The 51,984-nt window shown below is 57.4% G+C and overlaps 1 protein-coding gene across 2 annotated transcripts; it reads left to right on the top strand.

Moving 5' to 3' along the window:
- Positions 1-24,213: 24,213 nt before the first annotated feature.
- KRT80 (keratin 80) lies at positions 24,214-47,201 on the top strand. Of its 2 annotated transcripts, none has more exons than XM_045800800.2 (9): positions 24,214-24,607; positions 30,506-30,714; positions 35,225-35,285; positions 35,547-35,642; positions 42,566-42,730; positions 43,182-43,307; positions 43,912-44,132; positions 44,614-44,669; positions 44,804-47,201. In XM_045800800.2, exons 1-9 carry the CDS (start codon positions 24,308-24,310, stop codon positions 44,926-44,928), a joined length of 1,359 nt encoding a protein of 452 aa, XP_045656756.2. In that variant the 5' UTR covers positions 24,214-24,307; the 3' UTR covers positions 44,929-47,201. The 2 variants fall into 2 exon arrangements, with proteins under 2 accessions (XP_045656756.2, XP_045656757.2); XM_045800801.2 differs by having other exon boundaries at positions 44,769-47,201.
- The last annotated feature ends 4,783 nt before the right edge of the window (positions 47,202-51,984 follow it).

Genomic DNA, 51,984 nt, shown 5'->3' with positions numbered 1-51,984 from the left:
ATCTAGGCCCAGGTGTGGTGGGCGGGTTTCCTGTTCCAACACAGAAGACGGCATCTCTGCTGGGGACAGTGGCTGCAAGGGGAGATTGGTTGTACACACAGAGGAAATTAGAATGAATCGTGGTACTGAGACTGAGATTGAAAGTATAAGTGTGGACTCGTGGTCTTCAAGATAGACAGATGAAAATACATAGATTTAAACCGTGTCTGTGTATATACATATACCCATATATATATATATGTACATATATTTCCTAGTTCTCTCCACTGATGATGTTTTAGATTCTATAAAATATTATGTCATTATATATTTCCATTAAAAGTCTCTTTATTTCCACATTGTCCACTACCTGAACAGGTTTTAGAATCAGTGGTCTGGAATGTTGGTCTAGAGTGTTGGAGCTTGAAGGCGACAGTCTTTCCCGTGTTAAGGGTCCAAAAATCACTGACAAGATTTCAAAAGCTATCAGCCCAGATCGTGGTTTCTAAATACCATTCCTCCCAAAAGGAACCAAAGTTCCTTGGAGAAATGGCTAATTCCAGTGCTGGCACAAAGATATCACAAGATGAGTCAGGATCATCTGTTCCAGAAAGTTAGGAAGCGTTTCAAGAATGGAGGGGAATATATCAAAAGAACACCGAAGCCAGCTTGAAGAAGCACCCGCTGACAAAGCTGGGACTGTCTGAGCATCAAAATAAATGAATAAAATAGGAATTCCTGACTCTCTACTAATATAAATAAATAAATGAATGAATAAATAAGTGTGAAGAAGAGAAAGGACTTTTTTTCCATACAGAAGATGCTACCTAACAGATGCGGAAGTAATCATGGATTCAGCAGACATCATAGTAATCATTAAGCGAGAAACATCAGCGTTGCTAGAACCAGCAGGAGGTTTGATGAGGCTCGGGACATGTACAGGGTTCCAAAGTATCTCTCCACAACATCACTTTTGTTACAAAAGGGGAAAAAGGTAATACAGTGGTGGAAACTGGAAGATACCATCCGAATGCAGTCGTCACGTGAACATCACCAGAAATGGGACACACTGAAATCTCGCACAGCCTCATCGGATGCCGTCACTTCTGTGATATTCCTGCCAAAGATGCATAACCCACGTCTAATCATGACGAGACATCAGACAAGCTGAAACCGAGGGACATTCTACAAAATCACAGGCTTATCATCCTCAGAAGTGCCAAGGTCATGAAAATCAAGACTGAGGAACTGTTCCAGACTGAAGGGACCAAGAAGATTGACAACCAAATGCATTAGTGCCTGATTCTGAATGGGGTCCTTTTGCTATAAAGGACATTATTGGGCCACTGATAAAACTTGAATGGGGTCTCAGGGTTAGATGGCAGTAAGGTACCCATGTTAATCTCCTGATTTTAAGGGCTATCATGTGGCTAAGTGAGAGAGAGAGAATGTCCTTGTTTGTAGAAGATACACATTAAAGTATTTGGGGGTAAGTGGCATCGGGTCAGCAACTCACTCTCAAATGGTCAGGAAAAAAAAAGTTCTTGGTACTATTCTTGCCACTTTTCCATACATTAGAGATGATTCAAAGGAAAGTAAATCCGAAAAGTTTATTTCAGCTGTGGCCAAAAGCTGTGACTCCATCTTTATCTCACTAAAAACAAAGGCTGTAGCCAGTTTGGTCGGCCAAACCTGTTCGTCCTGATGGTCGGGGACAGGCTGCCAGGCGTGGGCTGGGCAAACAGCTCTCTGTCCAGAGGATCAGACTGGAGGCTGGGCGGGGGAGGGCTGGAATGGCAGCATGAGCCATGGCTTGCGCAAGGAACCTCAGCACTGAGCGTTCGGGAGGACGTTGGAAGCTATGGCCTCTAGGGCTTGGGATAGGAGAAGAAGCAAGCCAGGGTTCTTTCCACACCCCACCAGGATCAAGCTCATCCTATCGGGCCCCAAAGGCTCAGAGAAGGGGGAGCCCAGGGAAGAGAAGGGGAGAGAGTGAGGGAGAGTGAAGAGAGAATATAACCTTTGATTTCTGGTATTGTCACACTGTTGACACATCAGTATGTATTTAATCCATGAAGTCATCAAATTCTGTTGTCCTTGGACCTCCACGCCATTTCCCTGGGCTGTGTCCCCAGCAGGAACAGGCAAGGGCTCTGCTGGTGCAGTAGCCAGAGGAGCCAGGAGAGGGCTGCTGGAAGCAGATATTCTAGCCGCTAGTCACTGAGCGTTTAGGAGGTTTGTTTCTTTCCATACAGCAAAACTGCTGCTTCACTTTTTTGCATATTTTAACGGGTTTGATGTTTTCCCCAAAATAGTGCTGCAAATTTCATAAATGGGAAAGAAAAATGTTTGTCCATGTGTACCTTCTCGGTGCAACTGTGAGCCACTTTAAGACCAGCGCCATGCAAAGACAGCCTCTTTGCACTTTTTCCACTCCCTCCCAGTCCCCAACAAGGGCTGGTCCACAGCAGGTACTCAGTGAACGATGTTTTTTCTGCCTGTGTGTGTTTCAAAGGACTTTCTTCATGTCAGGGTGGCAGGGATAAATTGAATCACTATACACTTCCTTCCATTTTTCCACCAGCAAAGACTGTCTGAGGCACCTCATCTTAAATCCCATCATGTATGTGAATGCCTAGAATGGTGTGTTTAGTTACTGAGGAATGGATAAGCCATAGTTAGCTGCCCTAAGAAACCAGTGAGTTCTGGCTCTCGGAGATAAAAAGCCAGGCATTGGGGGATACAAACAGTGTTGCTAAAATATTGACTACTGCAAAGCACGGAGACCCTGCTCCCACCATGGCCCACCCTCACCGGGCGCTGTCCGTTGTGCTGAACGGTCAGTTTGCAGCAACAAGGAAGGAGTGATCCCCTGCTCAGAGTCAGGAGTATAGGAGTGAGAGCTGAAAGTAGGTTTTCCCCATCTTAGATACTCCCCAAAGCCTGGAGAAAGCTCATCTGGACCCTGACTGGAAACTGCTAGAATCTAGATAAAGAAGAGAGGCTCTCAGGGAACCAAGATGGAGCTCCAGATCCGGCAAGCCGGATTTGGGAGCTCTCAGGAGGTGAGGGAGTCCTCAGGCTGGGCACTGCCCCAGGGCTAGAAGTCCTGTAGGAGAAGCAGCAGCAGCAAGCAGCCATGAACACAATGCCTTCTAGGGCTTGGCCAGGCCCTTTTCAGACTGTTCTATCTGAAAAGCATCTACATATCACAGAGCCCGAGTCAACAACATCTTCAGCCCACAGAGCCTGGGGGGGGGGGTGCTCCTTTCAGCCCCAGGGCCTTGCCTTCCCAGCCCTTGAGATCCAGTTACTGGCAATGGACATCACATCCGATCGTGATAAAGTGGCAGCCAGGCGCGTGTCTGTTCCTGCCTGGGTCCAGCATCTGACCCCAGTGTGACCTCTCTCCTCCCCATCCTGGTCCTGACTCATGCTTCCAGAATGGGAACCAGGGGATTCCTGCTGCCCAGCAGGAGCTGACTCATAGCTGGTCCAGGGGTAGCTGTGGAAGGGGCTCAGGGAAGCTGTCTGCAATCAGGGAGGGAACACGTGTCATTTCCTGAGCACACAGCATGTGCCACACTGCCACATTTCATTGGTATACCGATCGGGAGGGATTTCTGCCCTTTTTTGGACAAGAAGAAAGTGTCAGAGAGGATCATGCAGAAGTGAATTCAAAGGCCAATTTCCCACCACTAAGCACAGCCACCCACTTAGCCTCAGGGGATGGGACTCCCTGGGACATCACCTCCAGGAGCTGCCATTTACTCTTCGTTCCTTAGCCAGCCTTTATTTAGGGCTTCCTGCCCTCTGCTTCATGTCCGCTCAGACCCTGAGGAGGGCCTGCACCAGGCCCACCTAACTCTCCTGGAGGAGCCAGGCTTGGCTGGTGAAAGGGGCACCTGGACCCCAGATCCGCCAAGACAGAGACAGGGTGTCCCTCTCCTTGCTGGCCCGCTGCTCCGGTGCCTGGGGAGGGGGGTCAATGGTTGGGACTGGAGAGTCAGTTGGGCAGTGTGGCCCTACACTCCGCAGGTGCTTCAAGGGCAGAAGATGTGTTTGCTGTCCCCTGGCCTTGGCCTCAGCCCGCTGAGGGTGGGCAGGTGGGGGAGGTGGCCTCCTCTCGTTCCTGTGGTTTCGGGTGCCTGAGTGATGTCAGGCGTGGGACTCACTAAGTCTGGGGACCGGGTGGAAGCCGAGGCATTTCTTTAAAAGCTTGTAAATCACTACTTCCCCTTTCAGCCCAGCCCTACCCCAGGCCTGGGAGGATTCATCTCCAGGTACACAAAGACAGCTTCCCCCAGGCCCTCCAGCTGCTCATGTGTGTGCTCACAGAACCAAATGGCCAGCCTCCTGGGGGTCTCCTGGCCCCCACAGCACAGTGAAAACACATGTACACATCAGCCTGAGTCCTACAGGCAGGCCCGTGTGACACACCAGTGCTCGCAGTGAGCAGCCCTCTCCCTCCCTCACACTCACACTCGTGTGTCTTCATGTTGTTCCCTTGCTCACCGGTGTCCCCGGCACAAATGAGCTCCCACTTGGCGGTGCCCTCAAGCTCCTCCAGGTACCCACACAAACGTGTGCCTTTCCACTATTGAACGTGCTCTTGCGTGTACACACCGTAAGTGTGTACAAGGGGTTCACAGGCAAAACTCTGCAGAGCCCACATTCCACTCCCACACTCCTGTATGCACTCTAGACTTGCACAGACACAGACAGCAGGCAGGACGTACACGCTCGAATCCCACTACCCCACCGGACACGCACACGCATGCATGAATGACTTGCACACCGTTCGCAAACTCACGTGCATCCTAGACATACAGGTGTGGCCTTGGGGATGCCTGGGGTGAGAGCAGGAGCAGGGAGGGAACCAGAGCTGGCAGGAAGCCACCATCTCCAGCCTGGCCTCCAGGGGCTGCCACAGAGGGCAGCAGCCTAGCCAGGGGCTCCAAAGAGTGAGAGCTGGCCTCAGGCTGAGTCCTCCTGCTGGCCTGAGGCAGCAGGGGGCACAGTGGGGGCCGCAGGGGGCTGGCTGGGCTTCAGGAGGAGAGGGGCATGCTGGGGAGGAGGCAGCCAGACTCCCTGTCTTATGTTGGCTGACCTCCTGCCAAGATGGGCTTCAAGAGAGACCAGGCAGCTTGAATTTGGGAAGGAGAGAGTCAGAGTTGGGGGAAAACCTGAGGGAAAAAGAAGGAGATGAGAAAGGGAAGATGAGGAGGTACGGCGGGGGGGGGGGGGGCGGGGGGGACGGAGAAGCCAGGGGAAGGACGAGGGGAAGAAGGAGAAGAGAGAAATGAAGAGAGCTAGAAAGGAAACCATAGAGAAGTAAGGCAGGGGAGTGGGAGAGAAGAGGAGAAAGAAGAAAAAAGTGGAACTAGGATTCACAGAGATGGCGTGAGGAGCCAGGAACCCCTCGTGGGGCTCCTCCCTTTGCCCTCTCCTGGGCAAGACAGTCTAGACCCCCCTCCACCTGGCCCCACTGGCCACTAACCCCTGGGGGCTGCACACTGCCTCAGCACCTTGGCCAACCCACATGAGGACAACTGCCAAGGAGACCCAGCTGACAAGGGCCCCAGGAGGGTGGTGGCTGGGACACTGGGCCAGAGCATCTCTCCACCCCACTCACTCAGCTGCTCCTCTGGGGTACGGAGAAACCTGGGACCCCTGAGATGGAGCTGGAAGTTCTTCTTGCCTGACACCCTGCCCCGCTACAGGTGAGCTTTTTTTCCTCTTATCCCTGGCTCTGTAGAGTCGGAAGACAAGCAGTAAAATGCAAAGATGTGGAGACTTTCAGAGCTAGGCAAGTCCGGGCTCCTCACCCTTTTACGCCTAAACCATCACCCCATCTTCCCTGTCTTCCCAGCCCTGGGGGCCTGGGTAATGAGAGAACAGATCAGGTCACAGAGGAGAGAAGGAGGCCTTGGCCAGGACCATGTTCACTGCTCTTCATCCTGGACGCACCCCCAGAACCCCTGTCCTCCAGCCCCTCCCAGAGCACTCCAAGAACTCGGTCATCATGCGCAGAGCCCACGTCGAGCCATTTTGTGGCTAATGGGGACCTGTATGGGCACAGGCTCTGCCCCTCCCTGGGTCTATACCCTGGAACCAATCCCAGGTAGAGAAACTGTGTTCTTAATTAGTGGCAGGGAGAAAGGTGTTGCACTCTCCGTCTCTCGGGTGAGAGCACCGAGGTTCTGAGAAGCAGCATGTCTTGTCTAAGGCTGTGGAGCAGACCAGCCTCTGAGGCCTACGGGGAAGAGGTGGTGTAGCCAAGGCCACAGGTCAGGACCCTGGCCTGCTCTCCCTCCAGTTCTGCCCCCTGCCTCAGCCCTCCCCCTCCAGCAGAGCCTGACTCAGCCCCTCCCCATCCCACCCACTCACCCCCCTGGGCTCCAACCCCCTTCCAGGGGAGTCCTACCGCACCCATGCCTCCCACCTGTGCAGGCCCACCTCAGCTCCGCGCTGCAGATCCACATCCACTGTGCAATCATCCCACCCTCTCCCCCTCCCCCCCCAGAGCACGCTACACCCTCATCACACCCTCCTCCATGAAACCCGAAGTCAGACCACCCCATCCTTCCCCATTCCCACAGCATGGCAGCCCCTGTGTCTGACCACATCTCTGCCCTACCTAAGAAGCCTTCAGTGGCTCCCACGTCCCCTTGAGACATCGTGCACACTCCTCGGCGTGTGTTTTTTTACATCATATCCCACGTAATTTTCTGGCCTTACCTGCACCCACTCCCCGCCCAACGCCACCAGTGCCTTCCAGCCACACAGCTGCTTTCAGGTCCCTGGCTCTGTCTGCTGAGCTCAGCTACGCCTCACTCCTCACCACCATTCTGGGCGGTTCGAGGGCAGCCCTCAGAGCTCCCATAGCCCACAGTGCTTCCCCCTCTGAATGCCTGTCGGAATCCCCGCATGCAGGTGGGACTGCTCAGTCTTTGCCGAATGACTATCCTCAGCACGTGGCACACCACTCAGCACCTAGTAGGTGTTTTATAAATATTGTCTAATAATGGCTAGACTCTGTTCCAATGATGGTGCGTCTGGCTCCCCTCTCCATCAGTGCAGGCCGAGAAGATGCTTGGGGGGGGGGGCGGTGGTGGTAGGGTAGCTGGCAACCAGTCTTCCCTCAGCCCCCTACCCCATGCTCCCTCTCTGGGCACCTAGCTGCCCCTTCTCATGGGCTTCACCAGCGGTTCAGGCGCACTGCAGTGCCTGTGGCCCCGGGAGAGCTGGCTCGACAGCCCAGCGAGAAAGCTGGGTGCACATCCTGTCAACACCAAGCTCCCTGGGCACCTTAATCCCCTGGGACACTACAACGGGTGGCCAAGGGGGCCTGAGATTCCCCCCGCCCACCACCTGCCGGCAGGTCTCCGGGCCTCTGCAGAGCCCCCTAGGGGCCCTGAAGGGTAACATCACCTTCTTCTCAACAGCTTTTCTCTCCCCTTCTGGAGCAACTGGAGCAGGGAGATGATGCATGTGGGCCCTGCCCTTGGGAAGCTTCCAAACTGCCAAGTGAGGAAGGAGCCTGTCACCCTGGGCCCAAACAGACCCAGGGACAAAACCAGGCCAAGATGCAGGCGGACATGTGCTGTTGGATGACGACAGCCCACAGGTCTCATGGCTATTCCTCATTAAGCACTTACTAAGTCCAAGACTCCAAGCTAAGCAATTTAGAGATGTTTTCGCATTTAATCCTTCCCACAAGTCCATGGTGTAGGTATAATCCTTATTTTTGTAGACTGGAAAAGGAAGCTGAGATAGATCTAGGAATCTGTGAGGCATCACAGAGAGGGAGAGCCAAAATTCAAACCCAGATCTGCCGACTCCCAAGCCTAGGTGCCCTTCTCTCCCCGTTTCATGGCCACCCCAAACCCTAGGTGGGGGTTTCCACAAAAGCCTCAAGGATTCCTCACTACCAATAGCAGAACGTGTCCCAGCTGAGGGGCCCCACAACCCGGCCCCCGCTTGCCTTCCTGCCGTCACCCACGCCCACGGCCGCCACACCTCAGATTTCAATCTTGACTTTCTCCAAGCCGGGCCCTCTGAGCTTGCTTCTGCTGTTCACTCGGCCTCAGATGCCTGCCCCATTTTACAGATGAGAAAACAGAGGAGTAAGAATGTGAAGTACCTAGCCCAAGGTCACACAGTTGGTTAGAACCCAGGTCATTAGAGCATCAAGTAATAAGGCATTAATTTGTGTCACAGACAATTAGAGAATGGGAAGTAGCAGGACGTGCTGTTAGTAGTGCCAGAGAACGTGGAGGAGAGAGATTCCGTGAACTCTGGAGCGGTGGGCAAATTCCAGAGCGGAGGGCGCCCCGCTAAACCTTGAGGAGTGGCAGGATTGAGATGGGCTCACTTGAGAGAGAAAAGTGTAAGAAAAGTACAGAGACAAAAGAAAAAAGAGAGGGAGAGGAAGGTGTGTCAAAATTAGGGAGGCAGTCGCCTGGGTGGCTCAGTCAGTTAAGTGTCTCTCCTCGGTTCAGAGTCCTGGGATTGAGCCCCGCATCGGGCTCTCTGCTCAGCAGGAGCCTGCTTCTCTTTCTCCCTCTGCCTGCCTCTCCCCCTGCTTGTGCTCTTTCTCTCTCTCTCTTTCTCTGACAAATAAATAAATAAAATCTTAGAAAAAATCAGGGAGGCAGTGTGACATGGTGCTGTGGCATGGGGGCCGGGAGACCCAGTGTGTCCCGCAGATTACTGTGTAATATTGGACAAGGCCCTTCCCTCTCTGGGGGACACCCTATCTGTAAATGAAGGACCGATGAGCCCCGGTGGTGTCTGGAGTCCCACCAGGCCCCGACATCCTAGGATTCTGACTGTGTGTGTTGCTACTGGACCTTGAAACCCGAGGTCTAACCCCAGACTCACTAACGTGGGGCACAGATTTGGAGTCCAAGAGCAGACAGGAGCAAGCAGCCAACGTGGCACCTGATGGGGCACAGCTGAGGGCTGGCCCGCTACACCCCAGGAGGGGGCAAGGTATCCCGCTTCTCCACACATCCACGCTAGAATCATGTCTGGGCTCACCACCGTGGGTCCAGTCCTGAAACAGGGTGATGAATGAGTCAAGGTGGAATTGTGGGCTCATGGGGAAGGAATGGGCTATGCCTACCACTAGCTACAAGCCTAGTCCCAGGTCATCCTTGGGAAAAGGGAAGGAAGGGAGGGTCCTTGGAGAAGGGGCAGAGAAAACTTTCTGGGGAGTAAGGGAGGGGGTGTCAGGACTAGAATAAGTGGTCTCCCAAGTTGGAGGATGTTGGGGAACAAGAACGGTCCCCAATTAAGACAGCAATGCACCCAAATAGAGACGACATTCCAGACCACTCTCCCTTGAGTGTCTGTGGTCCAACACAGGTGCTGCTGGAGGGCTCAGAGTGAGCCGGGGCAGAAAGCGCATCACTAGAGACTGTGGACACGTGTGCGTGCGCACACACACACACACACGCATCTGCACTAAGACCCCCAAATCAGGTCACTCAACTCCCCACCTCCAAACTGAGCCCGTCAAACCTCTCTCGCTCTCCAGAGGACATGCCCTTCGCGTGCCAGTGACATGGCCCTGGGAGGCAGAAGGTCTTGCCGCCCCGCCTTGCTCCCTCCTGCTGCAGTTCTGATGCCGTGGCTGCCTTTCTGACTCAAGAGGTGCCAAACAGAAACAGGCCCACCCACCCCTGCGTGGCTGACTCTCACTGTCTGGAATGTGAACTCCCCTCCTATCTTTCCTGCCTGTTTGACTTCCAACTCTTGCCCTCAAGAACCCTGTCTTATTCACCACGGAATGCTCAGTGGAGGAAGGAGGGAGCACTTGGGAGCCCAACTCACCGGATCCTCTTGATGGATCAAAAAGCTGGAGACTTGGGTGCAAGTACCAGCTCCTCCACATACTGGCTGCGAGGCCTGAGTCTGAGTTTCCATGTTCTACAACGTCATGGTGAAGACCGCGTAACTGCCTGCAAAGTGCTTAGCACAGAGCCCCAAGTAAGCACAGAATAAGCCTTCGATGAAGAGCGCTACGCTTATTATCGATATGTGTCCTTAATTGGAACTCTTCCTTCCTTTGTCCCACCTCCCCATCTCTTGAATGGGAAGTCCTTCTTGAAGTCTAATCTCAAGCCTTCATGACATGGCACAAGCCAGTGTTCCACTTTTGTTAGAATCTGTGGACTGAGGCGGACCAGACAACGCTGGCTGTTTGGAGAAGCTGCCTCCCTGGAAGGGGAGGGGGCCAGGGGGGAGATTACAGAGGCGCCGGGCCCAGGGCTCCGCCGTGCACCTGCCACGGCTCCAGTGAAGAGGAGAAACCTGCCAACTTACCCCACCCCATGATCTCATGGCTGTGCTTGCCAGGGGCTGGCTCAGGTGGCAGCTGCTGATGGCAGGGCCCGGGCACAGCGCCCAAGGACAAGAAGGCGGGAAGTCTGCAAGGGCCAACAACAGAGCTGCCCCAAAGGGCTCAGATGCAAGGTCCCTCGGGCCTCCGTGTGCCTCCTTTGGCCAGAGACCCTCCAGGCTCCTCTTCCCAGTCCCCCTCCCACTGCCCAATCCCCAGGAACAATGGACAAGGGGAGGAGAGACTCCCATTTCTTCCCCAACAGTCAGTCTCTCCTTCGCCATCTCTTTCAGCTCCTCTCTGCTCTAAACTTCTGGCCTCGGGCAGGATGCCACTGTTGTAAAGCACAGAGTTTGTTGGACGGGAGACGGATGGCCAAATCCTGTCATTCCTGAGGCTGCTGCGGGCACGCATCTAAATGCCAGTTTATAAAGCGACCACGCAGCCCCAAATAGATGCCTCTGTCCCAGCTTCGGGGTGTCCCTGGGGGTGAGGGCAAAGCAAGAGTCAACCTCAGTCCCCATGTTCCCCGGTGTCTTGGTCCTCAGCCACTCCTTCCCCAGCCCACCCTGAATGCAAATGCGCCTCCCCAGAGCTCCCCTCCACCCCCCCACGAGAGCCACAAAATCCACCGTATGGTCAGGAGACCCCTCCACCCAGCCCTGGTTGGATAGGCTGCAGCTCGCCGAATGCAGCGTGGGGAAAGCTGGTGCGGAGCCCAGGCCTTGGCCCTCCTGCTCCCAGGGGTGAAGAGTCATCAGGGGCTCCGGACCGTCAGGGGCTCCATTTGCCTCTCGATTCAAAGGTGAAGGCCTCAGCCTGGACCCAGAGCTCTGTCCCTCACCGTGCTCCTTTGCTCTTTCCACTCCCCACCTCACTTTCTCAGCCAGGCTCCCTGCAAATCCTCCCTCTCCCCACCAGGGAGCTCCTACTCAGCCCCTCCGCCTTCTGGCGGCTCAGCCCTTCTCTGCCCACCCCTGTTACAGGGAGCCACCCAGGATCTGCCGCCCTCCCTCCTCACCCACTGCCCCGGCCCCAAGGCAAAGTGTATCTGCTGCTCCCACCCTGGATTGTGGCCTGGGATGTGCCGGTCACCCTCCGGGGAACCCCCGAAATCCACAGCAGTGCTCTTTCTCAAACCCTGACTCTGTCCTTCTCCCCCACCCCCCACACGCAGTCCATCCTCCCCTCCCCACCCCCGCCCTCCAGGTCCCTCTCTGTAAAGGAAAGGGGGAGACCGAGGCCCCTCCCGCTCAGGAGCTCGTGAGCCTGGGGTTTCTCTCCACTGCCCCAGGCCCGGGCCCAACCCTGAAGCAGCCAAGCGTGCAGACAGGCTAACTCTAGGTGTGCTCTCCTCCCATTAGCCCCGGACCCCTTGAGAAGGAGGCAGTAGGCCTGATTACCAGCCCCTGCGTTTCTCAGGATCCCCATCAGCCACCGCAGAGCGTCCACACTCCTCCCGCATCTCTCTCCTCAGACACCCCAAGAGAAGACATCTGGACGGACCGCAGGCCAAACTGGGCCAAACTCCTGGAGAGAGGACCTGGCTCAAGGCCACCCTGTCTTCCCGTGTCATTTCCAAGTGGCACCAAGTGGGCCGGGCAGCCGTGTGGCTGGACAATCCCCACCCAGGGGAGCAGGTCACGAGCCAAGGCTCCGGGGCACGGCTCCTAGGGACCAGCCGGTTCCGGAATGCTGCTGCTGCTGGGGCGCGAGGTGCGTGCTGCTCCCCCTGCCTGCCCGCACCCCAAGGAAAGCCTTGTCCCTCCCCAGCCCAGTCCGCACACACCCCCCACCCCACTCCGGGAAGCTTTCCCCAGCCAACCCCACCCGCTCTCACCACCGCCTGGTCCGCGTCCCCTTGGCACTCAGATCCAGAGTTTTCCCTGTTTTCAGTGGCCTTTGGTTTATGTGTTGCTTTGCACATGTTCTCATAAAGCTTCATATTCCACGCTCATCGCTAGCTGTGAGTCCTCTCTGTTAATTAAGCCCATTTTGCTGGGATATGAGTCCCTGCCCTTAAGAAGTGCCAAGGAAGACTCTGGAATCTAAATCACATCTGTCTTCCTACAATTTTTTCTTCTTGATAATCAAGCAATCTCACCCATGAAATTCCCCAAAATAAGCAGCTTCTCCCCACGTCCGAGTTCTTGCCTTGATTGCTGGAGAGGCCCCAGACAAGGCAGTATCGGGGCCGGAATCTAGGGGAGTACCTGGCGGAGGTCGGCTTTTCCTCAAGGGAAGCTTCTCCCCCTGGAGCGCTGCAAACGCTTCAGAGTTCCCTCCTCCTGGCTTCTGGAACCAGGCATTGCTTAAGCGCTCTGGACCTCGGATCCCCCTCTGTTACATGGGCACAGCCATAAGAGCGCTTGAAGAGGGTCATGGAGACGGAGCTGATGTTTGTAAAGCTGCCTGAAGCGGGCACTGTCGCATTCCCATCTCTCAGAGGACCCCGGTGCCGGTCACCTCGAGGTCCCCTAGCCAGTTGAGGGGGTGCATTCATTAACCTGGAAAACCTTCGGTGAGTCCCCACTGAGCCCGGCAGAGTACAAAGCCCCTCTGCTTATAGAGATAAACTTAAAACGGGAGGAGACAGACTGTGGGAACCATTGAGAGGATGGAGCAAGGCTCAAAGTGGGAACCAAGCGCTGGGGGCTCCCAGAAAGCCACCAGCAGCCCCCCCCCAGCTCCCCCATCCAGTCCCCAAAGCTATTTCATTTAAATCCAAAGAGACGGATCCATGGGGTCAGCAAAGGCGGCTTCAGCGGTGGGACTGGGACGCCACACGGGGTGGTTGGCCCTGGACCCTGTGAACTCCTGGGCTGTCCAGACGCCCTCAGTCTCCAGGGGAGGCCCCAGACCAGGCCTCCTGGGCACAGCAGGGCCCACTCCAAGGGGCCGTCTGCATTTACAGAAGCGAGGAGGGCCTGGGGGTCCTGAGGGGAAAAAGCAGTCTCTCGTCTATGGGAGCGGATGCAGGTCGGGCTGCTGGGGTTCCAGGGCACCTTGCGGGGAGGGGCAGCAGGGCGCCACCCAGCCCTGCCGCGAGACGGAGGGCAGGGCCCAGACCAGGAGCTTCCCGCCCAGGAATGCCATCCGCCAGCCGCAATTCCCAGCCCACACTGGGTACCTCGAGGGCTGCGGGGGAGGGTGGGATCGTGCTCCTCCCCGCCCCCCACTGACACCCAGTGCGAAATGTGTTGAGCTCGTCAACATCTCTGGCCACGGGCTGAGTGCTCCTATGGCTCCTAAATGATGGGGCAGAAGCCAGGTCATTAGACAGCGGAGACTGTCATTAGTGCGGGTGATGCCACCGCCACACAGACAATGGCAAACAGTCATTAGTGGCCGTGTCACAGGGCTGAGGCAATGTCGGCAGCATGCAGGGAGCTGCGCTGGGGGAGCACACGCTGCACGCTGACATGTTCACATACACAGAGGAGAAGGCAGGCACACACACTCACGCACTCACGTGGGGGTGACAGTAGACACACATCCGCAGCCTGCAGAGTCACACACTCGAACGTCCACACGCTCACAGAGGGGCATGATTACACACTGACATGTCTGACAAGGGACGGGGGTAGACACGTTTGCACACCTACGTGTTCACCCGGGTGTGGTTGCCCACTTACACGCTCACCTGTTTGTGCGGGGGTGCAAACAGACACACGCTCTCAGGTGTTCATGCTCACACGCTCACACACTCACATAGATGTTAGAGATGCACTCACACAGGGGCACAAGGGACACGTGCTCACACACTTACACGGCCACACAATCGTTCACACACACAAGGTGTGAGGCACCCGCCGGGGGCATGAGTAGGCACATCCTCACAGGGGTGTGCGTGGACACACAGACACACACTTGCACCTTCACATGTTCATACACACACACACACACACACACACACACACACACGGGCTGAACAGACACACTGCCCAGAGGGACCCACAGGATCTGAGATGCCCCCACGCACGCCAGAGCGGCAGGGCCTTGGATCTTCCTACAACCAGGTACCCAGACACACAGATATCTCCCCACCGCCTTGCGAGGGGCACACAGACCATCAGGGACCCCAGACACCCCCTCCCCCCCCCACTTCAAGGGACCAGCACCCAGGATGGAGAAAACGCGCAAAGCACAGAAGCAGACAGGCTATGTGTGCCCTAAGGGAGGGACCAGGATGGTTTTAACACTGTAGCCCCCCACCCCAGCCCAGCCCTAATGGCTAGCAATGCCCTGCCTTACTTGAACCCTCCAGGGAATGGGCTACCTTAGGCCTGTTTCTAAGAACTCCTGAGCCCCGCAGTAGGGGAGACACAGGAGGGGAGGCTGGGATCCAGGAGGAGGAGAGCTCCTGTAGGAGAGCCTCCAGAGGACACCTCTGTTCCAGTCGACTCTTCCCTCCCATCCTCCTCATCAATAGTTTTCCGTGTGGCAACCCGTGGGCCCAGCTTCCAGCCCGGCACCTGAGGGCAGGGACGGGAGGGAAGAGACGCAGCCTAGACGGTGGGCAGAGCTTACTCATCAGACGTGGACGGTGGAAGGGAGCCGAGTGGAGGCCGAGTCCCAGGTTCAGATCCTAGCTCTGCCCCTCGTTGGGCATGTTGGCTTCCTGTTACTGCTGTCACTCATGACCATGAACTTAATGGTTCCAACCAACAGAATTTCATTACCTTAAGTTCGAAGGTCAGAATTCCAAAACGGGTCTCAATGGGCCTAAAATCAAGGTGCCAGTAGCGTTGCACCCGTTTGGAAGGTTCTAGATGAAGAGTCATGTCTTCATGTTTCCCAGCCTCTTCAGGCCTGCTGCTCCCTTGGCCCTCCACCTCGAAATAGTGGCCAGACGAGGCTGTCTCGCAGCATCACCCTTCTGCCCCCCTCTTCACATTTGAAGGACCCTTGTGAGGACAGGGGGCCCACCTAAATAATTTTGGATAATCTCTCCACCTCAAGCTCCTTAACTTAATCACATCAGCGAAGTCCTTACAGGCTTGGAGATTAGGACAACGACTTTGGGGGCGTGCACTATGCTGCTTCCCACACTGAGGGATCTTGGACCAGTCATTTAACCTCCCACAGCCCCAGCAATTTCAACCGTGATCTGGAAATCACTCCTACCACATGGGTGGTCATGGGGATTTAGAAGGCCACATGAGCAGGGAGCACTGGGCCTCACTGGGGGAGGTGGAGGGGGCGGAAAGAGCAGGGTCAACAATACCACCTTCTCCCTTTTTGGCTTCCTGAGGACAAAGGACTCAGCATGCTGCAGGAGAAAGGTGGTTGAAGGGCCGCAGAAGCTAGTGAGGGGTCTCTGTGGGCTTGGGCAAAGGCTGGCAGTCGGAGCAAGGACCAGGAGGGGCTGCGGGCTTCTGTGAGAGTCCCCGGATCTAGGAGGCCAAATGGGAAGGGAGACCATGAAGGGAGCCCCCACCCCCCGAAGGCTGGGGACACATGCACCAGCAGTCACCTGAACTAGGGAAGCAGGGTGGGGCTGAGCCTGCTGTGCCTGCTTGTTCCTGCCTTCCTGTCCCTCCTCTGCTGCCATCTGTTTGCAGGGCCCCCGGGCCAACGGACGGGCAGGAGCCCCAGCCCAGGCTGCTATTACCCTGTTAAGTGCAGACGGCAGAACGATGACCCAGGAAGATAAACCCCACATAGAGGAATCGCCCGCTGGAAAACACTCATTAGTCCCCAGATTTGCCCAGCGCTGTTTGCCCACTCAGGAGGGAGGTAACAATGGCATCTCAGAGAGGAGCTGAGGTCATCGGATTCCCACTGGCCGCCCTGCTCCAACCAGCAGCCCAGGCTGGGGGCCCTGTCCGGAATTCCCCCACCTCCACCCACCCCCGACAGCGACGGCACCTCACTGGCTCGGCCCTGCGCCCTGCTCCCTCTGCCCCTCCATTCATCCTCCCTTCCCCTCTCTAGCCATGCTACCCAGCTCTTCTCCCACCCTCCCAGCCCCCAGCTCCTCCCAGCTCCCCGCCATCACCTCTGGGTTTAACCCAGAGACTCCCATCAGCAGGAGGAAGCCTGGGCTCGGGGCTACATTTGGAGACAGAAGATCTGAGTGCAAATCCCACACCCTTGCAAACGGGAAGTGCAGGGATGGCCGGCCCCCTGAGTAGCACTGGGGAGACAAAATCAGATCACCCGTGTGAGTGCTTTCTGTAAGCCTGAGTACAATTGCAGTTATGGGGACATCTGGAAGGCCTGGCCTCGGATCAGCTCTCCATGGCCGGGTGCTTTGGTGACTCCCCACATCCCACTGCATCAGAAGATCCCCAAGAGGTGCTAGAGAAGGCGATACAAGGATGCGGAGGAAGAGGACACAGCTGCGGGCACAGGGTAGGTCCCGATAAACACGTGCAGAGTGCGTCACATGCACCCGCTATGCTCCCACTGGACGCCAGGCACCGTGCTCAGTGCGGGGGATACGAAGACAGATGGACCAGAACCCCCATAGCTCAAGCTTCGGTCCGCAAGAGGCATCCCGAGAGCCCGCGGCACTGGGGAGCCCTGGAGGAGGGGGCATCCCTGGCTGCAGGGCGGCGGGCTGGCGGGTGGCTAGCCGCCCGGCCGCGACTACCCAGGGCTGGCAGGCCTCTGGAAGCTGGCGCAGTGCCCAGCGCCACCACGGGCTGCTGCCGTCCTGGCAGACTCACAGAGGCCGGGCACCGGTCGCTCAACAGAGAGCAGAATATGGTTTCGGTCTATTATCAGAGCAGATAAAGGCCGCCGCCGAAGCTCGCAGCTCGGGAGCCGTCTGGGCTTACAAATGAGCATCTCCGGGTGCCCTACCACTCCCCCATCCTGCCTTTGTCAGCCACCCCAGCCTTCCAGTCCCTCTTTGTTCCTCTCTGAAAGCAGCCCCAGGGAGGGGGACACCCCCTAAATAGCTGTGTGCCGTGCCAGGAAAGGCAGGCTGAGGAGGCCGGAACCAACCGGGCAGCAGGCCTGGAGCCAGGGGCTAAACGGGAAGATTCCAGAGCTCACCAAGCACTGGCCCGGGAGGCTGCGGGGCCCCAGAGTGGGGAGAAAACAGCCAAGTCACCCCCTGCTTTGTTTGTCTTTGTATTGGCCCCACGGCTCAGGCAGGAGAGATGTCGGACGCACTTCGTGGGTGAGGCCACAGACAGCAGCAGGGGCGGAGAGCGGGGGCTGCTCTCCTCGGTGACCAGGACTGGGGGTTCCAGACCCTGTCTAGTGCGGGAGGGAAGAAGCCTTTGCCGAAGTGAGCCCGAGAAACAAGTGCTAGATAATAGAGGGCACGCTATGCCTCCGTTCAACAGCTATTTCTTGCACACCTACTACGCGCCACTGATGATGGAGCAGCGAACAAAACCAAGTCCTACCATCAAGGCTGCTTTGGAGAGGTCTCCAGCTCAGGGGGCAAGTGAGGGGGCTATTTGGGAAGCCTTCCCGTGGGGAGGGAGTGGGCGGAGCTGGAGCTGGTGGGTGGCAGGGTGAGGCTCCGAGCAGACTGAGGGCCACTGGCAGGAACTGTCCTCAAGGGTGGAAGGGCTAGGCTCAGCGGGTGGCATGAGGAGAGAGGGGAGGCCGCCCAGACCCCTGTTGCTGGGGGCAGCCGACAGCGGGTAACAGGGTGTGGTTCTTCCCAGGGAACCCGGGGGCCGCTCGGCCCTCCCTGGGAGGCGGTGAGCCACGGAAGAAGCAGGGCCCTCCCACCAGCCTCCCTTTGTGCAATTCTTCCTCCTGCTCCTCTCCACCCAGAAGCAGGCCCGGCAACCGTGCTGAAATGCCATTGGCATGAACCCAGCACCCACACAGCCAGACACGGGCTGGGGTTCCCCAGGCAGGCCAGGCCTACCCAACCTCGGAACCAGGGGAACCTACCTCCATGCGTCCCACGCTCAGGTCCAATAGTGAGGGAAGGACTGGGGAGCTTAGGGCTTGGTCCCTGCTCTGCCCCAGATGCATGTCTGACCAAACCCGAGCCCTCCTGGGGCTTCTGCCAGCTTAGGCAGGCTTCTTTTGGCCTCTTTCTTTTGCAGGGAAGCCCATCGATCTTCTCGCCCACCTAAGGCATGCGGCCGTGGCAAGAAGGCGTCAGAGCTCCTACCCACTGCTGAGTGGGAACCAAAGGAAAAGGACGCCAGGCCTCTGGGACTCAACCTGCGGTGGGATGCGCGACACCCCAGGCAGAGAACCCAACATGAACCATGGGCCCATCCCAGTCAGCCCAGCTCAACCATGGCAAGATGGCAGCCGGGGGGCACCTGGGTGGCACAGCGGTTAAGCGTCTGCCTTTTGCTCAGGGCGTGATCCCGGCGTTATGGGATCGAGCCCCACATCAGGCTCCTCCGCTGTGAGCCTGCTTCTTCCTCTCCCACTCCCCCTGCTTGTGTTCCCTCTCTCGCTGGCTGTCTCTATCTCTGTCGAATAAATAAATAAAATCTTAAAAAAAAAAAAAAAAAGATGGCAGCCGGGTCCCGGAGGGCAGGGACTCCGGAGCCAGCTTCCAGAAATGGGGCGATCCCCCTATCTTGACTTTCTTCCACAACCCACCTGGTGTCTGTCGCTCTATATCATGCAAAGCTCTTTCTGTCGTCTCCTGCGTCGCCACACAGGGTAACAGGTGCCCTGAGTGTAAGGGTGGCCTTTTACTCATTCCAGAAATGGTCATCGAGCCCCCACTATGTGCCAGGCACTGGGACACCGGGGGACAAAACCACACACTTCCTGTGCTTGGCAGGGGAGGCAGGCACAAATAAACAACCAACAACAAATAATTACAAATTGGGTTAAGTGCTGTGAAGACAGGAAAGTGTAATTAGCGTATGCTCACCTCTCCCTGGCCCCCGAGGCCTGCCCTCATTATAGAGAACCCACACCTGCCTGACCTCGCCAGCACACTGCCGGGCCGAGAACCTCGGTTCACCCGGCACAGCGAGGGGGTTGGCAACAGCTTGAGGATCATTTGTTGAACTAAACGGGAGGAAAAAAAACCCTTTTAATTAAAAAAAACAGCAATCGTCCACGTAGCTTATATGACCTAATTTTAGAGCCACTGAGGCCCAGAGAGGAGAGTGGTGGAGCCCAGACCAGAAACCAGGTCTCCCGTGCCCAGGTCCAGCGCTCCGCCACCACCCTGCGGCCCTGCTAGCGTCTCCCAAATCGCTTCCCAGCCTGAAGGAAGCTGCAGCCTCCTGGCCCAGTCAGATGTCTCCTTTGCAGGGCGGCAGCATTCGGTAGAATCACGTGCGAGGATGGAGATGTTCCACCCCTGTGCTCTCCAACGCGGACTCATGACATCACTCAGCCCGTGTGGGGAAATAAGGCCAGTGCGGTGGGGGTGGAACTCGGCAGGCGCCGTGGGGAGAAGGAGGGTAGGGAGGAGATGAGACGCATAGAAGGACAGTAGGAGCAAAGGATCTTGTTTGAGGTCCCAAGGAATCTTCTAGACTTTATCCCATTATCCACAGGGAGCCACTGAAAGACTTTATGCGAAGTAATGAAATGCCGAAGTAATGAAATGCCTTGAGTGCAGCCTCCCTGGGCCCCCAAGGCGGTCGCTGGTTCTCTGAGCTCCGTGGCACCTTCGGAACTCCAGTCCACACGCCGGCCCTCACCCCCACAGCTCCTGCTGCTGTCTCAGCCTGAAACAGCCTTCCCTCCCCTCCTGGCCAGCTCTTCCCCTCCCTTCAAGCCTTTGCTCCCTGCAAGCTCTGGGAAGGTATCCCAGACACCCTCACGCCGTAGGTCAGGGCCTCTCCAGGGTCTCCACAGCCTGCCTGATGCGGGAAGGAGGCATAACAGACATTGTCCTAATTTCTCCATCCTTGCTGTTAGTTCCTCTTTCTTGGCCTTTGCCCCTCCCAAATCTACTCGCAGCTCCCCAACCCCCTCAGAAATTCTTTGCACAGAGCCTAGGTCATCCCATTCCCGAGACTTGGCCACGGGGCAGAGCCTCCCTCCTGCAGCCTTGGGACAGGCCTGCTCAAACGGACAGTCCAGAGAAAGGAGGTCAGAGTTCCTAGCTTCATCAGGAAGAGGGTCCTGACTCAGTGAGCATAGATGTGGATGTGCCTTTGGGAGAGAGGAAGAGACACCTACAGGAACCCCACCAGGCTCATCTGGGAAGTCTTCCTGGAGGAGTGGCCTCGCCTTCCCACCAGGCTGTGGAGTGAGACGAAGATTCTTCCCTACACAGAGAGTCCCTGCCTGTCTCCCCAAGAGCCACATCCCGCCCCAGAACCCCAGCCGGGCTGATATGTGTTCACTGGAACATTCATCCAGCAACTATGCGTTGCTATTCTGAGTTATTCCAGGCCTGCTGGCTCCAAGGGCCAGGCCTCGGGCCACACGGGAGCAGAGCACTGAGCAGAAACTGAAACTGTGACACAAGGATGCCATTCCCATCAGGCCACCTAGCCAGCCTGCGTGGCCAACTCAGACACCTCTCCTCCCCAGGGCTGAGAGGAGGCGAAGGAGCCCTGCGCCCGGACTCTGAGTGGGCAGGACAGTCTGAGTACGATGCGTGGGCAGGGAGGCAAGAGAGAAGAGGCGGGTGACAAAGACGGAGACAGATCCGAGGTCAGGAGGGAGAGCCATGGAGAAACGGAAGAAAGGAGGAAGCAGAGAAAATGAGAAAACCCCCCTTTACGTCTTTGAGGACCCACTTCAGGGGTCTGTGGGACCGCCCAACCCAAGCTGCCCCTAGGCCCCACCTCCCACCAGCCCTTGCCTCCTGGAGGATCAGAATTACATCCTGTCACCAGTTCCAGGAGACCAGGGACAAAGGAGGGAGGCTCAAGGCAGAGGGAGGGGGACGGAGATTTCTGTGCCTGGACCACGTAAGGACCAAGAGGGACAGGCCTCCAGAATCCCAGCGGGGCCCGGGACGTCCAGATGCTGTCTCCAGCTGTCTCCAGCGTGGCCCAAGCTCACGCCCCACGGGAAACCCCAAGCAGCTGTGTTTGCGAGTACATCTAGGAGGGGTGTGGGGACTGCCAGGTACCACTTAAACAGCCCCAACAGAGACTGAAAGTTCCGCCCGCTTTCCATTCCCCTCTCCCACCCCTGCCAGGTTTCCTGATCCCTGGGAGGCCTGACACCCTAGGTGGTTGTGCTCTGAACCAAGGCCAGGAGAGGGTCACGTTGGGTCCTCAGTGAGGGCGGAGAGGCAGGGGCCAGTACAGTTGACCCCCGCGCAGGCATGCAGATGTGGGGCAAGAGGCTGGTGTGGGCAGCGCTTGGAGAGGGAAGGGGGAGGGACGGGGGGAGGAAGGGCTGGCTGCTTCCAGGAGTTTCATTCCTTTGCAGCTTTTTCGCTGCCCTTCCTGTTTGGCAGCCAGAGCTGTGACAGCCAAAGACACCTCTAGGACTGCACCCAAGAGAGACTGCGTGGCCAGAGAGAAAACTGCAGGACCCGCAGCCCTCCCCCGGCCAGAGCCCCAGGCCAGCATGCCCTCCATGCCTCCAAGAGGCCCGGCCACCCCAAGGAAGGCCGCGCAGTGCTCGGGCCCCAGCCACACCCCCGCCATGCCGGCCGGGATGCTGGGGACTCAGCCATTTACTGTGACTTGTTACAACTCTGAGGCTGACGGACGTCAGCACAGTCAGCAAGAAACGGCAGACTCCAGCTACGCAGGGCGCTTTGGGGAACCGGGGCATCCAGCTCAAAGAAAATTAGGAGGCGGAACCAAGCCCCAGACAGTGAGAAGACAGTTCCTCTTGTATCCCCACTGCCCTTTCCGGGGGGTCCCAGGCTTAGATGAGAAGGAGGACTCATAACTCCAAAGGTCTGTGTTCATGTCTATCCCTGATAAACTGTATGACCTTAGACAGGCACTTAACCCCTCTGAGCCTCAGTTTCCTCCTCTATAAATTGGGGCTGATGAGAACTAATTCGTCTACCTCAAGTGTCATGAGGACTAAGGGAACCAATCCAGGTAAACCATCGGGACATACCTGACGTGTCAGCTGTTATTTTGGCCTCAGCAGAGCCCACAGGCCATCGTCTGCCTCCCCTGTCCCCACAGAGCATGCAGGGGTGGCCAGGGTGGGGGAGGGTAGGCCGCTGAGGTGAACCACATGTCATCCAGATACCAGGTCAGGGAGGCTGGGGGCGGGGGGGGGGGCAGGCAATGGGTGTTGAGTGGGGAATAGAGCCGCATGGGTCAGAAGTGGGGACACAGACACCACCACAGTGACCCAGTCCCCCAGAAGTACCTGAGGCCGGGGACTCAGCCTCAGGATACGGTCGCAGCCTCGGGACAGATAGCTGTGCCCTAGGGAGCCAGAAGTGCCCACTATGTGGGAAAGAGGGCTGGCCTGGGAGGCGGGGGGCCTGGAATGGGCCATGTGATCGGTACAGTGGCTCCCGTCTCTGGCCTGCCTCTTCCTCCAGTTCCAGAGGGGCCGAGAGCTCTTGCACCCCAACCACCTGAGTCTCTCCCAGACAAGCCCTCTCCTTGCTGTGGTCCTACCACCCCCAGAGTGGCATGCCAGGCCCAGGGAGGGCACACAGGGCCAGCCGGCCAGGACTAGAGTATCCAGGGACATCAGGGCAGGGAGGAAAGAAGAGCAGGCCCCAGAGAGCCAGCAACTGTGGAAGTGGGGGGGTCCCCAGAACCTCGGGAAGGCGGGATGGAGGGGGCACTCTGGGCTCACTGAACCTTCTGCCGCCCCACCTGGGGCTCTGTGGGACCACATGGCATCTTTTCTATAGATACTTCATTCTTTTTTTTTTTTTAAGATTTTATTTATTTATTCGACAGAGATAGAGACAGCCAGCGAGAGAGGGAACACAAGCAGGGGGAGTGGGAGAGGAAGAAGCAGACTCATAGCGGAGGAGCCTGATGTGGGGCTCGATCCCATAACACCGGGATCACGCCCTGAGCAAAAGGCAGACGCTTAACCGCTGTGCCACCCAGGCGCCCCTATAGATACTTCATTCTTAAGATGAAACAGTGAAGGAGAAGGGAGGACGGAGGAAAGGAGAGGAGGGGGATGGCAGGGGGCAGGGGCACATTCCCATAGCCCTCAAGGAAGAGCCGCGTGCGAGCCCCACGATCTCCCCGAAGGTGCCCGCCCCCCGCCGTCTTAGCCACCATTTACCGAGGGCTTCGTGCCCTCCCCTCCAGTAAGTTCTGTGCATACACGGACTCTCCTGGCAGGGGGCATGTTCGACCTCGACACAGAAGTCAGCGAACCTGCCTGAGGTCACACCGGCAGCGAGCAGCCAGGCTGAGTCCAGAGCCCAAGTCGCCCTTGTCCAAAGCCAAGGGCTCTTGGTCGTGGCCGTCTACTTCCCCTCCAGCCTCAGACACTGGGACATGCTAGAAGATGCTCAGACAGACCAGAGGGCAGAGGAAGGAAGGAGGGAGAGAGGGAGGAAGACAGGAAGAGAAGATAAGCCAGGGAGATTCTTACGCAGCTAGAAGATAAATTAAAAGGTGTTGTTTCCTAGTGCCAGGATGGCACGCCGCCCAGGATGGCTGCCCTGCACTCTGGGAGCACACAGCCTGCGCTTGCCTCATCTTTTCCAGAAGTATGTGAGCCCAGATACATCAGCCTTCAGGTATGCAGTGAGGTCTGCGGTGAGAGGTGCTCTCTCTCTCACCTCTCTCTCCTTCCTCCTGGGGTCTGCCCTTCCTCTGCCACCACCGCACCCCCACCCAGCCCGCCAGCTGGCCCGGCCTTGCCCCCTCCCCTCCCGGAGCCAGACCCAGCTGGACAGGGGGGCCTGTGAGCAGCCCCCTCAAGCAGGCAGGCGGGGAAGAGATGTGCGTGTTGCCGGGGGCGGGGCGGGAGCATCGCATCATCTAACAGGTTGGTCGGGCTGCGAGGCGTCCCGCCCTCCTGGAGCTAATGAGCACTGTAGGACAGGTGTTTGCTCCTCAGTCCCCAGCCTGCCCTGCCTGCGACCAGAGCCAGCTGCCTGCCACCCCTCAAAGCCTCCCTCACACCCGCGTGCCCTCCCGCGTCCCGGGCCCGGGGGCCGCGATGGCCTGCCGCTCCTGCGTCGTTGGCTTCAGCAGCCTTAGCAGCTGTGAGGTGACCCCTGCAGGCGGCCCCCGGCCTGTGACCTCGGGATGGGGCAGCTGTGGGACCCCCGGGCCAGGCTTCAGCTCGCGCAGCCTCACAGGCTGCGAGGCGGCTGGCGCCATCTCCAAGGTGACCGTGAACCCCAGCCTGCTGGTGCCCCTGGACCTCAAGGTGGACCCAGCCATCCAGCAGCAGAAGAACCAGGAGAAGGAGGAGATGAAGGTCCTCAATGATAAATTTGCCTCCCTGATTGGCAAGGTGAGCAGAAGGGTGGGGGGTTGGGTCCTGGAAACTAGGGACCTTCAGACCTGGGCAGGTGGCTGAGCGCTGTATTTCTCGAGCATCACGCCCCACCCCTGACCCCAGCCAATGAGGAGCCGGCAGGCTAGCTCTGAGCAGAGAGGGTAGTCTCTGAGCCATCCTGGCACTGGGGGACAGAGAGGCTCAGGCACGGCTCTGAGGGATGTCTGGGTAATAATGTGCTTCGTGGCTTGGGGTCACTGTCCCCCAGGTGGACACTAGGGAGGAGCTCCAAGTGTGGCAAGGAGGATACCCTCCCATAGGAATGGCTGGTGGAGACAGGGTTTGCCATCCGACTCCAAGGCAGGTGGCCAGAGGAGATGAGCCCCCAAGAGTCCGCCGTCCTTTCCAGGCCTCAGCCCTGCTCAGCTTCTGGAGGTCAGAAGTGCCAGCAGAGCCACAGGGGCACCTGGGGCCTCCAGAAGGAGGCTTTGGATTAGGGGGCGCTGTGGTAGCATGTCAGGAGATAGGAATTCCAAGAATCAATGTTGCGAGTCAGAAGCAGACAGACAGCCAGGCTTCCCCAGCACCCACACGAGAAAGGAAGTGAGTCCCTGGCATCCAGACTTCCCAAACCCCACTGCCCTGGCCAGCAGGCTGGTGTGAGGTACTCCTGTCCATCTCTGTACCAGGTCATGGACTTCAAGAGCTCTGAGAAAGTCCTGTCCACCTCCCGAACCCCCTCCTGATTCACCTCCTCCAAGAGACCTCTCCTGCTCAGCCCTCCCAGCTCTGCCCCCCTGCCCTGCCCAGAAACAAGGATCCTAGTAGTAACAGCTGCCCGAACTGCTAACTACACGCCAGGCACCATGCTGGATGCTTGACATATTTACCTCGGTTTCCCTCCACAACCTTCTGAAAGAAGTCCTTTTATGCCCATTTTACAGATGAGGAAAACTCAGCTTCTCCCTCCTACTCAGGACACCAGAGTCCCATCCTTCTGTACCCGCTTCGGTCCTTATCCACACCTGTCCCCCTGCCTCGGTGTTTCCTTGCATGTTGCAAGGGTCCCCCGTTAGGCGGGCATCCGTGGAGAGGGGCAGAGGGAAGACGGTAACATGTATGGAACATGTGCCTGTGCCCAGCTCTCTGCGGACATTTGGCAAATGTGTGTCATTAGCCCCCACAGCCACACTCCCCAGGGGCTCCTTCTCCTACTGCAGAGATGAGGAGACAGCATCCCAGAGGTTAAGTGCCTTGCCCAAGGTCATACTACCGCCAAGTGTACAGTCTGGACTTGAACTCAGGTCTGTGGGCTTGTTTCCCCCTCCGCCCAACTCACGTGCCCAGACCCGCGTTCCCGCGCCCACACCCAGGGTGACCAGGGCCGGGGAAAGAGGAGGAGAGATGACAGCTGGAGAAGGACAACCACCCGCCTGGGGGGCGTTCCCTCCCCCGGCCCCAGCCGGCAGGCTGCGCGAGCCCTGCACCGCTGGGCTGTGTGCCCTAGGAAAGCAGCCCGCTGCCCCGGGAGGCAGGGCTCTGAACAGCCACCTCCTCTCGAAACCGCTTTAATCCCTTAAAAGGAATGCTTCATGAGCTATGTAATTTGGCTCGGATGGGTGGCTTTTCTCTCTGAATGCCAGGGCTGATATCACCCTGGGCCTCGGCCCTGGGAACGGGAAAGGGATGTAGGCACAGGGAGGGGGCCCCAGGGGCTGGGGTCCGGTGCCCAGGGGCCAGGGCGACGCCCTCTGAGGTCTTTAGCAGAACTGGAGCCTCCCAACCCTAGAGCCTTGGCCTGGAGACAGATGCTCTTCAGGGTAGGACGCAAGGAGCCATGGGTGCCAGCCTCTTGGGACCCTGATCGCTGGGGCCCCAAAGCCCCAGCTGATCCAGCAACTCTACAGAGAGGGTCTGTTAGCTCATGACCCTCCCTGCCTCCTTGTAAAGGCCTCAAGGGCCAGAGGGAAACGCCGTTCCTGGATTGGAATCCTGGTTCCCCCTCGGACCAGCCGTTCAATCTCAGGCAAATTATTTGACCTCTCTGCTTCTCTGTACACATCCGTGTCATGGGCGTGTCAGGATCAAATGGAATAATTTTTGAAAAACATTTAAAAAGCACTTACCATGTACCAAATGGGTTCTGTTTGTTAAATTACAAATATTGTAAATGGGCCCAGCCCGGGGAGCTCTTGAACCTAGTTGGCCCCTTCCAGGCAGGAGCCTGAGAAGACGGACGGGGGGTGGGAGAGTTTTGTGGGTAGCAGTGGCGCTCGGGGCTGGAAAGAAATGTGTGGGCCCAGGGGCGAGATGCTGTAAGCAGTGCGTGCCTGGGGGCTCCAGGCAAGGAGAAGAAACAGACAGGGGCCCTTCAACTCCTCGTCCCCTCTGGGCCCTCTGAGGCACCAAGAGAAATCAGAGAGCACCAAGGAGGAGACAGAGGAAGAGGAAGAGAAGGAGGAGGAAGAGGATGGGGGTTTGACCCCCAAGAGTCGGCCAAGGGTCCCTGGAATAGTGTTGGTTCTTCCCTTTGCAGGCTGTGTTTCCTTGAGCAAGCCACTTACCCTCTCTGAGCTTCCCATTCTACCTCCCTGCTCTGCTCCTGCTCTGTAAACGGCCCTGAGCCTGTGCCAGTGGCAGGATGGGTAGGGATACAGTCCTGAGAGGAGGGGGAGTAAGCAGCAGCAGCAGGAGGGGAGGTTGAGGCAGGCAGGGAGAGGCTGCGGTGCCATCCCACAGAGGCTACTGGTCCCTCTCTCCCGCAAGTGCAGACCACAGATGGGATGGTGATGGGACCAGAGAAAGGACCGCCAGCAGCCCACCTGAGGAGTCTGTAAAAAGGGGACCTAAGAGGCATGGTGAAAGGCCCAGAGACAGAAGGATGGGCACAATGTCTTCCCGTGGGCCTGTGTGGCCTCCGGAAGTCACCAGAGCCATCGCGCAGTGGACGTCTGCTCGCGGAAGGGCACAAACCAGCCTTTTTCCTGGAGGGCAGGGGATTTGATACCCAACAACCACCCCCCACAGGAGAAGAAGGACCTGTGTGCCCCAGGGGCACAACTCTGTAAGCTCACTGCTCGGACCATGGGCCTGGGATCTGAGGCCTCCCTCCCCGGGGAGGCCCCAGCCCGGAGCTCCAGCCAGCTGGGGCTGCTCAGTGCCCAGTACAAAAAGCATGTCTTTCCCCACCCCGGGGCTGGGCCAGCTTTTCAGCCGGGCGGTGGGGCTGGGTCACAGTGAGTTCCGTGTTTCTGGGCTTCAGTTTCTTCCCCTGTAAAATGGGAGGCAGGTAGACCAGGGGTTTGCCCTCTAAGGCCCCTCCTAGAGTGCCGCCTATGATCTAAGGGCAGGGGGGTCAGCCAGAATGGGGAGGAAGGGGACTAAGAGGTGAGCGATCAGCAGCCTGGACAGGTTAGAGCAATTAACCGCTTACCCAGCCCTCCCTGGGCCTTTGTTCCAGAGAGGGAGGAGCCTGGTGCTGGGAAGGTTCTGGATGGGGGATGAGTTTCCATCCCCACCCACTGAGACAACAAGAAACTCCCCCACACACACACATGGCAGCAGGAGAAAGGGTTGCCCCATCTCTCGCAACCAGAAGTGCCCTCTGGCTGGACTAGCTAGTCAAATGCATGCCATCTCCCAGCGGCTAGTACTGAAGCATAGGAAATTGAGGTTAGACTAAGGGAAGGACTTCCTGGTGTAAAGGGTGTTTTGTTGCTTATGGGTGGAGGAAGGAGCCTCGCATCTCTCCTCTCACCTCACCCTCAGTGTAAACACAGGGCTCTGGCTTGTCAAAACGGAAGGAAGGTGGAGTGAGCAAGTATCTCCCCCACCAGGGATCGCTCTCACACACGCCAGAAACCCTCTAGACTGACATCCCTACGGAACCTGTTTGGCTGTGACAACAGCGGACTGCAGGCTTAGGTTGGCTGTGAGTAGAACATACCAGTACAAATGGGAGCTAAGCCCAGCAGTGACAGCCCACGAAGGTCATCGCCCAGGATTCCAGCCGGTGTTGTCTATGCGAATGTCAAAGGGGACTTCTCAAGGATGGTAGGGTGTCACAGGAAAAACCCAAGAATGTGGGCAGGACAGAAAGAAAGAGGAGTGCCCACCTGGCCCCCAAATTCAAAGGAAACAGGGAGTCCATGAAGGTCCAGAGTGGGCAGCGGCCATCAGACGGGCCTGCCTGGGAAGCTTGGCCTCCAAGTCGCCATGTGATCCTGGACAAGTCCCTTGACCACCCTGGGCCCTCACCTCCCGCTCTGTAGATTAAAAGTACAAACCAGGTGATGCGAAAGGCTCCTGGCTATGACTCTGGCACTTCCTGATGTGATTCCTGGAGCTAGTGCCAGCAGCGGGCGGGGGGCGGCCAGCCGCTTGCTCGTGGTCACGGGGAACATCCCTGGGCTGGTTGTCACAGCTCGCTCGTGACCACAGCCTGCCGAGGAGCCAGGCCCCAGCTATCTCTCCCAGCTGCCCCTGACATGGGCACCAAATGGTAGGGATTCCAAGAAGAGAGCAGGTGGCTCTCAGATAAACTGAGGACCTTGTAAGGAAGGGGGGTGGGCTCTTCTGAGCTGTAATTCTTTTTTTTTTTTCCTTTTATTTATTTCAGTAATTTCTACACCCAATGTAGGGCTCAAACCCACGACCCCAAGGTCAAGAGTCACATGCTCTTCCGACTGAGCCAGCCTGGTGCCCCTTGAGCTGTGGTTCTAGCAGGCTTCCTGCAGGAGGGGAGCTGGGAGGGCAAACGGGAGGGTTGGGGATGGTGGAAAGGACAGTCAGAGGCAGGCTGGAGCCTAGAGAGGACAGGCACCCTGGGCAGAGGCAGGGGGCCTCCCAACGCTGTGCTGGGCTGCACTGGGTGGAAGGCACGAGAGGATTCAAGAGGGATCCTGACGGCGTGCCGTGGCTGGGCTGGGAGCCGTGGGAGCCCCTGGAGCAGAGAGAGCAGGCAGTTTGAGAGAAGCCGCTGCGCCCAGAGCCCTCCCAGGCGTCACCCTCAAGACAATGCGGGCTCCCACGGAAGCCAGTCCAGGAAGGGCAGGTGGGTCCCAGGGCCCGCAGTGGCTCCAGCCGCAGACAGGAGCCCCGTGCTGTGGGGGTTAAAAGATTCTAAACCCCCGCTGCCCTGGGTTCCACACCTGGCTCTGCCCCTTGCTAATTCTGTGACCTTGGCCAAGTTATGCAGCCTCTCTGTAAAGTGTGGCGGACGACTACACGTAACCCATCAGGTTGTGGGGATCTAATGAGGCCAAGGCGTCCAGCATCTAGAACGAGGCCTGGCACGCAGTAGGGGACGCATTTGCCAGTATTACTGTTCCGGAGCACATCCCGCCTTCCTGTCCCAGACAGCCCCGAGAGGTGGCCAGGGCAGGCCACGTCAGCCCCAACTTCTAGCTGGGGAAACTGAGGCTTGCAGAGGCTACAAGTCCAGGGTTGTCCGGAGGATTCACAATGAGCTACTACCCAGGCCCTACCCTGCTGAGCCTCCACAGCAAGATGAGACTAGGCTTGTCAGGTGGGGGGATGGCAGACAGGCCTCTGACACCCTGTGTTCCCTGGGGTCTCCCACCCAAGCCCCAGGCGGCCATGGAGGGCCTGTCACCTCATTGGCACATTCAGCCCCTTCCCTCCTCTCTCGGGCCCCGCTCCTCCCCTAGGAAACCTTCCTAATTGACTCCACCCTTTTCTGGCTCCCTCCTTATCTGGCCATCTTCTGTACAAACCCTCAGCAGCTGGAGATGTGATCTGAACGCACCCGGTGCGGCCCGGGTGGCGAGCACAGAGCAGATGACCTGCCCCTGCCCGGGGACACCCCCATGCGGGCTCACTGGCTGGCCCGGGGCCTCCGTGCCCGACCCTTCCGCGCCTGGCCCTCTCACCGCTGCTCCCCTCCTCTCCCAGGTGCAGGCCCTGGAGCAGCGCAACCAGCTGCTGGAGACCCGCTGGCGCTTCCTGCAAGGCCAGGACTCCGGCACCTTCGACCTCGGGCACCTCTATGAGAAGTACCAGGGCCGGCTGCAGGAGGAGCTGCGCAAAGTGAGCCAGGAGCGGGGACAGCTGGAGGCCAACCTGCTGCAGGTGCTCCAGAAGGTCGAGGAGTTTCGAATCAGGTAGGGTGCGCCCGAGAGGGACTGTGGGCAGGGACCGAGGGTGGGAACCAGCCTGCACCCAGATGCAAGGCCCTGGGCACCCGAGCTGGAAAGCAAGAAAACATCCTTAAACTTTGCTACAGACGTGCTTCCTGAGGACCTACTATGTGCCCGCCAGTATTCTAAACCCTCCCAAACAGTGCCCCTTGCAACCAAGTCAGTCTTATGTGGACGGACGGCTAAGCCCCGTGCTTGCCGGGCCCAGGCACCATCGCAGTCCCTGTCCCCTGTCCCCTCCTCCTGTGCCCGTAAACACGCTTGCTCTCGCCCACACATCCCACTGGCAATGGGAAACTGTCACCAGCTAGAGCAACGGATGGGCTCCTGCCTCGGATATGAGTTGGAAATTTGATCTCAAGTGGGCTGGAAAGGGAAGCGGGGCCAGGCAGGGGGCAGAAACGGTGGGGTCCGTTGGCATAAAGAAGCAATCCCCTGTAGGTAATGCAAGCCTGACCTCAATGGTGGCCTTGGGATCTAGAGAGATGAGAAAGTCACAGCCCCAGCCTGTGAGGGGCTCGGAGACTGGAAAGGGTTCGCTCCTGGCCCCCCACCCCTCACTAGCTCTGTGACCTCGGCCAAGCTGCTCAACACCCAAGCCTCAGTACCCCCTGTGTGGAGTGGGAATGGCAACGCTGAACCATCCCGAGGCTGGCATGAGGAGGAAGTTGGGAGGCCAGCATGGCGCTCGGCAGCCATAAATGGCAACTCTTCTAGACCCTAGAAGGCTGACAGTAGTCCTTGACACAGGTTTGCAGTCTGGAGAGACAAGACCAGGTGCTTGGGTCCCTCGGAGGAGAGGTGACATCTCTGACCAAACAGTGGGCAGAGCCTCAAGAACAAGGAGGCTGAGACAGAGCAGAGAGGCTGTGTCCTTGCGTTCCTTCCTTTGGTCCAGTCTCCTTCTGAGGAGGCCCTCAGCCTGGCTGAGGGAGGGTGGGCTGTGCTTGAACCCCTCCCCTCCCCTCCTCCTGCACTTGGCCCTGCCCCAAGCTCTGCCAACCCAAGGTGAGGCCTGCAGTCTTGGGAACTGCCAGCCAGGCGGGGCTGGGGCAGCCTGTCAGGAGGCCAGGTCTAGGCTGTGGCTCAGCTCGCCCACCACCTCTCCTTGTGACCTCCCCTGCTCAGGCCATATTCAGAGGAGATGGTCACGTGGCAAGCTCTCCCCACTCTGGGGGCTTCAGTCCTCACCTGTGGATCTAGTTAGAACTTTCTTTTTTTTTTTTTAAGATTTTTTATTTATTTATTTGACAGAGATAGAGACAGCCAGTGAGAGAGGGAACACAAGCAGGGGGAGTGGGAGAGGAAGAAGCAGGCTCATAGCGGAGGAGCCTGATGTGGGGCTCGATCCCAGAACGCCGGGATCACGCCCTGAGCCGAAGGCAGACGCTTTTAACCGCTGTGCCACCCAGGCGCCCCTAGTTAGAACTTTCTGACCAACAAGCATGATCTGCAACCCTGACCTGGGCTCCTCCTCACGGCTGGGCCCCTCTGGGGCCAAGGGGCCACCTCTCCCCCCGCCCCTGCCCTACCAGTTCCTACAGAAACCCACGGGGAACCTCACTGCCCACTCTGAGCTGCCTCGCTTCAACATCTGACCATGAGGAGGAGAATCGTGTTAGCACACCAGAATCCAAGATTCCTTTCACTGATGTCTAGCAGCTCCTTGGCCCTCAAAGAATCAGAGAATGGCTGGGTGGGGGCCTGGGATTGTCCTTTCACGGGGAAGGAAACACAGGCCCAGAGAGGGCAGGGAGTTGTCCTTAGTCACACAGCCATGTGCACTAGCCCATCCGTAACCCCAGCCAGCCATGGGATGAGGCTGCTCCGTGAGCCCAGCCAGATCACATCCACGGAGGCACTTCGTAACTGGAAGTTCTGTACAAACTCTACTTGTTGTTTTAATCTGGTTCAGCCTCTTCAGTTGGCCAGCTGCCTGGTTTCCATCTGCGGCCTGAGCTTGCTGTTTCAGCTTAGGGCTTCTCTTCCCCTCTCTGGGTAGGAAACCCACCAGACTTGGGGGAGGTGAGGTTGGAGGGCTTCTAGACCCACAGGCCAGAGCCAGGGAAGCTGCAGCCTGACTGTGTAGAGCCTGGGGGGCCCCAGGAGCCAGGAGACGCCAGGCCAAGCCCTGACAGGGAGGGGTGTGCCCTGCCTCTACAAGGCCGATGAGATCAGCTTCACTCCTAGAAATAAACAAGTTGGGGGTGGGGGGGGGGCCGGGGTGGGTGTGACAAGCTGAAAAGGGCTGAGAATGGGTTTGGGAACTGGTGGCTGGCAGACTGTCAGGGGATTGGGAGTGGAGTGGAGGAAATAGTATTTACCTAAGTCTCTATAATGATAGAGACTTCCAGAAGCTTTGATGTAGCCAGGACCCCAAGGATCAGCTAGCTAACCCTTGTATTTACTAAGGATGAAGCAGAGGCCCCACAAGGGGAAATCGCTTGCCCAAGGCCACATAGCAAGTGACTCAGGGGTGCCATGTATGGTTGTGCAGGAGGTTCACTGCACAAGAGCATCTGGTCGAAGGCGTGAACTAGGGCTGAAATCCAGTGGAGTTGGTGAAAAGGGAAGGCCATACGAAAGAATTGGAAGGACAATGAGGGGTAAGGAGGAGGTTCCACACCTCAGAGAACCCCCACTGGACAGCTCTCTCCAAGGTCCTGTCCCCAAGCAGGCAGAGCTCTGCTATCCAGAAGGGAGGGGAGAAGGGCAGAGCCTTGACCACTGTGCTTACACAGGGAGGGCCAGCCAATGAGGGGCTTCTCACCATGGAGCTCTCTAGACCCCCACCTCCAGGGCAGGGAAGTCCTCGGAGGCCACCAAATTCCCAGTGGGAAGTCTGGGATGGAAGGGCAGAGAACCATCCACTGTCTCTGCCATGAGGCTTCCCAGTGTTTGTCTCCAGAAATGCTAGAGGCCAAGGCAGAGGGGCTGAGGGCCAGGGCCTGGTGTTAGAGAGAGCAGAGCTCAGGTGATAATAACAGCTTTAGCAGGTTCCATGTGCTGTTGTAAACACTCGGTGGATTAACTTATATAACCCTCGTGACATCACTGTTGTCACGACTGAGGCACAACGAGCAGCGTGTCCGAGGTCCCACAGCTAGTTAGCACGGAACCAGGATCTAACCCCAAGCCGTGTGGCTGTGGAGCTCACTTGCACAGAAGAGGGCACGAGGACAGCTTTCCGGGAGTTGTGCTGGCTCTAGTAGGCCCCAGACTGCAGACCAGCCCCCCTGGCCCACCCTCCAGCCCACGCCCGCGACCCGCATCCCGAGAGCCCCTTGCAGACTCTGGGAAGCCAAGGCAGTAGCGGCAAGGTGCGTGTGCTAAGCACACCGAGGCTCAGAGACCCGGTACCGGCGGGCTCTTCGCCGCTGGGGTCTGCTCCCCTCAGCTTCTGGTAAAGGCTGGGGGAAAACAGGGCCTGAGCGGTGGCAGGTCCAGCCAGCTGACGTGGGCGATGGGTGACGCTACCCCTGCCCGTGAGGTCAGGGACTGGGGCGGGCAGGCGGCTGTAATTAGAGCCGCCAGTGATTCAGGCATTCCCCGGAATGGAGGGAAGGAAACAGGAGGCCACAGAATCTGCACATCCACGGAGGTGGGCGGGGCTGAGGGTGAGAAGCCTGGCGGACACTCACCCCAGAGAGGGGTGAGACAGAGGTTTGACGAGAGGGAGGGGCTAAGGTCAGAGACCAGAGAGCCCGACCCTCATCCAGCGGTGTCCTTGTTCCAAACGCAAGGTGGGGTAGAGGAAGGAGGAGGCAGATCTAAGAGAGGGAGCCCACCTTCATGCAGGATCGATTATGCACGTCTGTCATGGTGTCGGGTGGGCGTGGTCCGACCCCGCACGTGCACACACACACCCTAATAGACGGGCCAAACCGAGGAAGGAGGGGTGCGGTTACCTGCCCAAGAACACAATGGGGGTCTATCTAACTGCAACGTCCACACTCGCCCCTCTGGAGGGAACATGATGCAATGGTCTCCTACCAGCTAACAAGGCAGAGGGGAGGTGGGGAGGGGGGAGAGGGTGAGCTGTGAGCAGACAGCTCAGAGCAGACCTGACCAAAGGCACAGCTTGTTGGAGATGGAGATTCTTGGGGGAGGAGATAAGGAAAAGATGAGAGAACAAAGGGTGACAGGGCCGCGCAATCAGGAGAGACTTCCTGGAGGAGGTGGATATGAGAAAGAGCCAGGAAGGGGACAGATGCCCCTAGGAGAGGACTGGCTGATCATCCGAAGGAGCGAGAGAATGGTGTCCTGGGCTTAGAAGGCATGTGTCAAAGACGAGGGGCTGTATCCACCCGAGGCAAAGGCCACTTTTTTTCTAATTGGCACAAGGCACCAAATGGGACAGCAGAGGCCCTGAGCCCCGCTCCAGGGGGTTAATCATACCCCAAGCTCCGGCCACCTGCCGCTAAGTGGCCTCTCTCTTTCTCTTTCTGCTGCCTCGCTCCCTCCCCCCTCCCAGGTATGAGGAGGAGATCTCCAAGCGCACAGACATGGAGTTCACCTTCGTCCAGCTGAAGAAGGTAGCCTGCCCAGCCTGCCCCAGGGACTCTGTCCTCACGGACCCTCTGCCCTCCTTCCCTCAGGCTCCCCAAGCCAAGCCCTCAGAGGCTTGAGTCCCGGGACCGCAGACAGACACGGGTACCTGTCCTCACCCCGCTGCTCCTCCCAGGCACTGAGCCGGGGCTCCCTTGGCAATCACCCCCCCCCAGGCAGATGGGCACCCCACTCCCACCCTGGGACCCCCTCCCTCCCCTGGCACTCACCACTGCTCCCACCCCCAGGACCTGGATGCCGAGTGTCTTCGTCGGACTGAACTGGAAACCAAGTTAAAAGGCCTGCAGAGCTTCGTGGAGCTCATGAGAAACCTCTACGAGCAGGTGAGAGAATGAGACCAGTGTCCCACTGAGCCAAGAGCTGACTTGTCCCCAGGTGAGGCATGCGGGGGCGGGAAGGGTGTCCAGGGGGACATGGGGGCTTCGGCAGTCATTACAGGCATAACACAGACGTGCGATCTCCCAACCCCTTCCTGCGCTGCTATCAATAACCCACCACGTCCCCTCATCCCTCCTTTCATGGAGCACAGGCAAGTTCCCACGAGGCCTTGCGCTCAAGGAGGACCTGTTTCTTCCAGCGTGCTGGAGTGCGGAGTGCATGTCAGGGGCTGCTGCATCCAGGCGAGGGTTGGGCAGCAGCCTGCGAGCCAGGGGGCCTTGCACAGCTGTTCTGATTGAACTCATCTCTCCCCACCCCTGCAGCCTAAATGGCAGGCACCTGCAGGCCTAGCTGGGACAGACATGCCCTTCACCCTCCCCAGATCGGGGCTCAGGCAAGGGAGAGCTGTATTCCGATTCCTAGGTTCCCAGACAATGCTAGCTTCTGCCGGAACAAAAATAACCCGGTAAATGCAGGCAGAGGAGCCTCTGGATGCCTTCCGATTGTGTCCCTAAGTCCTCGGCTGAGCCTCGGGGGACAATGACCCCCAAGGCCTAGCACACTGCCAGTGCAGTCCGCAGGTGGGCCCTACTGCTGACTGCAGACACTCCCCTCCACTCTACTCTGCCTCCAGCCACCACATCCCCTGTTTCGGGAGTGGAGAGGTAGAGGGGCCACACTTCAGTTCGGCTGTGTGCAGGCAGAGCCATTGTGGGGGATGGCAGGACTTGGCCACCTGTGTGCTGCAAACCGTTGGTGCCAAACTATGGCAGTGCAGCCAAGATCAGAGCAGGGATCGAAGTCACCACCACCATCAAAAAGTTCCACTAAAATGGGGATGCCTGGGTGGCTCAGTCGGTCAAGGTTAAGTGTCTGACTCTTAGTTTTGGCTCAGGTCATGATCTCAAGCTCATGATCTCAAGGTCGTGGGATCAAGCCCTGTGTCCGGCTCTGTGCTCAGCAGGGAGCCTCTTGAGATTTTTCTCCCTCCCTTTCTCTCTGCTCCTCCTCCTGCTCTCTCGCTCTCTCTCTTTCTCTCTCTCTCAAATAAATAAATCTTCAAAAAAATAAAAAATAAATTAAATTAGAAGTTCTGCTAAAGTTGCCCTAGGGGCTGCTGACCACAGCTTGGCAGCCTCGTCCTGTGGAGAGGGAGACTGGGCCTCGTGGCTGCATATGGGCCACACTGCTTTCCAGCAGGCTCGGCCGGCCCCCAGTGGGGGCTTCCGTGGGCCTGAGACCTGTTTGTGGCCATGGGAGCTTCCCGCCCCTGGCCGAGCCCTCTTGAGCCAGGCTGAGCTCTCCGGGGCTGAGCAGGGCACTGAGCCCGCTGACTGGCTTACAAAGGGGGATAGGAGTTCCTCTGCCCACACTCACTGTGCGGCCAGGCAGACAGCAGGAGGGCCAATGTTCCAGAATCCGCACTTGGCTCTGTGCATCTCAGCAAGCCTGGAGCCCAAGCTCCCAGCCGGGACAGAGGCCCAGCCGGCGTGGAAGACTCAAATGGAGGTAGGCCAGGCATGGCCAGCAAGAGGCCTGGGCATGGCCGGAGGCACCCCCACAAAACTTCTTGGCCCCTGCTCCATCTGGTTTTAACAGCCCTTGGACCCCAATCCTGGCTCTATCTTCTTTTCCATTTCTCTGACTTTGGGCTAGTTGTTTCTCCTCTCTTTGCCTCAGTTTCCTCATCTGTAAAATGGGAGAGTCGTCATACCAGGCTCATGGAGTTCTGCTGACGACTAAATCCGTTCATCCGTGTAACAAATGTTTATTGCTCGCCTGCCGGGTACCTGGCACTGATGTCACATCAGTGAGCGTGACGGGCAAAGTCCATGCTCTCAGGGGCTGCCACTGAGCTAGGAGGGGAGACAGGTAATAAGCAAGTCAACAAACATCTGAGCAAGATCATCTGGGAGGTTGAAAAGGGCCGGGCTGCACAGAACCCGATGACGCGGTAATGCTGGAGGAGGAGGGGAAAGTCAAGCTCGGGGGGCTTCTCAGAGGAGGGACCAGTGAAAGAGGGTCCAGACCGGGGAGGGCCAGCCCAGGGGAGAGCTGAGAGGGCTTCGGGCAGAAGGAGGGTCTCTGTCAAGCATCTAAGGCAGGAGTGAGTCTGGTGACGAAGGGGACAGAAAGGAACAGCTGTGGCTGGGGTCCGCTCACCGAGGACCTTGGGCGCCGAATCGGGCTCTGGATCTTATTCTAAGTGTGATGGGCGGCTCCTGGGGGTCCCGGGGGCGGGGGTGGTATGGAGAGGGTAAAGGAATGGTTTGTGCGGTCACGGCAGTGCTGTGGAGAAGCGACCACTGTGGACGTGGGGTTGCTCGGTGCATGGAGCAGTGACTAGTACTCTGGGGGCAGCAAGGTGCCAAGCTGGTGTCGGGTCGTAAGTTTTGCGTTTCTCTCCAGGCACCGCCACAGGCTGACAAGGCAGCCCTGATCCTGTGCTAAAAAGATTCCCCTCACCAGTGGGTCTCTAAGCTGGCCCTAAGAGAACTATAACATGAGCCACGCATGTAATGGTTTTTCTAGTAGCCACATTTTAAAAAAAGAAACAGAAAAAATTAATTTTAATAATACAATTTACTCACGATGTGATTAGTCAGCTATGTAATCAATACAAAAAGAATTTTTTTAAGATTTTATTTATTTATTTGAGAGAGAGCAGCAGAGGGAGAGGCAGAAGCAGACTCCTCGTTGAGCAGGGAGCCCAATGCGGGACTCGATCCCAGGACCCTGGGATCATAATCTGAGCCAAAGGCAGATGCTTAACCGACTGAGCCACCCAGGCACCCAATACAAAAAGTGAATAGGCTGTCTTACAATCTTCCTCTCATGCCAAGTCTTCAACATGGGTATTCATTTTACACCTACAGCCCAGCTCAATTCGGACTAGCCACCTTTCAAGTGCCCACAACCACATATGCCTCGTGGCTACCACATGGGACCAGGCAGGTCTCAGCAAAGGAAGGTGCCAGCCATGGCGGCCTCAGGGGAAGGAAAAACATGGCGGGAAGTGAGTAGCCCCAGGAGGGCTGGACAGTCTTGTTTCCAACTCTGGAGCAGACACCAGATCAGAAAAGCATGGCTGTGGAGGCCCACCTCTGCATTTCAGAAAACATTCCCTCTTGCACACACACACACACACACACACACACACACACACACGGCCAAGATAAATTCTCGGAAGCCAATGGCCACGGGCTGCTCTGGGCCTCATGTGTACCCTACAGCCTCCCAGGCAGCCCCTCTGCCCCTCACCTCCAGGGACGCGAGCCGGTGAGAGGACCCAGGGGCTCACATTTCCCCTCAGCTTCCAAGGCACACGCCAGCTCCCAGGTGCATTCGGGGCCTGGCCGCATCCAGCCAGAACGCCACCTGCCCCACCCATAAACTCTTGCTCCAGGGAGACGAGCGGTGCGATCTGCGGACCCCCCCGCAGCCGGGTGCACCTCCCAGAGTGCCCTGCCCTGCAGAGACAGCCTGGCGGGTCTAAGCTGCTTTGGTGCCTGCCGTCATACTGCCAGGGAGGCTGCTCCAGGAATAGGCCGCTCTGCCCCTCGACCCTCGACCCCAGCGTCATCCCTGTCGCAACAGTAGCATCCTTAGCGACGATGCATTGAGCGCCTACTGCACCCCAGGCACTGGGTGAAGTGCTTTCCAGGTGTAATCTCCTTTACTCCTCACGCAACCCTGTAAAGGTGGGGATCACGATTAGGAGAGCACAAACTTGAGAGCAGCTTGGATTTGAAACCTGGCTCAGTCATTATGTGAACTCTAGCATGTTCTATCTCTCTATACCTCAATGTCCCCATCTGTCAAAGGGGGGAAATAATAGAGCCTAGCTCGCTGGCCTGTTGAGAGGATCTGTGTTGTTAATATATCCTCGAGCAGTGAGGACAGTATCTGGTACATGGTAAGTATTAATAAAAGTTAGCTGGTTTCAATTCTATAATCATACCCATTTTACAGATGAGAAAACAGAGGCTCTGAGAGGTTTAAAAACCTGGCCGGGGTTACACAGCTGCTAAGAAGGGGTAGTGTTCAGAGCCTGGTACCATTAAGCACGACATTTTACGGAGCAGCCCTAAATTACCTCTCAGGGTCACCGCCTCCCCTGACCCGGGGACCACAAAGAGGATGGGCCCACACGTGGCCATCTCCTCAGGCTCTGGGCTCTGAAGAGAAGCTCTAAACTGCACCTTGGCTCAGTTCTTGCCAACCTGGAGGGCCCGTCCCGTGGCGGCAGCACACAAGCCACCATTGTTATACCCTCTGCGGCCCAGCGGGGGCCGGCGTGCCTGAACAGGTCTACAGATGTTCTAAACCCTCCGTTTCCTACTCCTGTTTACCAAGCTCATGCTTACCCTGCCTCTTTCCAGAAAGGATCGAGGCTGCTCCCTTGGCTCTGTTTTGCCAATCTCTTCTCCCTGCTAGGAGAAGCCCTGTTCCAGTGCGTTCTGACAGTGCCCTAGCCTTTTCCTGGCCCATAACAAGTGCCAACCCAGGCCAGGACTAAAGGGCTTTCTCTGGAACTCCCTATGCCCCCTGACCCCCCTCCCCCATAACATGTCGACCAAGGAATCCTGAAAGCTGCATTCCGGAAACTGTCCGCAGCCCAGCCCTGCCTGGGATCCCGGTTCCATGTGGGAAATGTCAGTCTCTGATGGTGACCCGAGCAGCAGAGGTGGGCCGTGAGTCTGTAGGTACGATCGACCTTATTGTAGCCAGGAGCTGGGCCTTGCCCCTGCTTTCGCCCAGAGACGTTTGTCTGGTAAGTTCATTTGTAGATCAATCAAAATTCTTCATCAGGAGACCTCAAGGGGTGGCTGGCCACGAGACGCAGGTCCTGCCAGCTCGGGGATGGAGACAGCGGCCCCCAGCAGGCTTTCCCTTTCAGCCTCCTTTTGCAGGAGCCGATCCTTGTCACCAGGGATGCGGGCAGGCAGGGTCGCGCAGCTAGCAGACAGGGGAGAGCCGGCCTTCCTCAGCAGGCCTCCACGGCTGCCCCTGTGGCTCTGGCTGACCCTGCCGACCCCGCAGGGGTACGAGCTGTGGGTCAGAGCACCAGCCGCTGCTGCTAGAGACTCCAAAGGCTCAACCACAGCCACTCCGCGCACAAAGACAGACCAAGGGTCAGGAGGGGGCCCAAAGTCAGCCCTCAAGTTCAGAACGCGGTCATGGGACGAAAACGGAACCTGGATCTGAGCAGGCCTCAGCCCCAACCGCCAGGTCTCAGGACATGCACGGGGCAGAGGACCGCGGTGCAGCCAGTAAGGTCCAGACTGTGGGGAAGGCGACAAGCAGCCCGGTGTTTTCAGTACAAAAAATAGCAAAGAAGAGGGGGTGGGGGGGAGAGAGATGGAGGCGTGGCTGCAGAATAAGAGAGACCTATGGACCAATTGCAATATAGGGATCTCCCCTGGACCCTGATTCAGACAAACAAACAAAAGAAAAACCTAATACACACACACACACACACACACACACACACACACACACACACACACACACACCTATGAGGCAATCAGAAAAATGGGAACAGTGACCAAAACTTGCTGACTGGAGTACTTAAGTAAGGGTCAGGGTGAACTGTGAATGCCAGTAGGAGTAATTGTGCGCCCCACGCCCTCCCTCCCAGAGGTGAGCCCCACCCCTGCCTCCCGGAGTGCCTGGCCCCCTCCCTGCCACCTGACTCACTCTGCCAGTACAATGCTGGCCACAGCCCCTCGCTTCTCCTTCCCGCAGCAGCCCGGCCCAGGCCTGGGTGGTTCGGCACCTCCAGGGGCAGTGGCCCAGGGCCTGAAAGGTGACACCCGCAGCCCCGTAGGAAGACCCCTGTCCCCCTCTGCCCCTCTACGCACCTTGAGCATTCAGGCCCAAAAGCTGTTGGGCTGCAGCCTGGGGCTAGAAGGACAGAAGCTCCGACTCCTGTCTCTGCCCCTCTAGGGGAGCTTAGTGGGAGCAGCAAGGGCTCTGGGGGCCTGCTCTGCGCCCACGGTTGTCTCGGTAACCTCTCTGTGCCGAGTGTCTTTCCTCTCTGTAACCTGGGGCTAGCGGTCCTGCCGGCCTGGCAGGGACAGCGGGGAAAGCACTTAGCTCGGAGGCTGGCCTGTAATGAGTCCCCTGGGGAAATGAGAGGTTTTACCACTTCCAGGGCTCTCTGAGAATGTGGGCTGGCGTTTTCTAAGCAGAGAGAAGGACAGAGGAGGAGGAAAGAAGGATGGGGAGAAGATGAAAATACTAAAGCCCAATCACATTGTTGTGGGGGCCTGGTCAGCCAGATGGGGAGGGGCAACGAGCCTCCAGGGCGACCCTGAACTCACCTTGGCCTCCGCCCCTGCAGGGAAGCAGGGAGTACAGCCCCACTCCTGCCCCTATTCCAATATTTATTCAGCAAACTGAGCTGTTGGCTTCCAGACGTGGGGGGACCCAGAGAGGACAGTGGCTCCCCAGGCCCTCAGGCAGCTCCCATCCAGAGGGGAGGCCGAGCTGCACACCACTGAGCTTAATGGGGCAGAAGGGCCGAAACCCCCCAGCCAGACATCCTGGGCCTTTGCCACTTCAGCCAGGAGGAAAGTGTCCCACGCTGGGCTCGTGGGGTGAGCCTCTGGAGGCAGGAGTCCGTCGCTGCCCTGTCCCCTCCACCCAGAGAGGGAGGCCAAGCTGTGGGTGAACAGCGGTGCCGAGCGGCTTCCCAAGAGTCGGCGCCGGGGGCGAGTGGCAGGGAGGCCTTAATCATTGGGTCCTCTCTCCAGAAGACAGAGAGGGCCACTCTCCACTCGCCCTGGGGATGCAGGGACCACGGCTGGTTGAGGGTCTGGTGCCTGCCCACCAGCCCTGAGCCCCCACATCTGTGCCCGGCCAGGAGCTGAAGGACCTGGTGGCCCAAGTGAAGGACGTGTCGGTGACCGTGGGCATGGACAGCCGCTGCCACATCGACCTGAGCGGCATCGTGGAGGAGGTGAAGGTCCAGTATGACGCCATCGCGGCCCGCAGCCTGGAGGAAGCGGAGGCCTACTCCCGGAGACAGGTTCGGGACTGATGGAGCGGGGCTGACTGAGCGGCGCGGGATGCAGCCGGGCCAGGGAGGCTGCACCAGGGAAGGCTGAAGTCACCCTCAGCTCTGAGCGCTGAGAGTCCAGGAGAAGGGAGTGGGGAGCACGGGGGTGACGGGTGATGGAGAATGTGAGAGCCCAGCACTGCAGGGGCTGAGGGGCGGGGCGGTGGGGGAAGGCCCAGCGTCTGCGCCCCCCAGAAGCTCAGGTGCTGTCACCCAGTAGCACCAGGCCAGGTGTGGGGCCCAGCCAGAACTGGGCCTGGTGGGCGTCGGAGGGTGAGGATGGCCTGGGAGTGCTGGGCTGCAGAACAGGAGGAGGGGCTGGGAGGGGAGAGAGAAAAGGAGCAGCAAGGGGCGAGGGGCAAGGGTGCTGGGAGGGACACAGCGAGCTGCCCCTCACGGTCACCTCCTGCACGCCCTCCAGCTGGAAGAGCGGGCTGCCTGCTCAGCTGAGTTTGGGAACAGCCTCCAGAGCTGCCGCAGTGAGATCGCTGACCTCAACGTGCGCATCCAGAAGCTTCGATCCCAGATCCTCTCCATCAAGAGCCATGTGAGTATCTGGAGCACCCGCCCGGGGGTGAGGCAGGGAGGAGTGCAAGGGCTCTCTCTCTCTCTCTCTCTCACACACACACACACACACACACACACACCGAATACATGCAAGACCCTCGGCAGGTCACTTGGCAGCTCTGTGCCTCAGTTTCCTCTCCTGTCCTCCTAAGATGGCAGTGAGGACCGCATGTCCGTCGCATGTAAAGGTGCTCTGTAGACTGGCCAGGGCTGTGGGAACCAGTCAGAGCCCACGGCCACAATCACCCAGAGCCCTCCTCCTCCCTCCCAGCCTCCGGCCAACTGCACAGAGCAGGGGTGGAAGGCTAAGCCCAGCTTCCAGCCGTGCCAGAGGAGCTACTGCCCTGTCAGGACAGCTGGGACGGGCTCCTCTGGGCGCTGCGGATCTTCCCTCCTTCGGGGCCTCTGGAAAGGGCTTCCTTAGGTCTAACTGAACTCCCTCTTGCTACAAGGCACCCCCCTGCCACACCCAGGAACACCAATGCTCTGCCCTCCCTGCCCTGTGCACCCCCACGGAGGGCAGAGGCCGGCTCCTGGCCACTCTCTCCTTCTCCCCGGTGCTCACGAACCCCTTCCCTCTGCAGTGCCTGAAACTGGAGGAGAACATCAAGGCGGCGGAAGAGCAGGGGGAGCTGGCCTTCCAGGACGCCAAAGCCAAGCTGGCCCAGCTGGAGGAGGCCCTGCACCAGGCCAAGCAGGACATGGCCCGGCAGCTGCGCGAGTACCAGGAGCTCATGAACACCAAGCTGGCCCTGGACATCGAGATCGCCACCTACCGCAAGCTGGTGGAGGGCGAGGAGAGCCGGTGAGGGCTGGGGCCGCGGGGTCGGGCCGCAGGAGGGGCAGGACAGGAGGGCCAGTCCCACACAAAGCCAGCCTCCCCCTGCAGCAGGCTACCGTGAGCCAGGAAGACCTGGGATCCTGTCCGGCCTCAGCCACTTACAAACTGGGACCTTGACCCATTCATTAAATCCTCAGTTTTCCTATCTGGAAAATGGGCTGATCATAACACAGCCTCTGGTACGGAGCATTAATATGATTCCGCATACAAACGTCTGTCACAATGAAGTGCTCCGTAAATGTTAGCCATTTGTGCAGGGGAGAGGGAACAGAGGCCCAGAGAGGGCAAACTGGCTAACCAGGGTCACACAGCAGAGAAGCCCAGGGCTGGGAATAACAAGCAAGAATTGCCCTCCACCTGCCACTCCCCAGGGTCCCCAGACTCGGGGGGGGGGGGCTTAAGCCACAGGCCCCCTTCACATGCCCCCATTTCTGTCCTCCCCCAGAATGGACTTGCCTTCAGCCGCCATGGTCAGCGTGGTGCAGTCCACATCTAGAACCGGTGAGTCTGCTTCCCTAGGAACCCATGGGAGGGCAGGGGACACGGTGTGGGGAATCATGACCCTAAAGACGTCATTTTAAGTGGCTCCCCAACCTCCAGCCCCTTCCCTGCCCCACCCCTTATGTTCCCTGTAGCCACCTCCAAGTCTGGCCTTTCGAGAGCCCCCTCCCGGAAAAAGAAGAACAGAAAAGGTCCCGTGATCAAAATCACCGAAATGTCTGAGAAGTTCCTGTCGCAGGAGTCAGAGGTCTCAGAGTAAGGCAGCTGGAGCGCAGGAGCCTAGTCACTCCCCTGCAGCTGGAGGGACTTAAGCTAGACTCAAGCAAACAGCTTGGAGCCTCTGGGTTGGACGGGGAGGCAAACCTGATCTTGAACTGAAAGGGGGAGGGTTCAAAACCAGGACTGCTTTTCCGTGGGTGACTGGGGGTGGTACAGGACTGTCACCAGCTATTAAGAATCACACTCTCCATCTCAATATTTCAGTCCTACCCTTCCAACCTTCTGGCCAGAGGTCTTCCGACTGGGTAAACTGGAACTGGGGGTCAGTTTTATCTCCACCTCCTTTCCCTCCTGAGGCTCCTCCCCAAACAGTGGGCTCCGACCAAGGAACCTTTGACCCTTTTCGCCCAACCCTTGCCCTAAACCCCCTTATCAAGCTTTACCTTGCCTCTGCCTCAGGACCGAGTCTGGTACCCGCGCTCACCCAGCCCCAGCCAGCCATGGATCAGGGGCTGAGGCGGACCGCCTGGGCCCCCTCCCCCAATCTGGAGCTCCTGGGGAGGCTGAGTGCTCACCCCTGGCTTTCCTGCACCACCTGGGCGCCCCCAGAGACCTGACAGTATTAGGGAGTGAAGGGAGGAAGCTCCCCAGGTGTGTGGGACCTGAGCATGGACCTCTGAGGTCAGCCCAGACGCCTGTGCCCCTTCCCTCCTCCTGTGGGGCCCTCACAGAGGGCCAGTCAGACCTGGACAGGCTGCCGGCCGGCTCCCGGCTCCTTCTCCAGAAGCTATTCTTGCCATGATAAACCCCCTGTGAGAGGGAGGCCAGATGGCAGCCTGAGACCAGGCAGGGGAATTTGGCCCTCCCTTCTCCTCCCTGCCATCCTGGGGTTCACCAACCTGCCCAGGATCCAAGCTCTCTGCCCCCCCACACACACACCCCTCCCCACGCCTAGGTGTTTCTCAAGCCTGAAACTTGGCTTTGGTAGACCAGGCCCTGGAGACCCCTAGCCCCACCCCCACCCCCCACCACGAATCCCTGGGCCATTTCCCTTGAATCCCACTTCTCAGGGTCCCTGCTCTCTCCTTCAGCGGAACAGCCCAGCCCTCCACTCTATCCCTCCTTGCATCTACTGAGGAGCCCAGGAACACCTCACACCTGTGGGGTTAGAGCTGCTTCTTTCCTTCCCCCTCCACCCCCTCTTCCCACCACACCCACTCCCCTGCCTCCCGAGCGGGGGCCATGAAGAAGGCACAGTCCAGGCAGGTCTGGGAGTTTCTGAGCCCTTCCGGTTGGGCTGGGGAGCCCCAGTGACAACCAAAAAGGAATTCTGCATCCCAAGAGAAGATTTGGTGCTGGGAGGAGCATTCCTCTTTCCTTGTCTTGGCTCTCACCTTTGGGGCTTGGTAGGGGGGATCCTGGCAGCTCCAGGCTCCCACTCCACCACCCACCCTCTCCCCTTCCCTCCCTGCTCTCTCCCTGCTCCCTCCCTGCCCCTTGCCTCACCCCTCTGCTAGCCCCAGTCTTTAATTCCTTCATCTCACTTTCCAGGACATGGTCCCCCAAGGCCTTGGGCCCCAGCAAAGCTTCAAGGTCCTCCATGCCTGTGGGGGGCGCTGAAGGGCTGCTGACTCTCAGGCTGGAGGGAACTCAGACAAACACTCATCCCTGAAGTCCCAAAAAGGGTGCTGATTGCTGCTCTTTCTCTGCCTATTTATTGGTTTCCAAGGGAGCGAATCTTCCATGGGGATACAAGATATATAAAGTATATATATTATTTTTCATAACTTATGTGGCTTTTAACTTATTGCTTCCCTTCCTGTTTCTGCATAATCAGTGCTGTATTTACTATCTGGGTAGACAACACATATCCCAGCCACCCCACCTGGCTGGCTGACTATCTTGGGGCAATGCCCCCCTTCTCCCTGCCAAGGGATGAATAAAGTGCTGAGATGTGTCCGTGGATAACGCTGTGTGTCCGTTTTTATCTCTCCTCTCAGGATTGGTCAGTCACTGGTCAAACAGGCTGACCACAGAACTCTGGGGATTCTCCAGTTATGGGGGAAGGGGTCCAGGGACTTAAGTATAACTTCAGACCAAGGCAACTTGGACCCAAAAAGGTCTCCTGCCCCACCATCCTGTAAGGAGATTTTCCCAGTGTCGACCTATGTTCCCGGCCCTTCCTGACATGTCCAGGCACCACGTGGCCGCCCGAGCAAGCTCAGACATGGGGGATTCCCTGACTGGTGGCGGTTTCCTCCTCAAGCACTTCTGCCCGACCTTGGGGTTGGCACAGCCCAGAATATATTCCTATGGGTCCAGGCCTAATCCTGCCAAACCAAATTCGAGATCAACAAAGAAGGATTGAGGATCTTCTCCAAACCCAGCTCTGCACTAAGACACCTACCACTGTTCCCCACCCCCCACCTCAAGAAGCTCACAGTCAAGTTGAGAGATAAGCTGCGTGTCTAAGATAGCCATCCCGGACTTCCTAACCACATGAGAAGTTCAGGGAAGAGAAAGGCCTGTTCAGGAGACCAGAGGGTCAGCACAGGCCTCTTGGAGGAAGCGGGGCTTTAAGTGAGCACCAAGGAGCTAGCTAGACTGAAGAGCTAGCAGGTGTCTCGATGACAGGAAGCTTGGGAACAAAGAAGGGACTTGGAAGCACCGGTGTCCTGACTCACCCATTCACTGAGACCTCAGACAAACAGAGTCTCAGTTTACTCATCTGCCAAATGGAGCAGAGACCTTCCCTACCTACCTGATAGGGTGTTTAAGGATCCGACGAGGTAGCTGTGTTCATTCCTATCAGGAAGAGCACACCTTTCATTTCCAGCACTCTGAACTGTAACAGGTGTAAAGGATTATGAGTGAGGTCGCTACTGTTAGGATAGGCACACACTGTGGATTAAAGGCAGCCCACTAGTTCGGATGCCAAATGCAGGCAAGTAGGCCTCGGGCTGGCTCTCTCCGGGCACAGCACAGCCAGGTCCCGGGTCTGGAAGTTCCGAGACTTCTACTCAGCATCTGTCCATTCTTCTGAGGCCCCCGTGGGATGGGCCCTGCTCTCAAACTCAAGAGAAACTGATGGAAAATCCACATTCCCCTCCAGGAGAGGCCTAGAACTGAGACCGACTCTCTACTTATTTTTTTCTGTGAATTTCTGATGTATGAATTTCATGAATACTAATTTGAATTTCTGAATCTGAATATGAATTTCAGAGCCAAAAAATATATATTATTTCCTTCCTTCCACTGTCTTTGAATTTATTCTTTTTTAAGATTTTATTTATTGATTTGAGAGAGAGAGCACGAGCAGGGGGATGGGGCAGAGGGAGAGGGAGAAGCAGACTCCCCGCTGAGCAGGGAGCCGGATGTGGGGCTCGATCCCAGGACCCTGGGATCGTGCCCCGAGCCAAAGGCAGATGCTTAACCCACTGAGCCACCCAGGTGCCCCTGAATTTATTATTTTTATCATTTTCCAACTTCTTGAGTTGAATATTTTAATTTTCCATCTTTCTTCTTTTTCAATATGAGATTCCCAGAAGACCATAAATTTCCTTTTAAGAACCATTTTGACTGCTTCCTACTGTTGTCGTATGTAGCATTTTTATTACCATCTTGTTAAAACAATTTTACTCTTTAACTCATAAGTTGTTCTTTTAACTTGAAGATTTATTACAAGTACAAGATTATTACAAGTACAATGACCAATAAATACAATGCGATATTACAATAAGGTTAGACTTAAACACGAATGGAACTAAGTAGACTCGAAGAATACAAATAAGGACATAACAAGATACTCGATCATCAGCTTGACACAACAGAAAGAGGCAAATGAAAACCAGAATTAGGTACCATCACATACCTACTGGAATGACTGCAACCTTTAACTCATAAGTTATCTAGAAAGTTCCCCACATCTGGGTCATTCATTTCCAAACATTTATTGAGCACATAGTTAGTCTGTGCCTTAGACCTACTCTGGATGCTCAGGGAGACGTTAGACTCATTCAACACTTATCCCTAACCCTCTGCTTTAGCCATGTGTCACTTGCCTACTCTTGAGCCTTTTATCTCCAGAAGACTCTAAACTCCTCGGGGGCAGGGATGGCATCTTATGACCTCCCCAGGGCCTTGCCCAGGGCCAGGCCCATAGTCGGTTTTCAATAAATGTGAAATTGATAAAAGAATGAATGAAGGATGTACCCTCCCAACTAAGGCCTCCTAGCCCCGACGACCATGCAGGTGACGGCACATCTCCCTGCCCTTTGTACCCCCAGCACTAATGCAATGCCTGGCTCACTGAAGGAACAGTTAGTGCTGGGGGGGGATTCGGAGGGGGATTCGGGGGTGTAGAAGGAAGGAAGGAAGGAAGGAAGGAAGGAAGGAAGGAAGGAAGGAAGGAAAAGAAAGAAAGAAAGAAAGAAAGAAAGAAAGAAAGAGAGAGAGAGAAGAAAGAAAGAAAATTATTTCCCTCCCCAAACAAGGAAATTCTCTCATCCTTTCCCACTAGCTGTTCCTGAACAGTTCTCTGGGAGACTCAGAGTTGGCCCCCCCTCCTTGTACAAGCTCCCTCCTTCCCCCCCTTCCCACTCCTGCCCTCCAGAGTGATTCAGTGAACACCTGGCCAAGGACACCACCCCTGCTCTGAATGCAACAAAACTAAGCCCCTACCTGGATTTGGCTCCTTCTTCTCCTTGATTTCTGGTCCTCCTAACTACCTGTGAGATGGACAGGACAGGTATCATTAGCCGAGGCCCAGAGAGGCCAATCACTGTAACTCTGGTCACCCAGCAGGTGAAAGGAAGAATTTGGGTCCCCTAGAACCGTTTGTTACCTGCAGACTGCCCGCTGTAGGGCGGTACAAATGACCAAACCCCAGAGTTGAAGAAATGGAGACGAAGGCCGCATCCTCAGACACAAAGGGTGGTGGGGTTGAGCACTTAGCCAACAGCCAGTGCCCAGCCTAAGCCCCGGGGCTCAGCATGGATGGTCAGAGCTCAGGGGTCTTGGGCCAGGATTAATGAGTCAGCACCCTGGGGGCTCCAGAGAAATCTTCCTCTAAGGGGTCCTGGGGCCAGAGCCCAGGACAGATCCTGGGTGCTAGGGGTGGACTGCACGACCTCCCCTTCCTGCCCCTTCTCCTGGACTATTTAGGCCTGAGAAAAAACAACTAGAAGGGAGGTGGTCCCTATATTCTGGAAGCTCCAGAGGCTGATGGGGGGGGCACCCACACAGAAACAGAGAGACCGACAGAACCAGAGATACCTGGGCAGAGCGCAGGACCTCCGCACCAGGGTCCACGGAGCAGCAGCGGGGGAGGGGACGGTAGTCAGAGGGCTTGGGGAGGGGAAGGAAGCCGCTTGAAAGGAGGGGATGCTGTGGCTGGCAAGGAATAAGGACTGGAAACGGCCTGGGGGAGCCTCTGGCCGGGACAAAGAGCAAACTACAAGTTACCAGAGGCAAACAGAGGAAGCCTGCATTGAGAATGAGGAAAACTATGGCAGCACAGGCCATAATGGGGGGTCACCCCTGAAATCCCCCCTAGAAGATAAGCCAGCTGTGAACTGTGTCATTCAACTGTGCGTCCCGTGTCTAGCAGGCTGCCAAGCACATAATCAGTGCTTACTAAATGCTGGACCAGTGAATGAGGGCGTGAATGGCAGGGGATTGCAGCTACGTCAGAATGATAGATGCACCTCCATGGAGGACTCTTTGAGCACCTACTGTGTGCTGCGCCCTGCGCTAGCCCCAGCAGGGAGGGAGCAGAGAATAAAGGGGATAAAAGGAGTCCTTGCCCTCAAGGGGCTTCTGGCCTCCTGTTGTACCCAAGGCTCCTCTGTAGTGGTTGGCCATGTGCTCTCTGCGGGACCTGGGGCAAGTCACTGTCCCCTCTCTGGAGTTGTTTCTCCATCTGTAAAATAAAGGAGTTTGCTGGGTGCCGCTGCAGGTGCCTCGGACGTCCACACCTTGACGCCCGCTCACCCCCTCCCTGGGCAAGTCACCCTCCTACAGAGGCAGCAGTCAGAGTCGAGCAAACCCTGCTTCCAGCTGTGTGGTCTCGGGCAGCTCTGGAAGATAGAGCACCTGCCTCCTGGGTCTGTTGTGAAGCTTTAAAGAGGTGATGCACGAAAAAGAAGGTAGCACAGTGCCCGGCACATGCTAAGGGCTTCAAAACAGCAGTAATAGCCAACATGCTAATGATGAAACTCTTCCCCCTACCCCGAGGGGAGCTGGCCTCAGCCCCCTACCTGGCCCAGGTGGTGGCCCGGAGCAGTTAGGTGAGGGTCCACACCATTTGCCCAGCCTCACCTGCACCTGCCCCCCTCCAGGTGAGACCAGGGCTCCGAGTTTTGTTGTGGGGGGAACTGAGGATTAGAGAGGGTAGGGAAGGGACCCATTCCTCCGGTTCCCTGCAGGAGCTGACAGCCCACATTCCATTGGGGACAGGTCAGTGGCCGGCCAGCCAGCGCGCACCTTGGCGACCACTGCCCTCTGCCGGCCACGATGAGACCAGCACTTCTCCTGAGCCCGAGCCTGCCGGGGTTTCCTCTGCCTTAGGGAAGAAAGGAGGCGGGGCTGCGCTTCCCAGCATTCCGCCTGGAACTCAGATCCCCAGGCACTTAGCTCAAATCGCAGGCCTAAGTGCTCAGAGGCTCCTGGGGCTGAGCCACTAGAAGACATCTCTCTGCCCAGCCGGCAGGGCCAGGGGCAGCACCCCGCACTGGGAGGGCTGCCACCCCCCTCCAGCCCCAGAGAATCTGTGCCCACCAGACCTGTCACTGCCCACAATGAGCTTTGGTTCCTCATTTGAATCCTCGGCTCCGACATCACTTCCCCCAGAGAGACCCGCCCGCCAAAAAGAGCCCTCTAAGACCTCCACTCTACTTTTATTTCTTGCTTTATTATTATCCCGTCTTGTGTTCTTCCTAGCCCTGGGCACAATCTGCTTCTCTTGATTTTTCCTTCTCTGGTCTATCAGTTGCTATCCAGTTATTTCACAGAGGGGATTCCATGCAAGTAGCTGATAGTGTGGGTACTGGAAGCTTAAAGAACAAGGGGGGGAGGGCCGCTGAGGATTTCAGAGAGT

Source organism: Ursus americanus, chromosome 25 (assembly GCF_024610735.1).
Source record: "Ursus americanus isolate L20-20 chromosome 25, mUrsAme1.1.p, whole genome shotgun sequence".
NCBI lineage: Eukaryota > Metazoa > Chordata > Mammalia > Carnivora > Ursidae > Ursus > Ursus americanus.
The sequence above is the reverse complement of the archived record's forward strand: the minus strand, read 5'-3'. Positions and strand labels throughout refer to the sequence as shown.

Bases quoted from the DNA above. Each gene is read 5' to 3' on its own strand.
- KRT80 (XM_045800800.2), top strand. From the start codon at position 24,308: ATGGCCTGCCGCTCCTGCGTCGTTGGCTTCAGCAGCCTTAGCAGCTGT. The intron at 43,308-43,911 runs GTGAGTATCTGG...TTCCCTCTGCAG, and splicing joins TCCTCTCCATCAAGAGCCAT to TGCCTGAAACTGGAGGAGAA. The intron at 44,670-44,803 runs GTGAGTCTGCTT...TGTTCCCTGTAG, and splicing joins GCAGTCCACATCTAGAACCG to CCACCTCCAAGTCTGGCCTT.